The 72,089-nt window shown below is 36.7% G+C and overlaps 2 protein-coding genes and 1 long non-coding RNA gene across 9 annotated transcripts; all 3 read right to left on the reverse strand.

Moving 5' to 3' along the window:
• Window positions 1-3,055: 3,055 nt before the first annotated feature.
• On the reverse strand, window positions 3,056-6,515 carry LOC107812322 (ras-related protein Rab11B). Its single transcript, XM_016637380.2, is given in 3 exon segments — window positions 3,056-3,712; window positions 6,084-6,166; window positions 6,168-6,515. Coding segments are annotated over 3 exon segments (654 nt in total). The 5' UTR covers window positions 6,309-6,515; the 3' UTR covers window positions 3,056-3,282.
• Window positions 6,516-27,663: 21,148 nt separating this feature from the next.
• Window positions 27,664-32,165, reverse strand: LOC142162870 (uncharacterized). Of its 7 annotated transcripts, none has more exons than XR_012694351.1 (4): window positions 31,861-32,165; window positions 31,578-31,651; window positions 30,399-30,460; window positions 27,664-29,761 (listed from the first exon to the last, which is right to left on the reverse strand). It is a non-coding gene; the product is annotated as an uncharacterized LOC142162870 (long non-coding RNA). The 7 variants fall into 7 exon arrangements; XR_012694350.1 differs by having other exon boundaries at window positions 31,633-31,728; XR_012694353.1 differs by lacking the exon at window positions 31,578-31,651 and adding an exon at window positions 30,108-30,214 and having other exon boundaries at window positions 31,831-32,165.
• An 8,870-nt stretch (window positions 32,166-41,035) lies between these two features.
• On the reverse strand, window positions 41,036-51,314 carry LOC107772477 (uncharacterized). Its single transcript, XM_016591983.2, has 9 exons — window positions 50,831-51,314; window positions 50,607-50,723; window positions 49,101-49,183; window positions 46,869-47,329; window positions 45,728-45,903; window positions 45,006-45,091; window positions 43,946-44,079; window positions 41,828-42,130; window positions 41,036-41,229 (listed from the first exon to the last, which is right to left on the reverse strand). Exons 1-9 carry the CDS (start codon window positions 51,173-51,175, stop codon window positions 41,048-41,050), a joined length of 1,887 nt encoding a protein of 628 aa, XP_016447469.1. The 5' UTR covers window positions 51,176-51,314; the 3' UTR covers window positions 41,036-41,047.
• Between the last annotated feature and the right edge of the window lie 20,775 nt (window positions 51,315-72,089).

Here is a 72,089-nt window from a genome sequence, read left to right on the forward strand (position 1 = left end):
CATGAGACTTTTAAATTTTTAAATAGGATAATGGTGGCAACTCTTCTTCAAAAAAAGTTCCGTATGCTTGGCGTTTGTTCGTAGGGTGGAGTCTGTTATAGGGGACTTTGCTGAAGTGACGCACGTTTTAGGTTCTTATATTTAAGTTAATTAAAAAGACACTTTAATAAATAATAATGGGGTAATTTAGTAATTTAATTTTTAGATTATGATGTTCCTGCTTTTAATATACTAGTCTTAGGATACGCGCGTTGAGCGTGTACTTATCTAAATGAGTAAAAAGTTTTTTAAAAATCATTCAAATGTTATATTAAAAATAATTTTTTGGTGCTAATGTTTGAGTTATAAATAAAGTGTAAGTTCCTAAAAATGAAAAATATTGATCCTATATATCTAATTCAATAAAGAAAAAAACTGCCACATAGAAGTTCTCAATCATCCATTAGGAATCACAGGATTAGTTATTGTAGTGATTTTTTATTCCTATAGAATAATGGGATAACAATCCCAGGATAACTAATTTCGGGATAATCTGAGGTAACTTGTATCCAACCAAACAACCCCTTTTCAACTTAAGATTATATGGACATCACTAAGTTAGCATTAGGTTTTATGATTTTATTATTTTCTTGATGTAAAAATTTGGAATTTGACCTTTTTCTTATTTATAGAATTCGCCAATGAGCACATGATTTAGCGGTATTAAAAAGAATGCGGAAAATATTAAAAATAAATAAATGTGATCATTTATAAAAATGATATTTATTTGATAATGTTTGGGGGTGAGGGGGGAGGGGGTAATTAGTCCTTATAATTATTTATTTTGTAACATGTTTTATATTATGAAAATTTTCATTTCTAAGTTTCTCATCAATAATATTTTTGACTTTTGCAATTAAATGATAATTTTATTCAATGTGAAATCTCTATCTTTCAAGTTTAAATCACATTGAATACTAATATATTCACATTGTCTAGGTCTAAATTCAATTGAAGTCTAATTCTTGTTTGCTTCTTCCGAACGCAGAAAGAAAAACTCAAAAAAAAAATATGATGCATTTTATTCATCTCAAACAGAGATTGTGAGAAATAAAAATTCATGGAGGTATACCAACTTTCAGCCTCATAACATTGATCAATCTTTACAGACGCTAAATTAGCACTTTCAGATTTATTCTTGTGACCTTTAGATAGATTAATAGAAATTCCTACCATAGGAAGATAACAATTTTTTCCTTTGAGCCAAAAAAGGGACGCAATAATAGAAGTCCGAAGAGAAGGAAAAAGCGTTGGAAAATTTTTAAAAGAAATTTTATCCAAAAACTATTTTTCTAAATTTAATTTTTTTTTCAAACATTGTTGTATAATTTAATACATCTGCTTTGCAAATTTAATTTATTTTAGTAATAACACACTGGTCACAAAGATTGAACAAAAAGATTCAAGACCCACTTACTAACTAAAAGTATCGTTTCAATCAAAACAAAAAAAATGAAAAATAAGGAGATTTACACAATGCATCGAACAAAAGAAATCATAAATCCACATGAAACCATAAACTTTCACCTAAAATTCAAACAAGAAACATAAATTCCGATATCATTCTCATGACTTTCTTCAGAATATACATACAAACAAAAGGACCTTTTATTGAATAAGTAAATTATTCGTGAAATGAAACACTAACATTATTTTCTAACTTTTTAGTAATTTGGAGAGTCCTAAAAATTGAAAGGCTCGAAACTTTACCTAAAATATCTAGAATTAATCGGTTAAATTGTTATGTTAATATAAAATTTAATTAATTTCTAAGTCCTAAATATTAGAAAAATAAGTAAATGACTATTTTGAAATATTAGGAAATAATTAAATGACTATCCCTAAATATTAGGAGAAACAGTTAAATGACTATTTTGTCAAATATGAACTCTATTTTCAAAGGGTAAAAAAGACGAACGATATTTCGCTAAGGACCTTCGTGCTTTTAATATAGTATAGATATAGATAGATTGTAGACGTAGATAGATAATTATTAATTCCCTCTTTTTAAGTATTTAACGGAGATATGTGAAACCCACTCTTCTATAAATAAACAAGTTATAATAATTTTTCTTCTTTCTATTTATATTAAAAGATTAAACAACGTAACGATCTTCGTGATCTCCTTTTCTAATATAGAGACACCAAGAAAGTTTCAGCTAAGTCATTGTCTCACAAAAATGTTCTCCCAGGGGGGGTTTTCCAAAATGAAATAAAGAAAAAGAGAACATAACTGCTTTTAATAATTGATTTCTAATTGGTCGAGGATCCTCCTGTAAGGTGCTAAATCTTGAAGGAGATCAATAAAACAAACTGCTAACTTGATGCCTAAAACCAGGGAAATTTTTCACAAAGATTCTGCTATACTACCAAGAGCTGATTTTAAAGGACAACTCCATACACAAAGAAGCCAGACACCAAAGGTCTGCGTTAACGCCGAGTCCGGGGAAGAGCCAAACACCAAAGAGTGTAATGTAGGCAACTTATCTGACACAAAGGTCAATGGCTGATCTTTTGATAATCATTTGCCCTATATGATGAAAGGTTATCCCTTTGCGATGCTGCAAGCTAATGTCACTTTACAAGTGTAGCGTGGCTAATTACTTGATTTGTACAGCTTCGGTAAACATAGAAGTTTCTGCCAAATTTAAGCCCAACAATACTAATCTACTTAGTAGTATTTGTATATGGATGTGATATCTGTTTGTAAAGTCCAGGACTGACTTAGTTTTTCCCTATATGATTTATACATGATAATAGCCTTGATTTACTTCTCAAAAAACAATACAAATGTTGTCCTTTTCCCAGCCTCAACTAATACTGCATCAAAATTCTTTTCTCCTGTAAGATAACATGGCAACTAATTATAAATAATCCAAGAAATATTACTTCTTCAGAAAATCTCTCTGCAAAGGGTTTTAGGTGCCCTTCAACATGTCCTACATTAGCATGTAGAAATCTCTTTAGCAACAGTGCCATGAATTGTATGAAAAAGATGCAAGATGCAAGAAGCCAAAGACCAAAACAAAGTAGTGTACAAACTAAAGGTAAGTTAATGAAACAATACAAGATGTCGAATAAAGTAAGACATCATCCTGCGGATAAGGATGAACATAATGCTACATTTCCTAAGAGATTCAAAACTGAATGCAGCTAAGAAGGAGCATTTGCTGGTTGCAGTAAGCATTTGGAAGTATAGGCACAAAATCGCAGTTATTACTCACTGATTTCTTAATCTTTCGCTTAGACAGAACAGCAACCAACTTTTTTCACAGCTGAAACATCATCCTTGCCAACATTTATAGTTTGCCCCTTTGGCAAGGCAGCAGGATCATCCCCAACTTCTAGCGCTTTACGACAGACCACCTTGTATATCTCGGTCAATACTTCAGTAAAGGCATTCTCAACATTCAAGGATTCGAGTGCTGAAGTCTCCATAAAGAAGGTACTCTCTCTTTCAGCAAATGCCTTGGCATCCTCTGTCGAGACAGCACGCAAATGGCGTAAGTCAGCCTTGTTCCCAACAAGCATTATGACAATATTTTGGTCCGTATGGTCTCGAAGCTCTTTTAACCATCTCTCCACATTTTCAAATGTGACATGTCGAGTGATATCATACACTACTAATGCACCAACAGCCCCTCTGTAATATGCACTTGTAATTGCACGGTACCTGTTGCCCGAAACAGGAAAAGGAAGTTCTAATTAGCCTCCACTAATCTAATAAGATGTCAATCTAACCATACCAAAGAGAACAGAACAGAGTCCAAACCAAAGATTGAGCCGAGTTGAACAGAGTTCAATCATAAATTTTCATACTTTAAATCAAACCCTAAAATGAACGTATCAGGAATTAGGCTAGCTGGCAGAAGAAAGTTGCAGGTTAAACAATAAAAAAACAAAGAAGGAAAGCAAGCAAGATAAGGTTAACCTAAGAGAATCACAACAAAATTCTTAGGATAAATGCCTCTTCTCTTCTTTCAGGATGGCAGTTAACTATTTCAAGCACATGAACAAAGCTCATCTTCATACATGTAAAAACATCTTTAGTCTAGCATCTAGGCGTAACTTCCCAACAGTGAACCACCACTTCAAAATGGCATTATGAGGAGATTAACTGTAACAGCTAAGCTGCTGAAGTAGGTAACAGTCAACTGCCATGAGAGATAAAGTGCAAATGGTACCAATTCTTTAAAAAAGAAGGAATGTTTCTCGCAAAAGTCAATTAACAATTAAATGAGATGATGTTAGCTAGGAGAATATAGACTAGTAACCATAAATGCAAAGACCAACTGTTCCAGCTAGCCTGCTAGAAACATAACGGTGACAACCAGCTAAATTTGCTCCATTCTTTAGTTATCCATACTTGAAGTGCTTCTTTTTTTACTTAGAGATAAGATAATATCCATATTTGATACCTTAAAACCTAAAAAAAAAAATTAGCCTTTGTGATAAAGAAGCATCATGCCTGTATGGAAGTTCACCGTGCAGATGTCACTATTCCCACGCCTAATTTACCATGGTAGAAGAAAAATAAGTAAAAGAAGTCAAAAGTAAATTCAGGTCAACCAGTGATGACTTAGTACGCAACTTCATTTGCCGCTGCCTAAAAGAAACCCATAGTGACTAACTGGAGGCATTGACCCAGAGGAAAAGTCTATCCCTAATAAGTTGTATACTTGCTAGCTAACTACCAAAAGCAACTCTATAGTACCACCGGCAAGACTGTGCAATCCTATCCTTCACAACCTCCTTAGATATTATACACACAAAAACAAGGCACCACAAAGAGAGGGCAAGGAAAAAGAATCAAATCTCAAGGAAAAGAACCTTGTAAAAGCCTGATATTTAAGTGGAGAAGATAGAGGAGTGGTCCAATTATCCACCGAGTTTCGAACACGCTCTCGGGGAATTCTTGGTTATCAAAAGACAAAAAATAAGGACCCTGTAAAAGAAGGAAAAAATCTAGACGAGAACAGACTAAGTAATGTGGGTTTTTCCTTAAGAGGCACTCTAGCTTCTATATATCTCCAATTGAATTTCAAAATTTCCTCTCTTAGCTGTGGAACTACCAAGTATTCAAATCTTGCAATAACTCAAAAAAGGTACTAACTTTATTTTTTTCTTTTTGGAACTCTACAAACTAAGCCCGTTGGACATAAGAATTTTTTCACTTTTTTCGAATTTTTTTTACTTTTTTCCGAAATCAGTGTTTGGCCATAAAAATTTTAATTTTTGCTTGAAGATAAATTTTGGAATTTTTCAAAAATTTGAAAAACTCCAAAAAAAACTGTTTTTCAAAATTTTCGCTTAGATCACTCACAAAAATTCAAAAATAACCCAAACTTATATTCATGTCCAAACACAACTCTAATTTTCAAATGCCATCTTCACTTGAAAAAAAAAATTCACTTTTTTTTAAAAATTTTACAATTCTTATGTACAAACGCCCACCAAGTATTTCAAATTTATACAAAATCTGAACAAACCCACCTTAGAAAGTCAAATTAGCGACTTTATACAAAATTCAAGTGAATGAGATCAGTTAATTGGCCTTACTTATAAAATGGGATTACCACTGTTCATAGATCAAACGGGATTCAACCTAAATTTTTCCTAAGGACCAACCACAACCTTCAAAACTAAGGATAATAGGATCCTTCTCCACTAAAATATCAGGCTTAGTCCATAGGACACAGGGCTCGAAAACACGATTCAATCTAATTTCGTCTTTATAACGGTGGTGCCCGGAACAGCTTACCCGTAGCTCGACAATTCCACCAGGTACCTGCTTCCTTCCACCAGCACAGGCTCACAGCTATCAGGTAACTTCGCCCTACCCGCCGCTTGGGCAAACGGGAAGAAATTACCTGGTGTTTGGATTAATTTGACCGCTAGGGCACACCCTCGGGTGCTAGATTAAAACTAATATTTGCAGTCAATAAATCCTAGCATGCTGTTTGTTACTAAGGCCAAATCGTTATCACATGACTAGCATGCTACATCAGTGAAATTAGATGAAAATGAGAAGAAAAAGAAGGGACCTTTCTTGGCCAGCAGTGTCCCAAATCTGGGCCTTAACGATCTTATCATCGACCCGAATGCTACGGGTAGCGAATTCAACGCCGAATAGTAGACTTAGATTCAAGATTGAACTCATTTCGCGAAAATCGAGAAAGCAGATTAGATTTGCCGACACCAGAATCCCCAATTAGAACCAACTTGAACAGATAATCGTAGTCATCCTCTGCTCTGTACCCACCTGCCATTTATATGTTAATCTCTTAATTGCAGTATAAATACAATTACGGATTATGTGGGTGTACTGTGTGAGAGAGAGAGAGAGAGGAGAGAGAGAGAGTTGAGAGTTGAAGAAAGTTGAAGTTTAAAAAGCTGGAGCTGCTGCTCCTACGAACAAGGTAGCTGGTAATAAATGATTCATTTGAGAATTGTGACTTGTGTCAGACACAGGAAAGGGAGAGTTGAGTTTGAGTTTTTAAGTTTAAAGTGCTAAAATTTAGAAGCTAAATTAGATTAGTTCAATTTAATATTTTAAAATTTAAATTTAAATTTTAAAAGATTATACAAAAAGTATTATAGGTTATAATTTTTCTCACATTAATATTATAAAAAATATATTTTAAAATATTAATTAAACTTCATACAGTTTAACTCTCAATAAACAAAATATGTTATCTGAGTAAAGTGGAAAGGAGTATGGTTCAGAGTAAAGTTGAAAACTTGTTAAAGTAGTGAAAATGGAATATGTTTAGTCAGTTAAAATCAACAACTACGTCTCAGTCCCTTGAACTGAATATATCAATTTCTCTCGTATAAACTCATCTCCTGCTAATACTATATATATAAATTGCCAAATCTAACAGGCTTTAAAATTTCAAATATCCTTTTTCAACTTAATTTTAAACACTATTTTTTTTCTATTATCACCAAATTCATGTCCAAACGCCTATAAACTCTTTAACATTAAATGAGTTTAAGGTTATATAATAAAGTGTAAATGTTTTTTTATACTTCCAAATTATTCGAAAAACTAGTTACAAATATTTATAGTAGTGCGTGCATTGTTAAATGATAACATGCAAAATAAGGTAACTCAAATAGCTAGAAGCCTACAACTGATTAAACTACACCAATTAATGTAGGTAATGTAAATGTTAAAAGTTTAAGTTTTTTTAAAAAAAAAAATTTAAACAATCAAGTTATTTTGAAAACCAAGGGGTCCTTTGGTAGGATACATTAGAGAAAATAATGCACGCATTAGCTTTTAGTATTACTATTTCCTTGTTTGGTACACTTTTTCAATCGATGTATTACTAATACAAGTATTGGTTATACAATATATTTGGTATTATCCTATGTATAACTAAATCATAGCAAATTATAGTATTAGCAATACCAAGGCTATTAATGCATGCACTAGCATAGTTAAAGACAAAAATGTTACGCCCTACATATGAAGTTGAAGGAACTATAAGGGGTTTAAGCGCAGCCAATCAAATAGCGACGCGTTACCAGGCGAAAAAGGCAACTGCTTGCGACCAGATTTCACCAGCTGTCTCACTGGGCAAGACAGCCTAAACGGGGTGGCCCATTTTGCACGAGGACCCGACGGAGATTCTAATGTTTGGTATACATATAAAAAAGCAGCAAGACTCATTCCCTTTAATTTTTCAGGAGTACCACTCACCATAATTCACCAAAAATGCTCACACATCTCCTTTAAAGATTCAAAATAGCCTAAACTAAATCAGAAGATGGTTTTGTTAAGATTTAGCTTGAGGAAACTAAGAAATCGTTGTTGTAACATCTGTCATCTGGTGGTGTTAAATTCTGAAGATTCGATAAGTGCAAAGTTAACCACCATAAAAGTGTAGTTAATTCTTCAAACAAGGTATGTAGGACAACCTCCTTTCTTGGCATGAGTTAATGTATGTATCTCCTCCATTCTAAATGATTCTTGTACTGTAAGGTTTGGTAGTTCTAAACCCTCTCAATGATATTATTTTGTTCTTGCGTGTTCTTGCTGGTAGCATTTCTTTCAAAGTCTAAATTGTTTCTAGTTGGTATCTTGTAGCCGGAGAGTATATTGTATTCTGAGTTTAAACTTGTTATCTCTTGAAGATGCTATTGCATCGTGCGCGCGCACACATACACAAATATATACACATACATACATACATACATACATACATACATACATACATACATACATACATACATACATACATACATACATACATACATACATACATACGTACGTGCGTACGTGCGTACGTGCGTGCGTGCGTGCGTACATACGTGCATACATGCATACATACATACATACATACATACATACATACATACATACATATATACATATATACATACATACATACATGCATGCATGTATGCATACATACATGCATACATGCATACATGCATACATACATACATACATACATACATACATACATACATACATACATACATACATACATACATACATACATACATACATACATACATACATACATACATACATACATGCATGCATGCATACATGCATACATATCAGTTGGATATGATGAGATATAATATGAGATATTACCGAGCCCTTGTGCGACCGAGTACGACAATGTGTGAAATGAGGTTACCGAGTCCTCTTGAGGTCAGTTACACCGAGTTCTTCTGAGATTGGGTACGATCGAGTCCTGTACGAGGTCGGGTATGGAGTGATGTTTGGTGTGAGGCCACCTAGCCCTTCTCTTGCTGGGTACGACCAAGTCCTCTATGAGATCGGGTATGGAGTGATAAAATATGCCCCAAAGAGTGGCTGAAGATATGTATAAATATGTATCGTATAACCTAATGCACACATTAATTATAGGTAATGCATGACCCCAATGAGTGGCTGGATTTTTACAAAAGCTTGCATACATTCATGATTCATGGTTTGTAACTTCCCTAGTTTACGCCCCAGTAGCTTGTCTTCGGTAACCAGGTTGAAATCAAGTACTTATATATCCTATGCTATGATTTGTCCTTAATTTATATATACTTTCTTAGTCCTACATACTCAGTATATTATCTGTACTGAAGCCTTTCTCTTTTGGACATTGCGTTCATGTTCACATGTACAAATAGACTCGATGATCCCCTTTCCGAGTTAGGTGTTATTCCAGCTGATTGGCCGTTGCGTTCGAAGTGGAGGTTCAGAAGTCTTTAGGTATTGAGGCACATATTCCAGTTCTAGCTATGGTGGGCTCTGTCCCGACCAAGTGTGTAATATGTATATCCCTTTTGGTACTCTTAGAGGCTTGCAAACTAGTGTTAGTATTGGTTGCATGTAATGGTCGGGTATGACGATGTTGGTGGCAGTGATGGTCATGTATAAAATACCAATGTTTCTTTTGTTAATAAGTTGCACACATATTAATTCTGGTGTCATTAGGTATTATTATCTGAAGGCCCCAATGGCTCAGTTTTATGTGCAAAAAGAATGCAAGAACAGACGTCAGTTCTCACGAGCCTTTGGGTGGCAAGTGCCAGTCGCACCTCCCAATGTTGGGGTATGACAAACTTGGTATCAGTGTAGGTCGTGTCCTGGGAAGTCTGTAAGATATTTCTAGTAGAGTCTTTTTTATGGGTATGTTGTGCACCATAATTATAAGTAGGAGGCTACAGGATATATAGGATAAACACCCTTCTTTCTTATCTAGATCGTGCGATAGAGCTGAAGACATAAATATTCGCTTCTAATTCTACTCTTATTTATATTTATAGCGATGCCTACCATGTGACATCAGGAAATTATGCAGAGATTGAATGAAGAAGCAGGAGAAGGTACCAGTCAAGTGCCACCTGCACATTATAGGTCAACATGGACTTTAAGATGAGGCTGGAACTCAGGCTTCGGGGACAACACCACCACCCAAGAACGACATAGAGAAGATAATATACCTTCTATTCCTTCTCTAGTTTCTACTGACCAAGATTCAGACATGAGGAGTGCAGTACAATTGTTAACTCGTTTGGTAGCCTCTCAGGCCCAATGTCAGTCCCCTGCCATTTCAGATAAAATAGCCGGTACAAGAGTTCGAGATTTCATAAATTTGGACCCCCGGTATTCACAGGAACAGGTCCAAGCAAAAATCCTCAAAACCTTTTGGATCAAATGCTATAGAATTTATGAGTGATGCATTCCACTGATACTGAGTCTGTGGAACTTGCCTCTTATAGGTTGAGAGATATAGCTGTAGTGTGGTATGAGACTTGGGAACAGTCTAAGGGACCTCTTGCCCCAGCAGTATGTTGGAATGATTTTTATCGAAGCCTTTTTGTAGCAGTATTTGCCCATTGAGCTCCGCCGAGCTAAGCAAGATAGATTCTTACGGTTTGAATAGAGTAACATGAGTGTTCGGGAGTGTAACATGTAATTTAACTCCTTGGACAAGTATGCTTCTTTGATTGCCACAGAGATGAGTGACAAAGTACATCGATTTGTGGGTGGGTTGGGATCACATGTGATTAATGAATGCACCACTGCTTATCTAAGTCCAAACATGGACATTGCTCGTATACAAGCCTATGCTCAGAGCTTAAAAGGGTAGCCCGGTGTACTAAGCTCCCGCTATGCGCGGGATATGGGAAAGGGACGGACCACAAGGATCTATCATACGCAGTCTTACCCTGCATTTTTGCAACGTATGCGCAGAGCTTAGAGGATCAAAAAAGGCAAAGCGAGCTGCCTAAAAGCATGATCGGAGCCAACATAAGGGATCCTGGTCTACAGGTGATATGGGAAAGTCACGAGGTGAGTTTAGGACTCTGTTTTCCCCGCATCCTTCTCATATGGTGGCTAGTGCGACGTCATATTTCTAGGGTCGACATTGTGATTGGATCACCTATTCTGATTAGGGTCAAATTCCTAGAGGGCAGAGCTCACAATACAGTAGGGACCCAAGTAAGATGAGGCCCTCGGTTCCCCATTGTGGCTAATGAGGTAGAAATTATTTCGGGAATTGACGCCAATGTTCAGATTTATGCTACTCTTATGGGCAGCCTGATCATATTATGTGCTTCTGCCCAACGAGAAATGTGGGTGGCATAATACCCCCAACGGGATCCACAATAGTTTCTTCATCGAAAGCCCGTTCTCGTAAGCAAAGGTATGTAGCCGCCAATGGGAAGATGTAGAGGTAGAGGTGGAATGCCAATGTCTAGCCCAGGTGGGCAACAACAGAATTGTATCTATGCGTTGTTAGGCTAGAATTTGGAGTCTTCTCCAAACGTAGTTACAGGTATACTATTTGTGTTTTCTATTAATGTGTATGATTTGATAGATCTAGGTTCTACCCTGACGTATATTACTCTATTTGTTGCTGGTAATTATTGTAAAGTACCTAAATTGCTACGGTAATCCTTTGAGGTATCCACGCCTGTGGTCGAGTCTGTGACAGTTAGACGGGTGTATCGAGGTTGCGATGTGATTATTCATGATCACCATACCTTGGCTGATTTGAGTAAATTAGAAATGATAGAATTCGATGTTATTATGGGAATGGATTGGCTGGTTTATTTTAACTTTCTGAGAAAGCCCGTTGTCGAATGGAAGGGCGACGTTGCAGCACCAAAAAAGAACTTTATTTCTTACCTAAAGACTTGAAAGATGATCACGATGGGATGTTTCTATCATTTGGTGTGGGTGAAATATGTGGAGGCGAAGCCTCCCACTCATTAGTCGGTTCCATTCGTCAGTGAATTTCTCGATGTATTCTCGGATGAGCTCCCAATTATCCCACCCGAGAGGGAGATTGAGTTTGCCATCGATGCGCTACCCGATACGCAGCCGATATCTATTTCTCCATACCGGATAACTTCTGCAGAGCTGAAGGCATTAAAAGAGCAGTTGAAGGACCTCCTTGATAAAGGCTTCAATCGACCCAGTGCTTCCCCGTGGGAAGCCCCAGTGTTATTTGTTCGAAAGAAAGAAGGTTCGTTAAGGATGTGTATTGATTATCGACAACTGAATAAGGTGACCATCAAGAACAAGTATCACCTTCCAAGGATCCATGATTTGATTGATCAATTGCAAGACACTATGTATTTTTCAAAGATCGGCCTCAGATCTGGGTATCATCAGCTAAGGATCAAGGAAAAAAAGGTTCTTAAAATAGCCTTTCGGACCATATATGGCCATTATGAGTTCATAGTCATGTCATTTGGCCTAACCAACACACTAACTACTTTTATGGATCTGATAAATCGGGTATTCAAGATATTTTTGGATTTTTTGTTATCGTATTCATAGATAATATTCTAGTGTATTCTCGATCGGAATCAGATCACACAGAGAACTTACGAAGGGTCATACACGCACTCTGGGATCACAAATTATACGCCAAGTTTTCCAAGTGCGAGTTCTGGTTGGACTCAGTGCCTTTCTTGGGCACATAATGTCCAGCGAGGATATTAAGGTGTATAGTCAAAAGGTTGAAGCATTTAAGAATTAGCCAAGGCCCACAACCCCTACTAAGGTAGGCAACTTCCTAAGCTTGGTCGGTTACTACCGAAGGTTTGTGGAGAATTTCTCATCCATAACTGCTCCACTGACGAAGTTGACGGATAAGGCAGCAAAATTCTAGTGGACTGATGGTTGTGAGAAGAGCTTCCAAGAGTTAAAGGATAGGTTAATCATGACACTAGTGTTGACTCTTCCTGAAGGACCCTAGGGGTACATCATATATTGTGATGCCTCTAGAGTGGGCTTAGGTAGCGTACTGATGCAACATAGGAAAATTATTGCATATGCTTCAAGGCAGCTGAAGAAACATGAGCAAAATTATCCAACCCATGATATGGAACTAGCAGCTATCATTTTCGCTCTAAAGGTATGGTGCCACTATCTATATGGAGTTCATGTTGACATATTCACCGATCACAAGAGCTTATAGTACATATTCAAGCAAAAAGAGTTGAATTTGAGGCAACGGAGGTGGCTCGAGTTGTTAAAAGACTATGATGTAGATATTTTATCCCACCCCGAGAAGGCAAACATAGTAGCATATGCGTTAAGTCGGAAATCCATGGGCAGTCACGATATGTGGAAAATCATAAGTTAGAAATAACTAAAGACTTGCACCGGTTGGCAAACCTAAGTGTACAAACCAATGACAGAAGAGCCACAATACGGAATGCATCCGAGTCCTTGTTAGTAGCCGAAGTAAAGGCATGGAAATTTGATGACCCAACCTTGGTGAAGATAAGAGGGAGCATCCCCTTTTAAAAGAAGTAAGTGTTCAAGTTATCCAGAGATAGGGTCCTTAGATACAAGGATCGACTATGTGTATCTGATATCGAGGGACTCTGAGAGAAGATCATGACGGATATTCACCAATCATGGTATTCCATTCATCCGGGGGTCAACCAAGATGTACTACAATCTTCGACAGCTATACTGGTGGAATGGCATAAAGAGGGACAGTGCCGGATACGTTGCTCGATGTCCAAATTTCCAACAAGTTAAGGTTGAGCACCAGAAAGTGGGAGTGTTGCTGCAAAACATGGAGATTCCAATCTGGAAATGGGAAGTAATCAATATGGACTTCGTTACCGAATTGCCCCGATCATGCCAAAGATCTGATTCCATTTGGGTCATCGTGGATTGCCTTACCAAGTCAGCTCACTTTTTGCCAATTAAGACTACCCTCCCAGCTGAAGATTATGCCAAGCTATACACTAAGGAGTAGTTTGACTTCATGGGGTTCCATTTTCTATCATATCTGACAGAGGTTCTCAGTTCACGACTAACTTCTAGAGATCATAAAAAATGATTCGGCACCAAGATCAACCTTAACATATCTTTCCATCCACAAACAGAAGGTCAAGTCAAGTGCACCATTCAAATGCTCGAGGACATGTTATGAGCCTGTATTTTATATTTCAAGGGGAACTAGGAAGATCATCTACCACCCATTGAATTTGCCTACAACAACAGTTATCTTGCTAGTATTCAAATGGCACCATATGAGGCTCTTTGTGGACCGAAGTGTAGATCTCCTATCAGCTGATTCAAGGCGGGTGAAACAAAGTTACTAGGCCCTGAGTTGGTGCAACGAGCTGTGGAAAAAGTAAAAATAATTTGAGATCGATTATTGACCTCCCAAAGCAGGCAAACATCTTACTCAAATAACCAGCGACGATAGTTGAAGTTCGCGATGGGAGACTAGGTATTCCTAAAGGTGTCACTGATGAAAGGCGTGATGAGGTTTGATAAAAGAGGCAAACTCAACCCTTGATATGTTGGGCCATACCAAATTATTCAGAAGGACAGCTAGGAGGCTTATAAGCTTGAGTTGCCCCCGGAGTTGGAGGAAGTGTATTCGGTGTTCCACATGTCTATGCTCGGCAAATGTTTATGTGATCCATCCCGTATTACCCCAGTTGAAGATATTCAAGTCATAGAAGACCTATCCAATGAAGAAATTCCGGTGGCTATCTTAGACCGTCAAGTTCGTAAGTTGCAAACTAAAGATGTGGCTTCGGTTAAGGTACTTTGGAGGAACAAAAGCAAGGAAGAAATGATGTGGGAAGCTGAAGAAGATATGAAATCTAGGTACCTCTATCTATTCCACACTACGGAAGGCAACAATGAGTCCATCGTGATGGGCCATGATTCAACATTCGAGGACGAATGTTCCAAGGGGGGGATTGTTGTTACACCTCACATATGAAGTTGAAGGAACTATAAAGGCTTTAAGCATAACCAATCATATGGCGATGCGTTACTTGGGGGAAGAGGCAACTGCTTGTGACCAGATTTCGCCAACTGTCTCACCGGGCACGACAACCTAAGCGGGGCGATCCATTTTGCATGAGGACTCGACGGAGACTCCAATGCTTGGTATATATATAAAATGCAGTAAGACTCATTCCCCTTCATTTTTCAGGAGTACCACTCACCATACTTCACCAAAAACACTCTCACATCACCTTTAAAGATTCAAAATAGCTTAAATTAAATCAGAAGACGGTTTTGTTAAGATTTAGCTTGAGAAAACTGAGAAATCATTGCAGTAATATCTGTCATCTGGTGGTGTTAAATTCTGAAGATTCGATAAGGGCAAAGTTAACCACCATAGAAACATAGTTAATTCTTCAAACAAGGTATGTAGGACAACCTCCTTTCTTGGCATGAGTTAGTGTAAGTCACTTCTTCATTCTAAATGATTCCTGTACTGTAAGGTTTGGTAGTTCTAAGCCCTCTCAATGATGTTATCTTGTTCTTGCATGTTCTTGCTGGTAGAATTTCTTTTGAAGTCTAAATTATATCTATTCATTTTACTTTACCGAGCCGCGCTATAGACGGTCGGGTACGACACCTATAGTGCAACAACTGATCAATTGGGTATGATAAGATATGATATGGGACATTATCGAGCCCTTGTGTGACCGAGTATGATGATGTGTGAAGTGAAGTTACCAAGTCCTCTTGAGTCCGGTTATGCCAAGTTCTACTGAGACTGGGTACGGTCGACTCCTCTACAAGGCCGGGTATGGAGTGATGTGCGGTGTGAGGCTACCGGGCCCTTGTGTGGTATGTTGATACCCAATATTTTCCTATATATTTTAAATATGTATAAATACCTTCAAAATAGCATGTATATGCATATATAAGCGTGCACAAAATTTTTATTATTTTTCTCATAATTTGAAAGGTTTAAATTGATTTATTTTCTCCCCTTTTATTCATAAAATCCTCAATAATCATTTATAAAATTATTGTTGTGATAATTTATTTATTTAATTTCTATACTTATGCCAAAATACGGCTAATATAATTTTTATGCATTTTTATAATTACATTTAGTATTTTTAAGCTAAATTGCATATAATTGCAATGTTAGCCCATTTAGTGTATAATTATATCTTATATGGGTAAAATTGGTCCCTATCTTTTTAAAATGTTAATTATGTATTTTAAATCATTTTGGCACCTTAAATTATTTTCCAGAAATTACCTATTATTTTTTATAAATTAAAATAGGGAAAATTGGCTATTTAAATAATAGCCAAATTTTGCTTTCAATTTTAGCCTAATTCGGACCCCTCCCCAACCCAATATCCTATTAAAAACCCCGACCAGGCCCCAAACATTTCCTACCCCACCCAAACCTATCAGATCCTGGCAGTTGATCTAAAAGATCAACGGCCCTCCTTTGTTCTTTCCTTTTTTAATCCTAAAAACCCCATAACCCTAATCAATTTTCTAAACTCGCCGCCTTCAGATGCTCTCATCTCTCTCAACCTAACCCTAATCACTTTTCAACTGTCGCCTCCTTCTTCGGTCATCTCCGGCGACTACCTTTCAATCACAAGCCTCCAATGGTCACTCCATCGCCTTGCTCATCATCTCTAAGGCCTTCAAGGGTCCTGGGCCATGCCGATTTGGATCTAGAATTTCTGTTTCTATTACTCATGGCTTCTCCGGTATGATTTTGGGAAAAATCACACCTTATATGTTATGGTCAGTGAAGTTTACAACAGGTTCTTTCGTTCTATTTGGGTTTCCCTTTTGAAACCCTAACTCTCGTTTGAATCTCTTAGATCTGTGTTATTTTTAATGCTTTAAGTCTGTTTCTTCCTATGATTTGCACTATTCTCGAACTTCTTCTGAAAGATCCTCAACTTTAAACCGTTTTTACTTTCTTTAAAAAATTAGGGTTTTCTCGGAGTTCTTTCTACACTTGTTTTAACCGATTTTCTTTATGATTAAACCGCTTTCCTTGACTGACCTTACGTTCTTACTGCTTTTTAATTCGCCTATATCAAAAGCTCTAATTTCTAAGATTTTTCTTTGCTTTGGTTCTGTGTGTTAGCCTGTTTACTTGACTCTTGTTATTCTTCCGTGGTTACCATTCTTTGAATGTGTTTTACTGAATCCTTACCCTACTCATGTCACTTCTGTATGACTATGCTCATTTTTACTTGTTCATCTCTTGCTTCTTTCTGTCAATATAGCTGATCTTGCTTGTTTGCTACGTTTGTTTGATCTTCTCTATTTATATGTTGAAAATACAGAATCATGACTCCCTCTTGATTGATTCTGATTTCCTTAATTGATGGTGATTGAAAGATTTTCTTTTCTAAAGCCCTAAAAGCTTCACCCCGTCTGTTTAAGCTGACTAATTTCATTACCATATTTGCTATGATACTTTATTTCTACTGAGTTGTGTCCTTAATTAAGGTTTTATGAATTCAGTCCTAATCGACTACTCTATGCTTACTGAACCTTAACTCCTTCCTTATTTAGTCATACACTGCTTCTTGCCTTATATGATACTGAATCTTCCCGTTTGATTTGATTCCCTTAACTTAAAGGAGTACTTCCTTGATTCTCTAATTGATTGATTCTGAGTTCTTCAATTATTATACTACTATGATTCTTACCTCATTTCACTACCCACTTTCGACTATAAATACCCTAAGTCTTTCATTAACAAACACGAACACTTGGTTTTTAAAACTACCTCTCTTACTAAAAATCTCTGCTTTCCCCTCTCTCTTGTGCTATTTGCTGCTATTAGCCAGCTGTAAGCCAAGGCTAATCATTTGTGCTCTCTTGTTCTTTCATTCTGCTTACTTCTCTCTTCACTGGTATGTCCTAGTTTTAATTTAAAGCCTCAACAACAATATGCTTCTCTTATTATTTCAGTTTCTCTTATTTCTAGTCTGTTTCTACTTGTGGTTCTGTTGTGAAACTTGTAGTTAAGTTACCGTATCAGCATGTTATTATGTCCCCCCCCCCTTTCCTTTAGGTTAATGTATTCACTTATGTGTGTTTCAAAGCATGCCTTGTCGATTACCTATTGTGTACTTACCATCTTATGATTCCCAAATCCCTATCCCCCTCTATGTGTTTATGTTCTCCATGTCTGGTTTGTGATTATGCCAGTGTCAACTATTTCTAAGCATGTCCAAACCAGTCCTAAGACTCTTGTTGGGGTTATGTGTGTGTAGTCAAATGTCTGTGTATCCCCAAACCCCTTGACCCCTGTGTGACTACTGAATTCATTTGGATTCTGTGTGTGATCCTATCTTGAAGTGCTTGACTTTGTTTATCACTCCAACCTCTTTTCAAACAACCTCTGCTGCTTTACTAATTGCTTTCAAAACAGTCTCTAACAAGCCTTTTCAACTTGTGTCCTGCACTTTCACTTTACTCTTAGTCAATAAGTTTTGCCCCCTCTAGTATGTGTACTGCCTTGGGATCCTCTTGGGAGCCCTTTGAACTCTGGCATACTGAGGCTTGCCATTCCACACTGCACTGATTCAATTCTTGGTTGCTAAGTCTAGATGTAAGCATTGCCCGTGGTCCTTGAGACCCTTAGGGAACTTTGATGCACCTAGACTTTGATTTGTCTATGGAAAGAGGCTTGTGAGACCATTGGAGGCTTTGGGAAACTTGGGCCTAATTACAGGCTCCCTATAGAATAACTTCTTGATTTTCTATTTCTACTTATGTAATTTATTCATTGGAGTAAACAGATATTTGGAGTATTTAGTAAAAATGTGGGTAGATGCATACTTTAAAAGGTAATATGGGTAGAAATCCTGCACTTAGGACCTTATTTTTGAAGTCTGACTATTTGCATAAGTAGAAAGCATGCTCATAGGTTTGCTCTTCTGAATCTGATTGCTTCACCTAATAGAAATCATGCCTATAGGATTTCACTTCCAATTTCGTTTGCATCAAGTAGAAATCATGTTTATATGGTTCTGCATTTTGTCATGCTAGAAACCATGTTTATAGGTTCTAAAGAATTATGTCTCGAATCAGTAGATGTCATGCCTATAGGATTCAACTCCAGTTCAGTTTTAACGAGTATTCCTGTATGTTACTGCAAATCGATTAAAATCAGTAATATGCTTAGATACCATGCCAATAGGGATATCTACTCGCAATTCTGTCTGATAGTCTAATTAGCCTAATAAATCAATTTCATTACGCCTAGTTCATTTTTAAAACTGGTCGTAGTAAGTGTTAAATATTCCCTGAAACAAGTTCTTTCAAAATTGATTTAATCTCATTAGATATCATGCCTATAGGTATTAAAGGAGTCTATCTCAAAAACCTATTTGTTTCTGCAATATTCTGCATATAGGCAAGCTTTAGGGCGTTTTCAAAAACTACATTTTCCTGAAGCTGTTTCTATCGTTTCTGATTCTAATAAGCTTTTTAAAAAAAAAGGAATCCCTAGACAACTACTAGGTTATAACTTCTGGGTATAAAAAGTTTGGTCTGTTTCTGCATAGTCACTTAGAGATCCTGCTTTAGGACTTTGAGTAATAAAGACCTTAACTGTATTTGAGTCGTGCTGCTTGTATGCTTGTTTGAGGAGGAAATTGTGAGCCTCTTAATTGCTCTCATTATGTGGAAATCCTAAATGTTTTGACTGCCGCCTTAGAGTTTCACCTTTCTAAACCTTAGGGGTACGTCTAGAACTACCTGTAGGTAGAGGTCCTAAATCCCTCCAGGACCATTAAGAAGGGACGGGTAGCAGCACGCAATAGGTATCAGTGACCAAACACTCGTTTTGCATAGTCAATAAGGGGATGGGAAGGGTAGACGGGGGATATGATGACTACGCATTAATTTCATGTGTAGCCCCTCAGCGAGGAGTGTTTACCGGACGCACTTGTTGTGCTTTGACCTGGACAACCCAGAAGTTGAGACATTACTTCTGTGCCTACACTACATACCTCATATCTAGGATGGATCCTCTGAAGTACATATTTCAGAAGCCCATGCCTACTGGGAAGTTGGCTAAATGGCAGATACTGCTGAGTGAGTTTGACATCGTCTATGTAACTCAAAAGGTAGTCAAGGGACAAGCATTGGCAAATCACCTCGCTGAAAATTCAGCGGGAGGAGAATACGAACCCTTGAAAACATATTTTCCCGATGAAGAAGTATCATTTGTGGGAGAAGAAATTACGGAATCATACGACGGTTGGAGAATGGTCTTTGACGGAGCCGCAAATTTCAAAGGGGTAAGCACTGGAGCAGCTTTGGTATCAGAAACGGGTCAGTATTATCCGGTATCTGCTAAACTCAAATTTCCCTGCACCAACAACATGGCAGAATATGAGGCTTGCATACTAGGGCTCAACATGGCAGTTGACATGAACATTCAGGAATTGTTGGTGATTGGTGATTCAGATTTACTTGTGCACCAGGTACAAGAAGAATGGGCTACCAAGAATTCCAAGATATTGCCATATCTGCACCATGTACAGGAATTGAAAAGGAGGTTCACGAAGATAGAATTCCGACATATGCCCAGAATTCAGAATGAGTTCGCCGACGCATTAGCCACATTGCCACCAATGATACAGCATCCAGATAAGAACTATATTGATCCCATTCCGGTGAGAATCCATAATCAGCTGGCATATTGTGCTCATGTCGAGGAAGAAGCAGATGGAAAGCCTTGGTTCCATGACATCAAGGAGTACTTATCAAAAGGAGAATATCGGGGGCACGCAAATCACATTCAGAAACGCACGCTCCGGAGATTGTCAAATCACTTCTTCCACAGTGGAGGGAACTTGTATAGAAGAACTCCGGATTTGGATTTACTAAGGTGTGTCGACGCAAAGGAAGCTTCTAAGCTACTTGAGGATGTGCATGCTGGGACCTGCGGTCCGCATATGAATGGTTATGTTCTGGCCAAGAAGATACTCAGGGCAGGTTACTTCTGGATGACCATGGAGACGGATTGTATTCAGTATGTCCGCAAATGCTTTCAATGTCAAGTACATGCCGACATGATAAAAGTGCCACCAAACGAGCTCAATGCAACAATCTCACCTTGGCCATTCGCCGCTTGGGGAATGGATGTTAGCAGTCCGATTAAGCCCACTGCTTCAAACGGACACCGGTTTATTCTGGTAGTCATTGATTACTTCACAAAATGGGTAAAAGCTGCATCTTACAAGGCTGTAACCAAGAAAGTCGTCGCAGCTTTTGTCAAGGATCGTATTGTCTGCCGATTTGGAGTTCCTGAGTCCATTATCACTGACAACGCCGCCAACCTCAACAGTGATCTGATGAAAGCTATATGTGAAACCTTCAAAATCAAGCACAAGAATTCCAAAGCCTACAGACCTCAGATGAATGGAGTCGTAGAAGCTGCCAACAAGAACATTAAGAAGATACTAAGGAAAATGGTAGAGAATCATAAGCAGTGGCACGAGAAGTTATCCTTTGCTCTGTTAGGGTACCGCACCATAGTTCGCACATCAACCGGGGCAACTCCCTACATGCTGGTTTATGGTACCGAGGCCCTTAAAGCCAAAGAATATGGAGGGCATTTTTGTAAACAACTAATTTTCTTAAAAATTATATAATGCATTTTAGTTTTTAACACACCATACCGAACAGTAAATAAGAAATAATCTCTACATAAATAATGCTTGCATTACTAATCCATGCATTATTAATCCCTATATTACTAATACACCTTCTTCAACATTATTCTTATACCCCACCAAACTACCCCTAACTGCAGGTAAGTAAATGTGCTAAATGTTGGTAGGTAAACAAAAAAACATGTCAAATACCCATAGGTTAAACTACGAGAAACATCTTGAAAACTATATACCCTCTCCTTCTCGACTAAGTTTGTAGATCCCATCATTACGTGACGAACATAAAGTGATTCATCAGAGTGAAGATCAAGACCTTCTATTGACAAACTAATTAGCTCTTATAAGCCTAAACGCTAATTGGTATTTTACCATGTTGGTGTCAAGACGAAGATAGTACACACGTTGTTGACATCTATTCCGTATTATTAGACTGAAGAATTACATCATTAGCTGGTAATTAAAGGAAGACAACCATTAAAGTTGATATACGTATTCACTCTATTATACAAGTGATACAACATTTTGTTTTCCTTGTATGCTTCCTCGATTTACAAATTAAAGCATGAGACCTACTTTATTTCTTACTCGGGATTACACACTAGAACCTATTTTCTCCTCTTTCTTTTACTAGTCCTTTATTTACTTAGCACACTCATAATTAAAAAATCATTTATTAAGCTGTTTTTATTGAACTATCCCTGTTAATAGTTAAAGTTGCGGCTTTAATAAATTTGGAAAATGTGGGTATTTAATACTAATAGTAATATTAAAAGAAAATAATAAATTTCTCTTGATGTGTTAATATGAACCTCTGTTTTAAAAGGCAGTTGGAACTAACACGAGGTTAGCCCCGGGGCAAAGCACTCGTAAAACGCACTAGGGCGGAGCACTCGTAAAACGTCCTTGGGCTTATGTGTGGGGCTTAGTTTCGTGAGGCTTACGCCTCAGCCATCGAGGCTTAGCGCCTCAGACACGTCACCTGCCCAGCGTACTGGGCTCGCCTAATAGAACTTTATGCAATTGTATGCAACTGACTTTGTAAATCCTCAATCAAAATTACTTTTTAAAAAAATCGTTGACTATTTAAAATTATTTTTTTCTTAATCATAAATCATTAAGTTGAGAGTATTTTATGTCATAATTAAAATAAAAATTATTATACGTTATCCATTAAGACTGTTATAATAGTTACTTTTAAATAAATCTTTCATTTAAAAAGTATTTATTTATTAACTTTTGTTATGTCTTTACTATATAATAGTCCATAATGTTTTTTACAATTATTTTTCTAAATATTTTTTTTTCACATTTACGAGATACAATACTTATTAATTTAATAGCTCATTATTAGCTAGTAACTATTTATAAATAATTAGTTATCTGGTATTGTATGGTGAATTATGTGTCACTTTGTTAACTTGTTGAAACTTAAAAATAAATGATGCTAGAGAATCATATTTAATTTGTGAATTACGTTTTATATAAATTCTCTTTCAAGTAGAAAGCATATTAAATAAAAGGAATATTTTAAGAAAAATATCATATTATAATATCAAAATCATTTCAAGATACATTATTCCTTAAGAGATACATATAAGATTTCGTATCGAATACATATTATTTTTTATATTTGAGTTGTAACGACGTTGGAGCTAATTTGCATATTATGATATATGTCATATTTTTCGTATTATTCATAGTTGAATTATAATTTATAAATATTTTAAATAGATTATTTGTTATAATTTTGTAATTTTAATGTAATTTTTATAATTATTTTTTATTTTATACTATCTTAAAATTATTGAAATTAGTAAAAATTTAAAGATCTATAGGACTTACGCCTCATGTCTCAGGGTTTACGCATTACCTCATCAGAGGTAAAACGCCTCGCCTCACGCCACGTTTTTTAAAACATTGATATGAACAAGTAAACAAAAATTATTTTCTGTATAAGTGATTAGTAAATGGAACAGAGCGAGTAAAAGGTAATAAATGCACCAACTTGTATATTTTTTTATCAGATGTCCTTACGTTCTATAACTCTAAATAACTGGAATCCCATAAATATTTTACTATTGAGTATTAAAGATAGAATATATATATTGAGATAGTTATGGAGAAAAATGATTTTCACCTAAATGTAAAGTCAGTCCTTTTTTCTCGTAAAAATTTCCAACAACCAAACATAAGAAAATATTATTAGTATTTTTTAAAATAGTTTCAGAAATTTTGAACACCCAACTGTAAAATTTCAAAGCTTCCGATTTAAGTAATAATAATAAAAAGAGAACCTTCATCTTCAAGTGTAATTAATCCATTTTCATGACTAGTTGACTTATGGGGGTGGGTGGTGTATTAAATATGTTGCAATGTCGGTGACAGGTGATCATGTGGACGTTGAATTCCGTTTTATTTTGGAAATTCAATCAGTTCTTATTGATCTTTGGCCCCAACTTTAGTAGCCACGTGAACTTACTCCGCTATCCTAAAAAGCAATGTGAACTTTTTTTTTTTTTGAGCAAAAGCAAACACGAAATATATATATTAATAACTAAGGAACATCTAGTATATGATTAACATAAAATGCACCACAAAGGACGCATTGGTTCCCTAAGCTTGCCAACAATTGACAAGCTTAATTGCATAACAACTTTTCATGGATAGTAATTTCTAGTCTCTCACTTTCTACAAAATCTATTACATCCATTGGTGGTTTAACAAAAACTTTTTTACTGGTCTTCTGAGCATTATTTCTTCCTGCTGCTCCAAAAACTTGGCTATCCATTCGTAGGCTCCTTTTTGTTAGCTGGTGAGCAATCATATTCCCCTTCCTGAAAGTGTGTTGGAGAGTAACCCTCTGCTGGTGCATTAAGGACCTGCAATCATTAACAGTTTTATTAAATAATTTATTACCTTCCTGTAAAGTCTGGATTACCTCTAAGCAGTCTTGCTCTATTTCAAGTGGGCAGAGATTCCACTCATTTGTTGTCCTTAGACCTTCTCGTAGAGCTTTCAATTCTACTACTAGTGAGCCATTTGCATGGGTTGGTTTTGTAAAACCAACTACCCAGCTACCATTTGCGTTTATGAAAATACCACCTAAACCACAATTTTGGTTATAGCTATGAAAACTGGCATCAACATTCAGTTTGAACCAACCCCTAGGAGGTTTGAACCAATTGATTTTTATTGGTAATTTGGGAGGGTGAATAGAGATTTTTTCTGTGAGTAATTTAATTATATGGCCCTTTGCATGATTTGAGAACTATTGATCTGGTGGTAGTGCTATTGTGATTATTATTATTTCTGTTAACCCAAATGTGTCAAATGATGAAGGAAAAGTAAGTGTTCCATTTTAGGAAATCATGATTAAGAGGAAAGTTTAGGTCCTTTATTTGGGTAAGCCAGTGTTTCCCATTTTGATTAATATGGTGGTGCCATTGAAGGTCGGACCAAAATTTGTTGACAGCTTTGCATTCTAAGAAGATATGCTCAATTGATTCTTCATAAGGGCTTTTACAGATGGGACAGTTAGGCTCAATGTTTAGTCCAATCTGTGAAAGGTATTTTCTGTAAGGGATTCGATTGTGAAGGCATTGCCATACGAAGAATCTGATTTTATTGGGACAGTCCAATTTCCAAATCCAGTCGAAGTCTAAATAAGTGTTATTATGAGATTCCAGAAGCGTATAACAAGACTTGGTAGTAAAAACCCCCTAGTGGTGAGTGACCAAATAGGTAAGTCAATTGAGGGACCCTTAAGACGAACTTTTATTTTAGTGATATTAGCTAGTAAGTCCGGAGGAAGAGAGAGGGTTAAGCAGTCTAAATTCCAATTGGAACCATCAAAGATATCTCTGTATTTTGTTGAAATATCCTTGGAGGAAGGGGGCCTATTACATGATTCCTTAGATTACCAAAATTTGGGATCCAATTGGTCTCCCATGAGTTAAGATTGGATTGAAAGTGGGGGGACCATAAGATGCCATTGGAGCAAATTTCCAACCCTTTGCAAATGCTTTTCCAAGTGAAGGAGGATCTATTCATAGAGGAACTATTACAATAGTAAGAGATGATAAGCTTTGCCCAAGGAGTTAATGCATTTGTGAGAAGTCTCCAACTTAAGCTAGCTAGAGTGCATAGATTTTTATTAAGAGCCTTGTGGATGCCTAAGCCACCGTATGGTTTAGGTTGGCATATGGTAGGCCAGTTCACCATGTGAATTTTTCTTTTCTCTCTTGTGCTACCCCATATGAAGTCCCTTTGGACTTTATCAAGCTCTTTTAGGGTTTTTTCTTGGGGAGGAGGGTGTATTGCATGTAATGGTTTGGGATGGAATTAAGGCATGAAGCTGCAAGGGTTGTTCTTCCTGGCAAATTAAAGAAATTCATTTTCCATGAGGCAAGTTTAGTTCTCATCTTATCAATAAGGAATTGATATTCCCTAGGTTTTGGGCTATGGTGTAAGAAAGGAAAACCTAGGTAAGAGTCAAACTGTTACTTCTCTTAATTCCTAAAATAGTGGTAATGTCGGATAAGAGTATGGTTGCAATTTTTGGAGAAAAGTAGTTTTGACTTTGTAGTGTTGATACATTGACCGGATAGAGAACAAAACTAGTCAAGGCCATTTTTAATAGCTTGACAAAATTTAGCATTAGCTCTAGCCATTAGTGTAAGGTCGTCAGCAAATAATAAGTGGGAGATTTTAGGACATTTATAACCTAAGGATATAGCGTCCCAATTCTTGATGTCCACTTGATGTTCTATATATCTAGTGAACATGTCTAGGCAGAGGATAAAGATATAACGGGAGATAGGGTATACTTGTCTAATACCTCTACTTGGTTGAAAGTAATTCGTAACAGATCCGTTAACTAAGATTGTTATTTTACTGGTTAAAATGCAACTCAGTAATAAATTGGAAAATTTTGGAGGGAAATTAAAGTAATCCAGGGTGTGGCGAACAAAAGACCATTCTAAACGATCAAAAGCCTTTTCTAAGTCGATTTTAAGAATCATATGGCCCTGCTTGCCTTTCAGTTTGTTAAACTTAGAAATCAATTCCTGGATGATGATAGCATTATCAGACGCTCTTTTGTTTTTCATGAAGCTAGCCTGATATGGACTGATCAATTGATCTAGGAAAGGTTTAAGACGGTTGGCTAGAATCTTGGTGATTAGTTTGTAAATAGTATTGCATAAGCCAATAGGTCTGAAATTTTTAATGTTGTTGGCATTATAGATTTTGGGAATGAGGCAGAGAAGAGTTTTGTTTATTACCGGAGGGATTTCCTGATTGTTAAAAATATCATGACAAAGATTGCTAACTGATTGCCCTATGTGATACCAATATTTTTTAAAAAAGAAGGGGTGCAAACCGTCTGGACCAGGAGATTTAAAAGGTTTGAACGAGAAGACAGCTCTTTTAATTTCATTGTCTAGAAGGGGGTGTCTAGATTGTCTAGGTTTATCTTATTACATCTGGATTGGGGATTTAGGGGGTTAGCCCAGATAGAATGTGAGTGAGAAGAAATAAATGTAGAGATAAAATAATTTTGAACATGAGACATAATTTGGCTATGATCATTTATCCAATCACCAAAAGCAATGTGAACTTAATTAGTAATGGTATAATGATTTCCAATTTATTTATACTATTAATTATTTCTTTCATTCTGTTGTGATTTCTTGTGATTTCTAAAAATAGTTATTTTAAATTATTTGTCATTTTAAAAATTTAAGAAAAAATTAATTATTTTATTTCACTTTACTGTTAGTAGTAATTATTCTTGAAGATGAAGATGACACATAAATAGAGTAAATATTCAATGAAAAAAAATTATATCTTAAGACATAAATGAGGGTAAAATAATCCAAAATACCTTTTAATTAATGTTTTCTTAAGAATCGTGTAAAAGAAAAATACAGAGACGGAAGGAGTAAGTAATTCTCATGTATCAAGACAAGACTCGCACCTTTTATAGCTAAAGAATGGTAAAAATTCAACTGTCACTGAATTTAAGATCTTATTACTATGAAGGTCCGTCTAAATTTTATTTTGGTAAGCACATTTGAAAAAGTAATGAGAAGTTTTTAACGCATGAAAACTTGTTTGATACAACCCAAACAAGTAGATATTAATAAACTAGATGCTTTGTTGCCACGGGCCCAACACTACAGTAGCATATTCCGGAATCCTTTCTTTTGATAAGTAATCAAGCTGTTAAGTATGTCACACCAAATAGGTGTTGATATGAGTACATCCATAGAATTACAAAAGATACAGAAGCTGGAAAAACAACCATGGGGTCCTACAGAGTTCTTGAATGTTATGAAGGAACTAAAAAGAGTGTCTAAGCTATATACATCATATAAATTAGGTCCAAGAAGCTAACAGTTGAAGACATTTGTATTCCCGTGGCTATGTTGTAGATTCAGTATCTTTTGAACATTGGATTTTTTTTTCTTCCAAATTGTCTACAGTATAATAGTGTCCGAGATGGCCTTATGTTCCCATCTTCATTATTAGCCAGTTCTGGAGTCGACTAAAGATCACCAGCCACGATCTTCAAAAAGAAATAAGAATATTTGCATAGTTTAGTAGCTATAGAACAGTGCAAAAAAGAAATGGCTAATCTCTTTAGAGAGAATGGAGGAAAGGTGACATCAATTGCATAAAAAGTAACCTCTTCCCTGCAAGTTCGCCTGTGTCAGTAGTGTAGCTGTCCAAACAAAACCAATAACTTTGAGTGGATCATTACATTTCCATGCAAGTTTCTACTGCCAGTGGCAGAGGAAGGCTTGAGGTAAGAAGATTATATTCTGTTAAAAGAGGAGCAACATAAAATCTACAATACTTTATCATCAATGTACAAAATATATCTTCACCAGTCCGGTTACTCAATTTAGATTAGCATTAAATATGTTAGTCTAAGTTCAATAAATAATACAGATTTATAGTGAGCCATGCTACTCTTCTCAAAAGTTAAGACTACTGTCTGATATACATATATAGTTGATAACTTGATAGAGTATGTCTTCCTAGTGAAAGACTGTGACCTTAGATTGTTCACAGTTTTAGTGCTACATCTTGACGTGCTTAAATTTCTCTATCTGTTCTCTTAAATTTCTTGAACCTAAGAATAAAATATTATTCTCCCTGCCAAGAATCTACCCATCAAAATGTAATTTGACTATTCGAATTAAATTTGACAATTATATAATAAAATGCCTTATATGAATCCTTAACTTAAAGAAACTACAGAAAGACAGCAAGTACAAAACCTTGCATTATACTTGAAATAAAAGAAACTTATGAAATTAAATAGCGTGACTCTTCCACTCTACCTCAAAAGCCAAGAGCTAGCATAGGCTAAAAGACACATAGTAATTATTTTTCATATCGAGTAAGAAAGCAATCCTTCAAAGGGAAGGTATAAGTATCAACAAAAACATCACAAAAAATTATGGAACCCACAGTATAACCACAACATTTTAGCTAAGCTGGCAGTAATAATAAGTAAAGTAAGTGCTATACATGAAGGGAAGAGGAAAACATAACGGTGGTGCATTTGAGTAGTGCTAGCTCCGTATAGATTAAATGTTCAACATGTTTTAAGTGCGAATACATCAAATTGTATGAAAAGAAATTATAGCAACCAAAGATGACCAAATAAAAACTTCACAGATTTATGCTTGGATAAATTATTATTGTTGTAACTTTTTTGTTTATTTTATTCTTCTTCAATTTCTATTATATAACCGTGCACTAAGCACCAATCTGACAGATTAGTTACTAATATAGAAGTACTACTTTAAAAAAATACACAATAGTTTCTTTCGAATATAGAGATGGAGTAACATAGAGATGATCAACAGTAATTCAGACTGAGGAGGATCTTTTGCCTTATTAATAATAAAATATGGGTGATGTATCAACTGTTTTCTACTATTAGGGAAAATTTTAATTCCCTTTCTGAAAAAGATATAGATTTCTCTGAATTTAATTGTACCTCAAAACTGACTTAAAAGTGAATTCATGTTTCTAAAGCTAAGAAAAATTCTAGGAGAGTCAAATGTATGAAGATCAAGTACTTCTCCAAATTAAAAATAGTACCACTTATACTGCTATATCCACTTTTTTAGAATACGTGCTACTATGCTTTGGAGAAAATAGTATAACTTACAGCATTGACCTCCACTTCTTTCAGAATATTTACTACTACAGCATGCGATTCTTCTCTGCTGGATTTTGCTTTTGCTTTCTTTCCATTTTTTGCCTTCTCCTAATCCAAAAGGGGCAACAGTCAAAATATGTGAAATATACACAAAGTTCATGAGAGAATCTGCTTGGTGCAATGATAAAGAACCATTCTGTCAATCTCCTAACACAGATGGACAGCAGATCCTACGTCCTAAATGATCACTGGCATTACAATATATTTTTTGAATTGACACGTTACAACACTCATTTTGAGGGGGGGAATGGTAACCCATAGAATTTCTTGCAACATTACTCGTCATAACAATATTTCAAACAGTAAACCAGAAGATCTTTATTGTTATTACAATAGAGAACAATGGAAACACCTATATTGTATTGAAATTAACAATTGGAAAACATAACATTACATATCTTCCTTTTCCGATAGATTGGAGAATTTTTCAAATTCCAAGCCTTGATCTTGTCAGCAGTAGTTTGAGTTGCACAATTCCACTATGACTTAAAAATTCTCTTCCTACACTAACCAGAAAGTGAATGAAGATATTATGCAATCATATAAATTTGTTTATGCTCTCTGATAAAAATAGGGGGACCATGAGCTCATAATTAAAAAGCTAATGTGCCTTCAAGTTAACTTTAATCACAAACCCTGTGTTTCATGTATAATTTAAAGCTACATTAACAAATAATCAACTTACAACGGGATGATTGTGAAGAATAATCAATGGCTCCTTAATATCTTCGAGTGCCCCAACTAAATCTAACAGAGGGATTTATGGTGGGCGGAATGTTAACATTGATTTCAGCAATTTGTTGTTCATGATCAGGAGGAGAATTTAAGCTCAAAGGTAGCATTTTTTAGCAAAGCAAAGAAAAAGTAAATATCTTCCTGTTTAATAGTGCCTTAAACCTCTATAATGAGCATGACTTTTTTTTTTCTATAATTTTTTCACCATTATTGAGACATTGAACCTAGTGAACTAATAGAAGAGCTGAATTAGAACACTCATATAGCCAAAGACTGAATTCTGATCTTATACGATCTAAAATTTATGTAACCTCGTACGTCTGAAAGCATAAAACATAACAGAAAATTGGGAGCACACATATATCTTTTCAAGTTTTTTAATGTTGAATATCTGTTATGTGAAGTCTTTTGAGTAGATGTTGATAATCTAATTGCAGACTTGGTTCTTGAACTTTAATGAAGCCAAGATTTGAAATTTTTTTGGCCATGAAACTACTGAAGTTTGGTCATTGATGACTGGAGACGTCTTCACTTTTCTTCTCATAACATCTCTTTAGCTTTCTATTTTTAATCACTATCACACAACGTCACTAATCGGTCCTCCCATAATTCTTAAAATTTGTCGAAAATAATTGGTTCTAGGCTTTTCTGAATGTTAAGAAAGAGAATGTTGGCTATAAGCATTGAAAATTGGGAACAAAAGGGTGGTGAAGCCGATGAAGGTTGCAGGGCATATGTTGACATCCAAATCAAAACCTGCCAAAAATTCTCATCCTTAATTTAAGTCATACATCCATTTTCATTTTTCCATATTTGTTGCTCCTTTTCACTTTCTTTTTTTCAATCGCTCCTTTTCTCTTTATTTTTGATGTTCGGGTTAAGGATTTCATTATATTTATCCTTTTTAGAACTTGACATAGAGGATGAGTTCAAAACATATTCTAAGTGGACCTTTTTAAGTCATTAAACAAATGGTTTCATTCTTCATGGATACAGATGAAAATAAAGCAGTTGTTAAGGTTCATCATATTGACTTCACATGGAAATGTCACTTTGAACATACTTAAACAGGCAAAGTTTACTATCACATTTTTAATATTTCAGCAACATAATAACAGGCAAGATTTACTATCAAATTATTACCTTTTCAGCTAGATAATGATAGGCATATCAAAATTAGGCACAACGATTGACATGCATTACCTGAATTAAGCAACAAAAGAGCCTAAAGAAGGGGACTACCAACAAATGACCATCAAATTCCCATAATCAACATAAGGCTACAATAAAAAATAAAAAAAAAGAAATAGGAGCGAAGAAAAACCGCGATGAAGTAACGGATGCAGTGAAAGCAATAACCACAAATACTTGTTGTAATTTACTCGAGAATTAATAAGAAGTTCAGCCCTTACCTCTCAAATATGAGGGCCAATGATCACTATGGTAGTTTCTTGGAGTCATCGCTCGTTTCTTTAGCAAATTTTTCAATCCGTAGTTTAACATCTCAAGCTCCTTAAATTAATAAATTACTCACATAGAACACTTATTGGAGTAAATACTAATCAGAACCACGGTTTCTGATCTCTAATGAGAGAATGAAAAACGGAATAGTGTAAAAAAAAGGGTAAGGAGAATTGAGAAAAACCAGAGAAGGAGAGCAATTAAGAAAAAATACGGTAGAGTTCTCTAATGGTACTCTATCGTCTAAGTTGTAACACAAATGGGAAGTGGAGGCCAATTCTCTTAACACGTGTCATCAGAAAAAGAGCAACATCGAAGGCTGCTGAGGTCAAAGTACTGAAATGCCCATGACTAACAATCATTATTCCTAAAATACCCCTGTTCGTACACTCTAACTCCCATTTCTATATATTAGTAAAGTAATTTATATAACCCTTCGCGTGAATCACTTATACATAGTGCTGACAAAATAGTTAAAAAAATACAGTTAATTGCTCATATTATCTACTAAACATTGTGTTGGATAATGAATTTTTTAAAAACAGATCAAATATGGATAAGAACCATATTATCCATTTAGAAAATAGTTAATCAATGGATAACCAATGAGTTTAACTTTTACATTTGTAAAGCTTTAAATTAGGAGTTCCTCAAGTTTGTGACACTAGGAATTCTCCCAAAAGTGATCATATTCAAGAAGTCATGAATATATTATCCATATTAAATATGAGTTGGGTCAGATAATTTATCCGTTTTTTCATTACCTATTTTTGACCCGAACCACATCCGACCCGACCCGCCCGTTTGCCACTCCTACCTATACCAAATGCCTGGTCAGATCGTCAAAAATGTGCCTGTACTTTGGAATGGATCCAAATTATGCTGTATATAAGTGAATCCTCAAAATAATTTCTAATCCTAACACTCTCGGCAGCCTACAATTCGATAGCCTGCCAATGCCGAGGGACATGCCTTACGGAAGGGAACAAATCAATGTGTTCATCGTGTCACGATCCAAAATCCCTTCGAAGGAGTTGTGATAGTACCTAATCTCTAAGCTAGGTAAGCCTAACATTAATTGAGATGACACTTATATTTGCTAAATTTAAATTAAATAACTCTCAACAAATTACAATTCCCAAAATCGATGGTACAAGTTATAATTCTTTCTAAGAATAGATATACAAAATAAATACATCACTGTTCCGAAACAAAAGGAACGAATGAAAATAAGTACAAATGAAGGTGACTCCGAGGCCTGCGAACGCTGCAGCAGGTCTACCTTGGGTCTCCACCGCACAGCTACTACCGATCGGATACCTAGATCTGTACACAAAAAATATACAGAAGTGTAGTATGAGCACACCACAGCGGTGCTCAGTAAGTATCAAGATTAACCTCGGTGGGGTAGTGACGAGGAACAGTCAAGACACCTACTGGTCAATGAAATGAACAGGATATGATAATAAAATATCGAGATAAAGATAACGAGGTAATATCAACAACGGAGAGAAATCAAAATACAAACAGTAGGAACAATAAAGGGAGAACATGGGTAGTAACGAACGATAACCAAGTAAATCAGATAACCAAGTAAATCAAAACTGCATAACAGGAACAGAGACAAGTAAGAATGTATTCAAATAAAAAAGACAATACCAACTCAATCAATCACATCATGTCTAATACACAATCCCACCATCTCAATCCGCAGTTTCTCATATCATAATTCGAACTTCCGAACCTTCAGCACACATGGCACCTTGTGCCCCCATATTTTTCCATCTCACTTTTAACAACAAAATCCACATGCTATACAATACATAATGTCCGTACAAATACACTCAAGATGTTCAAGAAGTCTTATTTACCTAATATAAGTAAATTACAATTTCTAAACTAATTAGGAAAGCCAGCGAGAAAAGATGAAGTTGTTTCTTTTGAAATCATTTGAGTAAAGAAAGTACCTCTTTCAATTAAAATACAATATCGAATAAATTATTACTTTTAACATGGGAGTTAATAACTTAAAACTTAGTAGAAATTTCTTTTTTAAGTAAAATACAACCTCAGGCGGTTTAAGGGGATATAATTGAGAAACTAATTGAATTAACAATATAATAATCATTGAAGTTTGAAGTATTGGAATGTATATATATAAATACAGCGAGGTATTGAAAACACTATAGGTTCCAATACAAAGGATCACAACAATAAAGGGATTTAAACAGTTAAAACACTTGAATTGATAACAACAATTAAACACAGCAACAGAAAGTGCACGGCATCACCCTTCGTGCTTTTACTCTCGTTCTCACCATAAGAATCAATATTCACTTTTATTCTTTCTTGCTGCGGCGTGCAACCCGATCCCAATCATATAATGATGTTGCGGCGTGCAACCCGATCCCAATCATATAATGATGTTGCGGCGTGCAACTCGATCCCAATATACAAATGAACACCAATCACCAAAGAATCCTAGTAAGGGAACAATAGTATAACAACAATATCCCGACAAGGGAAATAATATCATAAACGATAACATCCCGGCAAGGAAAACAATATCATACTCCCTCCGTTCCAATTTATGTGAACCTGTTTGACTGAGCACAGAGTTTAAAAAAAGGAAGACTTTTGGAGTTTGTGGTCCAAAACAAGTCAAAAAGGGACCCAGAGTATTTGTGTGGTTATAAAATCTTCTCATTAAGGGTAGAATTGTAAACTTAAGCTAAATTGTTTCCAAATTTAGAAAGGGTTCATTATTTTTGGACAGACCAAAAAGGAAATAGGTTCACATAAACTGGAACGGAGGGAGTAAGCAATAACATCCCGGCAAGGGAAATAATATCATAAGCAATAACATCCCGGCAAGGGAAACAATATCATAAACGATAACATCCCGGCAAGGGAATCAACAAGTACATAATAAGGGTCACGGAAAAACCAAGAAGCACGATAGCCTCAACAAAACAACAAGATATAATAAGCACGTGATAACTACATCAATAACCACAAAAATTGGACATGTACATATTTGCACGAAATCATAGAGGAACTCACAATCAAGAAGTATCAAAACAATAAGGAAGACAATCACTTCAATTAAGACAATTAAGGGTCAATGTAGCACGTAAGAATTGGAGGAAAGCTAACGTCATATGGAGCATGTAGAGGCAATTTAAGCAATTAGGAAACTCAATTATAACGGGTGTAAGTACATGATTTTTGCCCAATATGAGAATTACTCCCAAAAATTCAAAAATAAAATGATTTTCCTTGGTGTGCAATTTTGTGATATTTTTGAATAATTATTTGTAATTGTCTGTGCATGTTTAATTGTTAAATTAATAAAAATATAAAAAATATCGCATTTTGCATGTAGGATTTAATTCTACAATTGTTAGTAATTAAGTTTGTTTTACAAAAAAATAAAAATTACAAAAATAGGCATCGTTTGCATTTTTAGCATTTAATGCCCAAATATACAATTTTATGCTTAATTATTACTTAATTGTGCGTTAATTGTTATTGGGGGTTAATTTGCGCTTTTATAACTTAATTTAGTTCTTAATAATAATTTAAGTATTTTTATAATTTAGTTTTAGAAAAATAAAAGAAGAAAAGAGAACAAAAATACAAAGAAAAATCAGATTGGGCCACTTCTTCAAATTCCAACCCCAGGCCCAAACAATTGTCCAACCTTCCCCATGATCCGGTCCACTTCAAACCGGGTCGACCCTATCCGCCCCATTAACCCAAATACCCAACACCCTTCTTGATTTTTTTTTCAAAAAAACACAAAACAAAACAAAAAAAAAAGAAACAAAAACCGTAAAAACACAAAAAGGATCCCCCCCCCCCCCCCTTTTGCTTCTTCTTCTCCAAACCTTCCAAACCCCACCTCCCATGGCTGCCCCTTGCATCTTCTCCAAGCTCATCCATGGCTGCCCTTCCCCCGCCTCTTCTCCTTCACATACACACACACATACACACTTCTTCTTCTTCAAGATCGCGAGGGTTTCTTCTTTTTCAAGTTTACGTTGAATGTCGTTGCTTCTTCTTCCTCACTTCATGCTGTGTTTTCCAGCTCCCATAGCTGCTACTTCTTCTTCGTGTTTCGTCGTCAACCCGTCGCGCTGCTGCTCCGTTCTCTTCTCCGAGCTGCTGCCCCGTCGCCGCTGCTGCTGCCCGTCGCCGCTGCTGCTGCCTGTCGACGCTGCTGCCCGCCACTGCCTGTCGCTGCTGTTGCGTTCCAGTTTTCTTCTTGATGCATACTTCTTTATCTTTCACCTCGAATGATGTTTGTTGCTTCGACGTTTTCAAGTCCGTTTATGTCCCAAGTTCCGTTGGTTTCGTTTAGAGTTCGTTCGATGTTCGTCGTTGGTCATTTACGGTTAGTTGTTCTAAGTTTTATTTCATCCATAATTTGTTTGATATTTTTAGATTTGGAATTAGTATAAGTTTGCTTTATTTTTCTTATTTATTTTTAGATAAAAATTGTTAGTTTAATTATATTGTTGTTAGATTTAAGTGGAAGATTCAATTTAATTATTTTTCAGTTTGTTCTATTAATTTTAAGAGGATTTAGTTTTAATATAGAAAGGTATTAGTTTAAATCGTTCAAATCCGTTGTTTGTTGTTAATATAGATTTAGTTCATGTTCATTTTGTTTGAAGTTCGTTTTTAATTTAGTAATTTAATGCGAAGTTATGCTTTGGTTTTAATTTTTGGATCATGTATCTTTGTTATAAGTTTTGTTGGATTTAATTTAAGAAAGATTAGTTGATTATTTGAAGATTAGTGATTTGAATATGTTTATTTGTTTTGTTTAAGTTTAATTCGAAGTTTGAATAAAGTTTGTTTGTTATTGTTATTGAATATTTTCATTCATGTTCATACTTTGTTTGGTTGACCTTGAATCCGAAATTTGTATAGTTTGATTTCTTGTTTTATTGTTTATCATTTATGATTATTTCTTGAATTTGTCTCATAATCTTGTTTAAGTTAGATATAGGAATTGTTGGTTGTAATGTTGTTAGAGTTGATTTTAAGTTCAATATTATTGAATTTAGAAATCTGAATATACTTGTTTGTTGTTGTTGTTGTTGAATCTGAAAATAGGTTTGTTTGTTGCTAAAAATATTATTCAATCAAAATTTTAGTTGTTCTTTGTTGTTCAATTTGTGTTCATGTGATTTGTTGTTGAAATGTTGAAGAAATCATGTTCATGTGATTTGTTGTTTGAATTTGTGTAGAAATTGGTCATATTGGCTATATTTTGGTTGAGTTTGATTAATTGATTAGTTATAGCTGATGAGGGTAGTTTGGTAAATTGCAGTACGTCCAGGGGTAAAATAGTAATTGCAATAAGGTCGAAGGGGTAGTTTAGGAATTGTACATTTTGTAATTTTTTATGTTAAGCATGGGGGACAAAAGGTAATGGGGTGTAGGTGATATAGTTGTTTAATATAAATGGGGGACAAGACAAAATGTAGTGGAGGGGAATATGGTAATTGTTTATGGTAGCCATGGGGGACAATATATAATGGGGTGAGGTTGATATATTTATTTAATGTAATGGGGATGAGTGGGAAGATAATGGGTTTGGTAGGAGAAAATGTTGATTTATTAATTGATTTAAGGGTTTGGGGATGTGATATATATAGAAGGCTTGATCAGATTTTAAAAAAAGACAAAGACAAAAATAGAAGAGAAGAGAATATAAGGGAATAGACAGAAAAAAAACGGACAGAGAGAATAAGAGAGAGAAAAAAAAAGAGCTGAATATTTAAGAGAGAAAGAAAAGTTCCGAAAAATATTAAAACTTTCAAATAAAAAAAAAACTAAAAAAATCTTCTGCTTTCTTTCATTGTTTGAAATCAGCATTAATTATTGTTGTTTCATCAAAGCTTCAAGCTTTTGTTTTGGGATTACTACTCCACCAGTTTGCAAACTCTGTTCCTGGGTTGTTACTGTTGCTGGACTGTTGTTGCTGTGCTATATTGTTATTACTGCTGCTGATTCTCATCTTCATTTTCTTTTGCTTCCAATAGCAGGTACACAACTGACACGCTGGTTATTGTAATCCGAAATATGAAGCATGAATACGAAAATGAAGAGTTGAAATTCTAAATTTACTTTAATTATATTCTGAATTTTATTTGTATGTATAAATTATTTAGCTTGTAAAAATCAGAATCATGTAGCTATTTAATACATATAGTGGAACATCCGACGATAGCTTAACGGATGAATTATCTACATACATTGCCTAAAAATAAATAATGGAGTAGTAACTTCGTCGAGTCAAAAATCAAACGAATAGGCCTTCTAGTAGGAACTTGGTAGGAATATTATTTAGTTAAATAATATTGGTCAATTTCAGCATGTAAATGGTTTAGGATTAAAATTAGATTGCTAAGTTTTTTTTTAATTTGACAAACTGAGAACATGCCTCGTATAATGTAACTAGGTAGTAACATGTGAATAAGACGGCCCAGGTCTAGTTTTATGTCATACACGTTAGGCCTGGGCCCGCAGTGGCAACGGACTGTCCGGTTTGCATCATTTTCAGATTTATGAATCATATTCAAAATCCATCTATAACAACTCAAGCATGTAAATAAATTAAGATATTTTCTCTTTTATTTTGTAGAGACAAATTTAATAAGAGAAAAATGTAGGCATTTTAGGACTGTCCTTTAAAAATAAAATGAGACGAGCCTCGCTCAATAAAATGCACCAATTGCGGGACCCTCAATAAATGTTTAATTGAGTATTTAGAATTCGGGATGGACTGTTTAGTGAATTCCACAGTCTTACCCAGAAATAATAATACGCTAATCGCTTTAGGCACGACTTTAATAATAATACATTCCTAAACACGGGTGCGCATTTATGCGACCCAAATTCAAATCCCAAAACATTGAATAAAAAATACATTCCGGATCGCGGGTGCATTTTATGTGACGCGATCCAAAGACATGTTTTAAACAATGTTCACATTCTTGTAAAAATAATAATAACAATTATGAAAGCGGTAAAAAGATAAAACTTGCACATGAGTGTATAATTGTATAAAATCAGATAAACAAGCCGAATATGATAGTTGAGCGACCGTGCTAGAACCACGGAACTCGGGAATGCCTAACACCTTCTCCCGGGTTAACAGAATTCCTTATCCGGATTTTTGGTTCGCGGACTGTAATACAGAGTCATTCTTTTCCTCGGTTCGGGATTAAAATAGGTGACTTGGGACACCCTAAATCTCCCAAGTGGCGGCTCTGAAATAAATAAATAAATCCCGTTTCGATTGTCCTTTAATTGGAAAAACTCCTTCACCCCCGCGGGGGCGGAAAAAGGAGGTGTGACAATGGGATACTTTCCACATAATAGACAAAAGGACCTAAGAACCCTAGAGCAAATTTCCCACAAATAAGTCCGAGCACACACTCGTCACCTCGCATGCACAAACTACAATTAGCATAGAAGACTCAAATCATAAGGGGAAGTCCCCCACACAAGGTTAGGCAAGATATTTACCTCAATCCGGCCAATTCAATATTCAATTTAGCTTTTCCTTTACCAATTCATCAACGCTCGGCTCAATATAGTCAAAAGCGACTTGAATATATCAAATAATGCAAGAGAAAACAATTCCAATGAACAAAATTATGATTCTATACAATTTACAAAAAGTCAACAAAAGTCAACTCCCCGGGAACCCGACAAAATTTACAAAAAACGAACACCCATTCCACTACGAGTTAACCCATACAAAAATTATCTAATTCCGATACTATTTGGTCATTCAAATCATTATTTTACATTTTTGAAAGATTTCACAAATTTTCCTTTAGATTCTCATGAATTTGATGTTACATCTAAGATATAATCACAAAATATAGTTGGAAATTGATTAGAGACATTTACCCAATGATTTGGAGAAGTTTGGGTCTTTGGAAAATCGCCTATTGAGGTTTAGGGTTTGAGAAAGTTGAAAAATGGGTGAAAATCCCATCAAAAATCTCACTTAACTGGCCTCAGATGTCGCATTTGCGACCTATTGCGAACTCTTGCAAATTGCGAACAAGGCAGGGCTGGCAGAAGTCGCATTTGTGACAAAAAGTTTGCATTTGGGAACTGGGCATCGCAATTGCGATGAAAAAGTTAGCATTTGCGATCACACCAGAAACCAGCAATTTTTCCCGACACGAAAATGAGCATAACTTCCCCATACGATGTCCAAATTCGATGATTCTTTTTTCTATGGATCCGTAATTTTGATATGAATCTAATGGCTCAATAAAATCTGAATTTGGATCTCATTTGCTCAATGTGGCATCATTTTTGCTTGAAGAAACGACGATGAAGCATCCAAAAACAAGCGCAACATAGCCTAAACCTATCCGAAATTCACCCAAGCCATCGGGGTACCAGGCTCCGGAACCAAAACACGAGCCCGATACCAACGAGTTCAAACATTAATTTATTTCTTTATTTCCTTTAAAAAACAGCACAACAATTTTCTTCAAAAATTGTTTTCTAAGGCTAGGGACCTTGGAATTCAATTCTGAGCATACGTCCAAGTCCCATATTTTACCGCGGACCTCTCGGGATTGTCGGAACACAGATCCGGTTCCGTTTACCAAAAATATTGACCAAAGTCAATATTAACCAAATTTTAACTCTAGAAATTACTATATTTTTTATATTTTCACACAAAAGTTTTTCGGTTTCACGCCCGGACTGCGCACGCAAGTCAATACACATAATATGAAGCTGCTCGTGACCTCAAACTACCAAATCGGACACAATTGCTCAAAACGACCAGTCGGATTATTACACACAGTCTCAAAGGACGATATCTCCTAAAGCTGCAGCAGAACCACACCTATATTAAGGTGTGTCATTTGATATCTTTTTGCTGAAAAATTACATTGTAGTCACACTTTGCTGAAAAATTACACATGGTTTCTTCGTGTTTTTAATTCTTTATATTTTGACTCCTCTTACTGAAATTATGGGTCTATCACTGTAGCAGAGGAAAACCACCCAGGGAATGAGAAGAGGTGCTTGATAACTCGCCTAAATAAAAAAACAGAGAACGGAAAAGGATAGCAGTTCAGCACAAAATTACTTGTGTACATTGAAGTAAAATCCAGTACAACTGTTGGCATGCATGTGCAAAATGGAAGACATATTCTTATTACTTGATTCCTCTTCCAAACACTCCCTAGCTTTCACTACATACATAAATTCTCGCCCGTAAAGGCAACATGCCACCGCGGCCTTGTAAGTCAGCAGTTCCCAATCACCTGCACTCAACAAGTAATCACAGTATTAAGAAACGCACTAGCAATATCTAAATAAGAGCATCTAAAAAGACGAAAACCCCTTAAAAAAGGTACTGTGCCTTACTAAAAAAGCAAAGTGTCTTACTTCAGTTAAAAACAATCAAAAACCATGATATCTTACTTTATAGTAAGATGCCGTACTTCAGCGGGCCAAACGGAATCATTGTAATTTTTTAATAATTTGAATTTAAAATTTTCTAAATTCATCTATCAACCAACTGTAAAGTCAATTCTTGGCTTTGGCATCATATACGTTTAGTATTAAGAAACTAGAAAAAACTTAAGAGCTCAATCACCAGACGCTCTCTTTTTGTTAGGGTCCATGCACTTTTCCACAACTATTTTCAGGCAAATAAAAATCAAGGTGATTCAGATTTCAGAAATACGTGATCAGAGATTGTCTTCAAACCAAGTGATCCTATGCAACAAAAACAGATACACACAACCTTATAATCACCTCAAACCAAGATCAAGCCCCCAAAGCTTTAGTATTTGGACCTTTATTATGGTAAAAATGTCAAGTAAATTGCATGCTAACAAGAAAGGCATGAAGCTGTACCTGAACCAATATCTGAAGTGAGTATGCTCTGGCTGAAGTGACGTGTCAGCCACCATCTGCAACGAAACGTCCAAGACTTGCTAGATTCATAATTCCTAAATATTTTTGGAATCTGATTTATCTGGTTCGAGAAATTTTGCTTCTCACTACCTTCACCATTGAAGCACACAGACATGCAATCTTCTTCACACTGAGAAAGTCTCAGGAAGCAACACGCTAACTCCTTCCATGTGTCACATTTTGCAAGAGTAGCATCCAAATGCAAAGCTATCATTTCCACAAGCTTTTCAGTGCTATACTCTCCTAAGGTTGATGAACCGAGCCCAAGAAAACAGATAAAACTCAATATACAATGAATAGTTCATCAATCACAAAGGTATCATTTGAGACAGTTTCGTATAATGAAACATTTGTTCAGGTTGAATCAGAAGTGAGTTCAACCTGAAATGAAATCATGCAATCAAATGAAATCATAATATGCTATTTTTTTCTGCTATTATCCTTTCATGAAGAGAAACTTGAAAAACATGCAAGGACTTCATATGCATGAGCTTAACACAAATACAAAATGAATCAGAAGATGTCAAATATCTCTCTATTTAGTGCAACATAACAAAAAAAGGGTTATATGAAGGAAGCATATTGATTGAATTCTCCTTAAGATTCTCCTTCCTTCAATAATTTTTGAGGACCGAGAAACTCATCTGGAGCCGATCCTTTGGGCCAACAGCAGTCTTTGAGATTCGGGGATGCTGGGTCCACCTCTCTATCCTTCTCCACTTAAATACCACAGTTAGTTTGCTTGGCACAAGGCTCGAACATGTGACCTATGACACAAGTCCCTCAACCTTTGCCAATTAAACCCCTGGGACCTCTCCTTCCTTCAATATTATGGTCATCTTGTTGCACACAGATGTCTTCATTGATCAGGTAGAGAGTTGAGGGGTTGTAGAATCTGTTGCACTAATCTCATCAAGTCTCTGATGTTTCTGATGATCATCTGCTATAATCAACAAATCTAGAACTAGAGTACCTTGCAAAGCATAGGTCCCCATAGTTTTCTGCGAATAAACAGAGATGGTTTCCTTCTATTTTGAGATCTGAAATTCGCTAGTACATACATATGATCTCTTTCTTTTTAATGGCACTGCAGATCGTTCAGTTTTCCTGATCATTTTGGACTGATGAAGGCTAGCCTCGTAGCAATGGAGAAGCACTCTGCGTTTCTATGGGTGACTATGGTTTGAATCGTGGAACCAGCCTCTCCAATGAGGCTGTCTAGATTTGCCTTCCCCCAGCCCGTCTGGGCACGAACCTTCTGGCACTGGTGTCCACTTTTCTATTAGGACAGATACAAACACTTGCCACAAAATTGTCCAAAATGGAAGGGGCAAAATTATTGGATTTGAACATAAAATTAAGTAATATTATTTTTACACTTTTGAAAGGCCAAGTGCACATTGGTTAGAACGTGCTGTCATCTCCTTATATAGTCTTGGCCGGTACATTTTTTTTTTTGGTGGGGTGCGCCTGGCCCGAGCAGTAGTGCAACGCAATAACGACACGCAAGACCCAGATAGCGAGCTACCTTAATGGACCCTCCTCCTTAAAAAATTGAGTTAATATCGTGTGGACCGATGGCCCATATATTAGATATATTAAACTTGATAAGAACCGATGGCCGGTGCTCATTTCATGAGTTCACTTTTGGAGTTAGAGTTACGCCCAAAGTTCAATTTTTTACATGGTATCAGAGCCAGGTTCATCCATGTTCTTGGTTTATCCAATTTTGGGTCCACAAGTTATGTTGTTCTTAGATGTCATGATTTAGATGTGTGGGGATGTTAAGTGCGCTCCACATTGGCTGAGGGAATGAGTTGTTTCCTTATATGATCATGGAAAATCATCCTTCATAGCTAACTATTGGAGTTGAGTTAGGCCCAAGGTCCATTTTCTTTATAGAACGAATAGTTTGTGTAAGGAAATTATTGAGCATTATTTCTTGCATGTGTGTTCCTTAAGTCGGTACTTCAAACCTTGTGGAAGCACTAGGATTATTGTGTCTCTTATCTCTTCAGGATGAAGTTAATAAAATAATTTTTCAGGTAAGGTATGTACCACTTCTATGCAAGCTGATGAGTCTCCCTAATGAGTGGCTACATGTAGGATCCTTTTCCAAATTTTCCTCAAACATTGTTGAAAGTTTGACATAGTTACCACTGTCAAAATGCTCCAAGATAGCAGCTTTCAACCTGCATGATTAAGAATAAAGAAACCAGAAGAAATCAGATGTAGTGAGTAAAACTGGAGAAAGTAATAATGCTCGGTTGTACATCACGCACTCGACTAACGACAAATAATGCTCAATTGTACATCAAACATTCAACTAAAGACACGACAAGAAACTCAATACGGCAAATTGTTTTAAATTTCCCTGGTAAATTTCCTTTGTTTAATAAAGCATGCCTGACGAGAAAGGATCCTGACTCATGAGCACTCGGCTACGCGGAGCAGCGCATTTGTGTTAATAACGTTGCACAAAGGTCTTAGGCAAATGAGTTTTGTTTGTCTATGGAGCACGGTAGCTGAAGAGTGAGAGCAGTCGGACAAATGATGGTACAAAATCTTTGCAAAAGACGGACCAACTGAGAAAGGGCTGGACAAGGCAAAAGAACTTTAATCATTGTGTGACGCAAGAGTTTTAACAACGGTAATTGTCTGCTGATGCAGCAGTAAAAGACAATGAATCATACCGTGCAGAACAGGGTACCTTGCACCTAAAGTACTAAACAATGGACCTTCCAAACGGCATACCTGCACTAAAGGTCCTAAGAGAAGATCACTGTACTTAAAATATCATATGCATTGAGCGGGTAATTACTAAACACCGAGTGACATTTGAACAACTATGATGTATGATCCACCTTGGTTAAGAGAAACTACAGGTTGGATCACTTTCCATAAAGATCTCTAGCAAATAGTGAAGAAAAGTTTAAGTGGCAACATCTATTAAGCAGTCAACACCACTTCAATGTTTAATCATTCACTTCACATCAAATCCAATATCAGCAATACTGATATCCTAGGCACCAACACTGTTTAGTCAGAGAAGTTCAATACTCATCATGTCATTATTTTCTAGGCTACATTCAACTTTTCACAAGGAAGAAACAGTTACCTCAACTGAAATGATGTGTCGGAGTACGGAGAAAATTTTTCCACCTCATCAAGAGCCTCCTTTACCTGATCCCCGAGCAGCAGCATCTGCCAAGATATTGATGTTCAAGAACGTGAAAAAGATATTATATAAATATATCTCTCACAACTGATACATAAATGAGATGGAAATTTTTTTGACAATATTCTTGAATTCTTTAGCATTTTTCCTTTGTATTTCTTCCATTCTTCTTCTCCCCCCCCCCCAAACCCCCCCAAAAAAAACCTTCTTCGCGAAGGCTACGTGGAGGTGTCATTCAGCCAAGCCAAGTCCTGCTTGCTCAATAAAGTGAAAAGGCCAGTAAGCAAGTTCAAACTTTAATTACAGATTAAGTTTATATTTAATATATGACAATAGACATTAAGAATTATATTAGGAAACATCAATATCTTACCATGCAAATATCCTTTCTATGCATCTTGATTTTATCAAGATATAATATAAAAGTAGTATATATTAACAAGTCTTTCATAGTAGTAGCTTTTAACGTTCTTGAACACAAACAACTTAAGATGAAACTAATTTCAGGTGGTGGGTTTAATATACAAGCTTAATTATGAGCTCGAGAAAGATGGGATAATGTGAAAATGCACGAACTTCCTAGCATGTCTACATAAAAGCAATTCCAAATACAGTTTGAAAATATACAGTATGAATTCTTACTTGGACATAAGCAATATTACCTGTATTAAAGGATGAAAAGCCTCGAGTGCTGGTGGATTCGAGTACAAAGCATGTCGTAAATACTTTATTGCATTCTTATAATGGTTATTACGCAAGGTCCGGTGCATAGCGAGGTCATCCTCTAAATTTTCATTTGAGGAAGGCAATTGTAAAGGCAATAACCACAATGGAAGACCTACATTTGAATAGAGTAAGAAATATCAGGATTTAAATCTTTTATCACCAAGACGAACATAACATATCCCAAATTCCATACATAACAGACAGTAATACATGAACTTTGGACTTTACAAAATCTGCACCTAGCCGAATACACAATGTCCACCTTCACAGGGATTGAAGGGCTTAGAAATTCCATATTGTCTTCACCTCATATCAACTGCCTTTTGATCCTTTTGACAACATTCTAAGAGGATGTCCACTCTCCTAAAATAGTATCTTCCTCGTCTTCATATCATCCTTTTAGTAAACTGAAGCATATACTTAGAGGCCCATTTCGCCACCATCCAAAGTTAACAATGATTAAAAAGCCTTAACGTTTTTTCCCCATATTCGTTGCAGATATGTTTATCCAACAATCCAAAATGAGGGAAGGCTTATGACCACTGCTGCCATTAGCCAGCTGCTGCTCCCACTCATCTGGAAAGCTCTCAAACGGCACAAAGCAGATTTAGAGAATACTTGCCTATAACTTCATACCTATGCTATTATATGTAACTTTTTTCGGCCAAGTATACACGATGCTGATACTTGTAAATTACCTAAACTCGAAGCAAAGATCAGCTTAAGTATTAGTAGCTACAAGCATATTATAACCTGTACAAACTAAATATAATTATTCGAATGATTTATGAGACAAGTGCATTCTAGAAATCATCGATAGTCAGTCATCCATTGTCCCAACCTTCCTTTTAAGACAAATAGATAAAGGGTCTAAGCCCTCACAAGAAAAAAGGGAAAAAGAAAAGAGAACTTGTTTTTTTCAGTCCATGTTACACATGTACTCAAGTCCAAGTCCAACTGCCAGAAACCAGGCTCATAGGGTTTTCTACAAGTAAAAACAAAATTTGCTACAGAATTGAATTCCAGATATGACTACATAGAAGCATAGAAAATATTTAAGCCATGAGCACAACTCACCGCGACTGTAGAATATGGAATGATAAGGCACATCACCACTATGACCCATAGAAGAACCTTCATGATCACTTCTTTCAGCAGAATTCATGTAAAAATCTTGTGCCTGAAAATTGTCATTTCGTGTTTCTCCCGGCACATTATCATCAAAGACCACAGGCACTTGTCTCAGTTGACTGAGATCAACTCCCGAGATCTCTTTGTCATTCCTAATAGAGGTGTTTGAATCACAATGTAACGGAGAATTAGCCTCTTGGCCTTCAACAGCATCATGCCTCTCTGAATTTAAAATGGACATATATATTCTGTCCTCGAAGTTCTCTGACTGCACCGGGCTATCAAATCTGTCCAACTCTGGCAAATGCAACTCCTTCGGGATAGTAGAATACCATAACTGATAAAAAGTCAGGCCCACAACTAAATTAGAGACAGGATCACTCTCAAAACCACGTTCCTGCATGACACTGACACAAATCACAGCCAAGAAGGGTACATTAAGCCTTTGGAATTTTAACAAAAATATAAACAGATGCTACACTGAATTCCAACAAAGCAGTCATCTTAAAAGAAAGGATTTTGCGGCTTTGCCACCAAAAATATGACTGACTATTGATACCTACATATTTGTGCAACAATTTTTCACACTAAACATTGATCACTGAACAGAGAGGATTATTAATATGCAACTCATGTTTACTTGGTTTAAAGTTGGACATCGAGAGAAACGGAAGAAGGTAATATTGCTCAATCTTACTTGATTAGACTTCATGGACACATTTTAGATTAACATATCCACAATGTTTAGCGAAGACAAATTATGATTCATCTAAATCCAGATGAAATATATAACAGAGAGTAGTTGGAATCCTCAGAAATATAATGGCTGCGCACACACTCCTGTCAAACCACCCATTTTTAAAAATTAAACTAAGTATATAATGTTAAAATTCTTTTTAGTTATTGGAATAATAGAAATCATCAATGGCCTACATCTAGTTTATACAATAATTGGTGTCATACTAAAATGTGGAACAAGCTTGACACAGCCTGAATGTGTAATCAGTCGTTTTGTTTCATGTGGCATACTTCTCCTGCCTATCCTTGTGTCAACCTTGTTCTCCAAGCATACTACTCCCTCCAATTTCAATTTATGTGACACACTTTCCTTATTAGTCTGTTCCAAAAAGAATGACATATTTCTATATTTGAAAGCTATTTAACTTTAAATTTTTCCTTTTACCCATTTTACCTTTAATGAGAAGCTTTTATAGCCACACAAATTGATGGTCACATTTAAGCTTTTACCCTTTAAACTTTCAAGGGACAAGTTCCAAAAGTCTTCCTTTTATTCTCAAACTTCGTGCACAATCAAACTACGTAAATTGAAATTGGGGGAATATTGTTTATGAGAATGTGAGTTCTTTAATATTCAATGAACAATCAACTGGGGGGTGGAGGACTGGCAGGGCTCTTCCCTTACTCTTTTGACGGAAATCTTTTTTGAAATGGAAATTTTTTTATTGATAAAGGTACTAAGATGGTAAAAGAAAAGTACATGACTCTTGAAGGAGCAGAGGATACGGTACTACATCAAGTATGCAACTACTTCCTTCAAACAGTTCTAAGAACTCCATGCACTGATCCATATTTCCAATTTGCATGCTCTTACACCAGAAGAAAAGATTATGCAACACTTATTCTTAATAGATGTTCTGACGATTCCTGATCCTCCTCACACAAATAACATCTGTTAAAAAGACAAAACCTCTTTTTTTGGAGATTATCCTGGGTTAAGCAAGCTTCCCAGATCACAATCCGACCAAAGGCACGCTACTTTTGACGGAGTTACGCACCACAAAATATCAAAGAACCTGCTCTTTTGACAGTGTTAACCACACTACTGTAAAGATTCAAACCAACAAGCAAACAGATTCTTAAACGAAGTTGCAAATAGAATTATTGTTCTAACTGTTAATGAGGAGTCTTTCGCTCCAGAGAGTGTCACTTTCCTCTGCATGTGATAGCACAATACTATTAGATAAAAATATTGACACGATTAGGAAAAAGTCAGATATAGCTCAATAAAAAAGACTACCATCCTAGACCCCTTTTTAGAACTTTAGTTCTTTTCTCAAAAAAATAAATGAAACTTTCTTCTATTAATAGGCAATTGATTTTTCGCCAACCTACATGAGAAAGATAAAAATCATCATTCATTACAAGACAAGAACTTACGATAAGGCAGCCTGATGAGCGTCCTCTGTGTTCCCGCATTTGAGACAGAAAAGGATGAATTCCAACTGAACAGCAAAACGATCCTGCCACAAATTCAAACTTCACAATGAGCTACCATAAAGGTGAAATTCAGTTCTATGGCTACCAATTACAAACAAAGAAGTGGCATAACATCACCTGTACGATATGATCCATATTATGATAAGCATTTACTAAAGTAACTACAGCAACCAAAAAATGCACCATCTGATCCAGTGAATAGACTTCCCTTTCTTAGTCCTAGACACCTCTTTATATATGTCTATTCCTTTTTTGAAATGGGAAAAAAAAGGAAAACACATACATAAAGAGGTATCCAAGACTAAGAAAGGGGAACTCTTTTCCTTTATTATATTGGATTTCCCCTATAACAGAAAATAACAACTTGCTTACTCTCTTTTTTTCCATAAGGGTTGGCCATTTGAGCACTATCACATTAGGTGGCAATATTTTATAGAGCAAGGAAGAGATGTAGCTAGCTCGATACTCTATATGAAATTGCTTAAAATTTTAAATAAAGACCTAGAAAGAGATGCAGGTAGCTTGATACCTCAAATAACAATGCATATAAAGGAATTCAATCTCAAACTTCACTATCACTAGCATCCTGTGACTTACATTACATAATATGAAGACATAAATCCAATTATAAACATGATAATCAATGGCACTTTTCCCTAAGAGGTCCTGAACAGCCCCGTGGCTATCTCAACTGTAACATGTCAAGCATTTTTATCAAACTTAGTTACAGAGGCCATATAATTAAATCACTAGTACTTTAACCACCTTCAAAACTATATATTTTATATTAGTGCTTCCTAAAATAATAATAATAATAATAACAACAACAAAAATAATACCTGCTCTGTCCCAATTTGTTTGATACAGTTCAGATTTCCAAAGTCAAACAGGTTTTTCCTTGACCACGGTTTTTTCATATGCCTTTTAAATATATTGAATTATTAATTACTGTGACTTATAGTACTTGTTATATAGTTTTCAAATATGTAAACTTATTTCAAAAACCTTAAGTATTCTATATCCGATTTCGCGATCAGAATCGAGAAGTTTGACTTTCGAAATTCGAACTGCATCAAACAAATTGAGACAGAGGCAGTAATAGTCACTAGACTTAGTTTTTCCACGAAAACAAATCTTGTTCTTTATAACTTTTTGGGGTTAATGAAAGTAAATTTACTAAGACATTGCACATAACGGGTACGTAAGGGCGGATGTAGAGTGTAATATATGGGTTCGGTCGAACCTAGTAGTTTTGACCTAGACCTTGTATATGTGTTAAGAAATCCACAAAATATGAACAAATATTAAATCCTAGCCTGACAGTACTTAACAAGGAAATAGTAAATGTTACAGAAACACTTGAAAATGATCAACTTAGAGAAGCACGAAGCTAATGAACAAACATATAAGAAATAATATATTCTTTTTTTTCCTTCTAATATTTACCTTCATGGGCCAGTTTTTCATAGGTCCAAGCTTCTTCATCCAAAGCTCATAAATATTCTGTATCCTTCTAGTACTCATAGTGTCACCTTTTATATGCTCAATAAGCTCCAAAGTAGCCTAAAACCGTATTAAACCACATTAATAGACCATAACTATTCTACTGAATAAAAAGTTTTTTTAAAACAAAAACAAAAGAAAGCAATTGTGATTAAATTGTCCAGTACCGTAAACTTGTTCCGAGTTTTCAATATGGCTTTTTCTTGTACAGTCCCTTTAAGAAGTACGCTTAATACACCACTAGCCTCAGCCCATTTATGTTGCCGCATCAATTTTTGCAGTAAACGCCGAAGTCTTCGCCTATGTTCAGACCGTAAACTCTGAAAATCTTGGTGTAAACTTCCTACACCTCGCTTTAGGCAATAACTTGGTTTTGAATTTGCTAATATGATTGCGTTTAATCTTCTTTTTTCGGTGGATTGGTTAATTCCACGATCATAATCATCTTCAGGCCTTCCACGTTTTCTAGGAGTGGATTTTTGGGCCGTTGGTATATCTTCTTCCACATCCATTGATGGTTTTGTTTGGAGGTGAAATCTCTACTTTGAAATTGCAGGGTTTAAGAAGAAGAAGAAGGGACTTGGGGTTTAGAGATTTGCCCTACAAAGATTGGTTGCTTTTGATTTTTTTATTAGTTGTAATTTGTTTTTCATTTATTAACCTTTCTTTTCCAGATAATAATAACCTAAAGCGAAAACTAAAAATAAATTAAAAATACAAGAAATAGAAAAATCAAGTTGAGTTTAAATTTGACTTGTAATAAAGGGCTAAATACAATTTAGCCACTTAGGGTCGTTTGATTGCCGATTAGAATTATGCAGGTAATAGTTATACATGTATTAGTTATGCAGATATTAGTTATGTATGTATTAGTTATGCACGAATAAGTAATGCGAGGATTAGTTATGCATGTGCTAGTTATGCAGGGATAAATTATGCAAGGATGAGTTATGTTGGAATTAGTTATGCGGTAGTTATATAATGATTAGTAATATAAATGTAATATGAGTGTTATTTATTCCGCACCTACGATTGCGCAGATGCGGGGAAAGGGTCGCAGAAGAGGAGGCACACTAGGTAAGTGAATTATGCATGCGGAGGTTTAATCGCAGAAGCGGGTCCGCAGGTGCGGATAATTGGCCGCATGTGCGAAAAGCCTGGGTAGAATATAAATGTTGGGTTCCGAGGGTTTTATCATTTCTTGACTTTGCAAACTCGGAATTGGGCGATTTTTTTAAAGGGATTTCGAAGGGATTCTTGAGGTAAGTCACTTGTGGTTAAATTTCTTCAATAATTATGTTTTCCTATTGATTTTCCCACCTAGTTGGTGTGTTTTTGAGGTGTAATTTGGGGGTTTGAGACTAGGGATTTGGAGAGTTAATTTTGGGCATTTGGGTGGCGATTTGTGTCGGATTTTGATAAATTTGGTATGGTTAGACTCGTGTTTGAATGGGTTTTTCGGGTTTTGTAACTTTTGTTGATTTCGAGACGTGGGCCCAAATGCAGGCTCGGAGCCGATTTTGGATTTTTGACTTATAATCTCGTATTTTCCTGTGGAATTGATTCCTTTAGCCCATGTTGATTTTATCGTATTGTTTGTGGTTAGATTCGAAGCATTTGGAGGTCGATTCGCGAGGAAAAGGTGTGTTGAAGTAGAGATTGGCACGGATTGAGGTAAGTAACAGTTCTAAATCTGGTTCTGAGGGTATGGAACCCCGAATTGTGTGTTATGTGATTGGTTTGGAGGTGACGCACATGCTAGGTGACGGGCATGTGGGCGTGCACCGTAGGACTTGTGACTTGGTGCATTCCATGGAACTGCAAAGTTGAATAACTTGTTGTTAGCTATATGCTCTCCCTGTGTTATAGAAATTTGACTGCAAATCATGTTAGAAATCATGTTTAGGCTATGTGTTGATACTGTTGGGACCCGCAGAGGTCGCGTACTTGTTAAATTATTTGCTAATTGTTGTCTTGTACTCATTCACAGTTTTACTTGCATATCATAACTCAGCCTCTTCTTGTTTCTTGTTGATACATTACATCATTTCTGTTTGGGCTGATTTTATAATTTCTGAGAGCCCGAGAGACTGGAGAGGTTGGTGACTGAGTTAGGGCTTGAGTTCCGAGCTGTGAGCGATATGTATATATATATGAATCGGGTTGCACGCCGTAACGAGCTTTATGGTTGTATATATATGGATCGGGTTTCACGCCGCAACGAGTTTTAGGGTTGTATATATGTGGATCGGGTTGCACGTCGCAACAAGCCTTCTGGCCCTATATATATATATATATATATATATATATATATATATATTATGGGATCGGGATGCACGTCGCAGCGATAAAGCATTTAGGCTGAACGAGCCCCTCCGGAGTCTGTACACCCCCCAGTGAGCGTAAGTATCTATTGAGTACGAGTGTTGAGTGTTGAGTGCTGAATGCCGAATGCCGAGTGCTGAGCTATTGAGAAAGATTGAGTGATTGTTGCTCTGTGAGAATGCCCTTGACTTCATTATTGCTGCACTTAGCTGACATATATCACTGTCTGGAAGTTTTTCTAAAGATGTTATATTCTGTTTTACTTGAATTGATATAGGATAACTGATTTGGCCTAAATTGTCGAACTTGAAAGCATGCCTATTTTCCTATTTTGAAATTTCTGAAGTTGAACTATAATTGCAGAGCTCGTCACTACTTTCAGTTCTTTATTTAGTATTGTTACTTACTGAGTTGGTTGTACTCACGCTACACCCTACACTTTGTGTGCAGATCCAGGTGTTTCTGGACACGGTGGGTGTTGATACTTTGCACAGCTGATCTTTGGAGACTTCGAGGTAGCTGCCCGGCGTTCGCAGTCCTTGTTTCTCTATCCCTATCTTTCCTTTTATTATATCCTGTTTCAGACTATCTTAGATAGTGTACTTCAGACTTGTGACGTTAAATGCTCATGTAATATGTGACACTCCGATTTGGGAGTTGTTTTTCCGCGTTGTGTTTGGGATCTTTTTACCATGTTAAGAGAAGTGTTATTTAGACTGCTTTAAATTTATTTTTATTAAAAGTGTTGGAATTATTCGTAAATGTCGGCTTGCCTAGTACCACAATAGGCGCCTCAAGACATGTTAGGATTTGGGTCGTGACATTTGAAGATGCTACACCCCATATTTTCATACATGAAAATATGCCATAAATAAATTAATGAGAGCCCGGAAGTGAGATGTCACGTCCCACAGTACTACATTATGACGATGTTACACCATGTAGTATTGTACATTGAATTTGTCGTAAGGTAATTGACATCAGTCCAAGGAAAAGATTATTCAGAGATTATAAGGATTATGCTATTTCAAACAAGTAATAAGTAAATTCATGAAGGTGAGAGGGGAAGCAAGTCAAAGGAAACGAATTTTCGTCCAAGTTTGGCATTTGGGATAAAATACGGGTCGAGCGATAATACCCGATAATTATGAACTAGTACCATGTAAGATACCATATGACCACGGTAGTATAATGTATAAAAATTATATTAAAAATAAGTATAATTTTAAGTAATTTGGGGCAATTTTTAAATTATGCGGGTAATTGATTAATTACCGGGTAACAGAACATTATCCAGTTAACTAATAAGTGGGTAAAGATTAATAATCTCCAACCCACTCGCTATGTGGCAGTAGGCCACCATTCAAACATATGACTAATTAGTCATATGTGCTTAGTGGCTAAAACGTGTAAGTCACTAAAAATTACAAGAAAAGCTTTGTCATTTTAAAAGCTTGGTCTTTCAAAAAGCTTAGTTCATTTTAGTGAGAATGAAATTTAACTCTTTCATCCTAAATTCAACTTTCCAAGCAGATGCCAAGTTTTAAAATCTCCAACAAAATTATTGCAAACAATTATAACAAGAATTGACTAGAACCGTAGCAACGTAAAAATTTTGTGGTCCTAAAGGAGTACGGTGCAATCTTCTCCAAGAATATTATACAGAGTTTTTCCTACTTCGGGTATGTTACGGCCATCCCTTCTTTTTTTGGCATGGTCCAAATTATACTGAAGAAACGAGCAAACACACAGTTTTCATAAATTACTCTACTGTTCATGGGTCTCAGAATAATACGCAGTTAAAAAAAGTTTATCCAGAAGGAATATTGAGATTTTTTATGTATTTTTCATACATTTCACCCATTTATACATGTGATTGACCTATGACCAGATAGCGTTATATACGTGTATATATGTATATGGGATATCGGAAATGGTTACGGCATTATATACGCACCACCACCTGATCAGCTGGTATACATTGATGACTTTGCCCACAATGGCCAAGATGATATGATGGGATGCCCTCATAGGCTGATGATGTTATGAAACATGTACATATGCACGACATGACATTCATACACATATACATAATACTATAATTATTTCATGGTTTACAAAGTTATTCAGACTTACAGGTGGAGTCATTTACTATATATTTCCTCTATGTCTGTTATGTACTTATTTATATGCCTTTCATACTAAGTACATTATTCGTACTGACGTCCCTTTTTGCCCGGGGATGCTGCGTTTCATGCCCGCAGGTCCCGATAGACAGGTCAAAAGCCCTCCAAGTAGGCTATCAGCTCGGCGGAATATGTTGGTGTGCTCCATTTGCTTCGGAGTTACTTGTTTGGTTAGTATGAGTTAGATATGTATTGTTTGGTATGGCGGGACTCTGTCCCAGCCTTTATGAAAATTATGTATTCTTAGAGGCTTGTAGACAAATGTCATGTACGTAAAAGATTGTATGGCCTTGTCGGCCTATGTTTAGTGTTCAAGTGGTCATTTTGGTCTTAGAGGCCCATATGTCTTATGTATAAGTTGACATTACCTGTTGTATTCTACCTATTTCTCGGCAGCCTCTCCGGCTCAGTTATTTATGATAGTATGACATGAAAAGATACGTTATATTGGTACTCAGTTGAGTAAGGTACCGGGTGCCTGTCGCGGCCCATCGATTTGGGTCGTGACAAAAGTGGTATCAGAGCAGTTCTGTCCTAGGGAGTCTACAAGCCGTGTCTAGTAGAGTCTTGTTTATGGGTGTGTCATGCACCACACTTATAAGCAGGAGGCTACAAGGCCTTTAGGATTGTCATTCTTTCTTCTTACTCTAGATCGTGTGGTAGAGCTCACTTATAAGAATTCAAATTCCAAAATTCTATCTTATTCGTAATAAGACAATACCTGTAAGCACGTGAATTTTGCCCTATATGAGAATTACTCCAGAAAATTCCAAAAATAAAATAATTTTTTGTTTGTTTGCAATTGTTGTGAATTTTGTGCTATTTTTCTTGTATTGTTTGCATTTGTCTGTGCATGTTTATTTGATAAATTAATAAAAAATATGTCACATTTGCATTTAGGATTTAAGTTTGCAATTATGAGTAATTAAGTTTGTTTTACAAGAATGGAAATTATAAAAATAGGCATCTTTTGCATTTTTAGCCTTTAATGTCCAAATTGTGTGATTGTATTTTAATTGTCATTTCATTTTATATGATAATTGTTGCTAGGAATTAATTAGTATTTTTAATAAGTTAATTTAGTTTGTAACTTAATTTAGAATTTTAATTTTAGAAAGTAAAAGAAAATAAGCAATAAAAGAGGAGGAATATCGGATTGGGCCACCTTCTAATTTAAATCAACCATGGCCCAAACCAAATAAACTCCTACCGGGTCGATCCGACCCGGTCCGCCCCATAACCCCAAGCAAACACCCCCACCCTTTCTTCCATTTGGATTTTGTTTTGAAAAAAACCCTAATAAACCTAAAAGCTACCCGCCCCCCCATCTCTCCTCTTCTTCTCCTTCCAAACCCTCCAACCATGGCTGCCCTTCCCCCCGCCTCTTCTCCTTCAACACACACACACACGCACGAGCAGCCCCACGACCATCCTTCATCTTCTTTGTCTTCGACAACTCTAGTTGAGCTCGAGCCAGTCAATGGCGACCCTTTCACCTTCTTTTGCTTCACGTCGCCATGGACGCAGCAGTTGCCCCGTCGTCCATCTTCCTCAGCTGAACGACCAGCCATGAACGACCTCCCTCCTGCTTCGTCTTCCAGCCGTTGAACAACACACACAGTGACACCAATACACCACCCAAATCCGCCATCGTTTCTGCTACGTGAAGCAGCCCAACGACCACGACAAGCAGCGCTGCTGCTGCTGTTGCTTCTTCTTCGTCGATTGAACTCCATCACCACCGGAAATGGCCGGAAAATGGCGACGGAAGTTTGTTTCATCAATGGAATTCATTTAAAGCTCGTAGAGAGTTCGTGTGAGTTTGTCGACTGACTTTCAATTTTGTCGACTGACTTTCAAGTTTGTCGTTCCATTTGGTGTAACGTTCCTGTTGAGTCGAAATCCATTAGGTCGTTGACAGTCTTGGTTCGAGTTTTTTCCATTGCCGTTCGAGTTCTTCGTTGTCCATTTCCGGTTAGTTGGTTTAAGTTTCATTTCTGTCTGTATTTTGTTTGATATTCTCGGATTTGAAATCATTATATGTTTAATTCTTTTCTTGTTCGTCGTTTATCGTTTTTTGATTATTTCTTCAGATTGTTTTATGTTTTTGTTTAGTTTAATATAGAAGTTGTTGGTGGTAATGTTGTTAGATTTAATTTGAAGTTCAATTGATTATTGAGTTTAGTGATTTGAATCTACTTGTTTGTTATTGTTGTTGAATCTGAAAGTAGGTTTGTTGTTAAAAAAAAGAAATAATAATAAAAATATATTGTTCAGTCAAAATAATTCCAGTTGTTTCTTTGTTGTTCATCATTTAGTTTGAATTTGTTGATTGAATTTGATTAGGAATTGGTTATAGCTGTTGTATATTGGTTAGAACTGATTAGGTGAATTGGTTATAGCTGATGAGGGTAGAATGGTAAATTGCAGTATTTTCAGGGGTAGAATGGTAATTTCAGTAATTTCAGAGGGGTGTTTTTGGAATTGAAAATTTGAACAATTATTTAATCTGAGTGTTCCGTCCACTAGGTACTAATAATATTAAATTAATACATTTTTTTATACGTAGTGGGGAACAAGACATAATGGTGGGGAATAATGCATTTGTTTAATCAATAATGGGGGACAAGACATAATGGTGAGGAATAATACATTTGTTTAATCAATCATGGGGAACAAGACATAGTAGGATTACGGGGCTCAAGAAAAGTTGATTAAATAAATAATAATTGTATTTTTTTATGTAGTAGTGGGTTTGGTAAGAGAAAGTGGATGGTTTTATTATTTGATTAATTGATTAAGGGGTCTGTTATGAGACATAAATAGAGCATACTTGGACAGAATTAAGGGAGGAGAATGAGTTGAAAATAGAGAGAAAAAATTCGAAAATATTAAAAGATTTTTGGGGATTTGAATTTGAAGAGAGTTTAAAAGAAAGAATTTTCTGAACATTAAGAGAGAATTAAGGGTTAAACATTAACTGGTCTTTCAATTTAAAAAAAAAAGAAGGTCACTTTGTTTCTGCCCGTTGATTATTGTTGGTGTTTCTGGATTTTCATGTGGTTTGTTCCTTGAGTTTGATTGGTTATTTGCTACTACTTCACTGGTTATTGCTGGTTTTATTTGGTTTTCAAATCTGTCACTGGGTGTTCCGTTTGTTGGTTATTGTTGGTTATTGTTGTTGTTGCTGTGTTACATACTACTTTGCTGACTTTCTTCTTCTTGTATTGACAATACCAGGTACACAACTGTAACTTTGGCATATTGTAAAGTGAAATGTGAAAGTATGAATACATATGAAGAATGGAACTTTAAAGTTTTAATTTAGCTTTTTCTTTGTTTCTTTTACTAATTGTATTTAGGCTATTTTATGTATTATTATTCTGTAAATTTTTGTCGCTTCGCATAACCAGACATCTTGTAGTGACGTATTAAATAATACTTTGATTTAACTTGAATATTAGGTAGTATATATTTATACATGCTCATTACTGTCAAACTATTTAATAATTGGAATAAGAGGAAAATAACATGAGTTGGTCTTTAGTGAATCGGCTTGGCAAAACTGATTAAGTTCACTAGCTATGAAGGTTTTAATATTGTCAACATTAAGTTAATCGTAAACATGTAGCTAAATTTAGTTAAAGCATGAATTTAAATTAATTTCGCGAATTAGGCATTATGGCATGATTTGAGTTCAAACAAGATGAGTTAATGTTAAATTTAATAAATTTTTGAAATACGCATTAGTAATTAAGATTGATTCTAATTTCCAATAGTTGTAAATAATTAATTTCAACGGTTCAAGTCATCTAACAATGCGAGTTTAATCTGGTTATGGGATAATTAGTTTCTTTTGAATATATTATTTAGCGATTCCGTATTGTATTTATAATTTCAATTTTTAGTAATATTCCTTTCCGTTAACATTTGTCTTAACCTAGCATTTAATATGTTACGTTTTTTAAAGCATGTAATTAATTAGGATTTTTTCTCTTTTATTTTAGAGACGAATTTAATAGAAATATAGTCATTTTAAGATATCCATAAAATAAAGGAGGCGTGCTTCGCCAAAAATAAATACAAAAATTGCGGGGCCCTCAATAATTATTTATTTAAAAGTACTTAGATTTCGGGACGGGCCGTTTAGCAAATTTCACGGCCCTACAAAAAAAATAATAACAACACGTTAGTCTTTAGGCGCGTATTTAATAATGTTATTTTGCTATACTCGGCTGCACATTTATGTGACCCAAATCCAAATCTCAACAGAGTCGAAGTGTGTCGACGACCACGGGTACATTGATGGTGACGTGGTTCAAGATATATTTTCACAAAGTTGCAATTCTCGAAAAAAATAAAAAAATAAAATAAAATAATAATAATAATAATAATAATAATAATGATAAAAGCGGTTAAAAGTTAAAATTCGCACATATATTCAACATGTATTATATCATATAATCAAGCCGAATATGACAGTTGAGCGACCGTTCTAGAACCATGGAACTCGGGAATGCCTAACACCTTCTCCCGGGTTAACAGAATTCCTTATCCGGATTTCTGGTACGCAAACTGTTAAACAGAGTCATTCTTTTCCTCGATTCGGGATTCAACCGGTGACTTGGGACACCATAAATCTCCCAAGTGGCGACTCTAAAATAAAGAAATAAATCCCGTTTCGATTGTCCTTTAATTGGAATAAACTCCCTTCCGCGTCTCTGTTGTGGGTGGCGCGGGCGAAAAAGGAGGTGTGACAGCTCTGGCAACTCTGTTGGGGACCCGAACCCAGAATCTCTGGTTCAGGGTTCAGAATTCGAGCTTTGATAAATTGTTATATTTGGCTTTATCTGATTTTGTTACATGTTTGGGCCTAATGTGCTAAATGCTGCTTTTACCGCTTTGATATTATCTGAACTGTATATAAACTATGCCGAAACCCTTCTCTTCTTACCTCCGGGGATGTGCTTGTTGGTCGAGACTCCCTATTCTGTTAGTGTCAATACCTGAAATAAGAAAGAGGCCGGACAAGTTACTAAGCCGGATGGCCTTTTGGTTCCCGGTACGTAGCCTCCTCCTCGGCTCGAGTTTTCATTTCATGTACACAGTCTAGAACAAATACCCAGTTATGAACTTAGAATAACTCAGTTTCATGCCGGATCCCTAGTAGGAACGTTTGTTTGCATCACGTGCATTTGACTTTGGAGGCTCAACACAGGGGTTGGGTCTGTCTAGGACAGGTGTACCAAAAATGAAAATGACCATCTTGATGCATCTTACTTGCTTCTACTTGTGCATTTATTTGCTTCGGACTGGCTTGTGAATATTTTGAGGAAAGAGAAATATAGGCACGAGGGTTAATCACTTGTTTTGAAAATGATGTCGAAACTCTACCGAATTTTTGAGAAAATGAAAAAAAAAATATAGTTTTATTTGCCAATAAAATGGAGTTTTCTTTTTTCAAAATAAGTTTGTTTTATCGGCCCGAACTACGCCGGTTTGATTCTCACAGGGTGTGATATACGTAAGCAACCCTCATCGGGTTCAACCTCCCCTTTTGCAAAAAAAATAGTCAAAAAAAAATGTCAATTTTTGATTGTCAACATAAATAAGTCAGGTGATGCCGTTTTTTGCAAAAATAGTCGAATGTTCCCGAAAGGGACGCCGGAAGGCTAACTTTGTGTAAACGGTTACTTTTGATCATCCTTTAGAGTTTTGGTCGGTTGACCCCCACAGCCTTAAAATCTTCATTCCCGAAGTGCTGGAAGGCCGTGTTCGGAACCGGATCTTCCTTTAAATCTCGAAGGAAAAAATAGAAATAATAATAAATATACATATAGCCAACGTGTTGAGTCAGATAATTTTTTTTTACTTAATCACACTAATAAATGTGCAGAATGAGCACAAGTTAGACTTCGCACGTAACAATTGTGAACAAGATTCCTTTGGAGTTGCACATGTGGTGGGATGACTTGGGCGAGGCAGGACACGACACAATCAATATATACTTGGGAGGCCTCCCTGGGTTGCTGAAGATTAATCCTAGAGGGGATATCATAAAGGCCTTGGTCGCATTCTGGGATCCGGCTCCCAACGTATTTCGCTTCTCGGATTTTGAACTTACCCCAACATTGGAAGAAATAGTCGGGTACATCGGGAGCCCCAAAATTTCTTTAAGACACCAGTACCTGATCGCTCCAAGGGCCGTAGCCGTACACAGGTTCCTAGACTCTCTGAAAATAAGCAGGGGGGTCCACAATCCAGATTTGGCAGCTGGTTTTTGTACTTTGCGGTTTATATACAACAGGTATGGACACATAGGGGGGTTCAACAAGCCGGAAAACAAAATCTGTAGCAAAGGAAACCGCCTAAAGTGGGAAGAACATAGGTGTGTTGCATTCATGATAGCCTTTCTGGGACTCCTGGTATTTCCTAGAAAAGATGGGAACATTGACATACGAGTGTCCGGGGTTGTCAGCACTTTACTCACTCAGGTCAACAGCACCCTCGTACCCATGATAGTAGCTGAAATCTTCCACGCTCTCACAGCTTGCAAAGCCGGGGGAAATTTCTTTGAGGGGTGCAATGTGTTGCTACAGATGTGGATGATCAAACACCTATGTCGTCGTCCTCTATTTATGAGTTATGGATCGACAGAGAAAAAATGCATAGAGGAATTTTCCACAAGGGTTGACGGGATCAGCTTACTAGAGGGGGTCACGGAATGGATAGCCCGATTCCGTTCTATTACTGCGAGCCAAATAGGATGGACATTTGGATGGTTGCCTACGAATGAAATCATATATATGCCCGCCACGGGACCCCATTTCCTTTTGATGGGATTCCGTAGTATTCAACCCTACGCCCCATATCGAGTCTTGAGACAGCTGGGGAGATGCCAAATAGTTCCGAAAGATGAAGATCTTAGTGGCCAAGTAGTCGAGATCGGGCCCAACGGATAGTTTCCTGAAGCAGCCGTCCGACAAATTTGGAGCGAATGTCAATACCTAACAACCAATACATGTGTACGTGATCGGTCCAAGGGTGAAGTTTCGCCGGGATACCGTGCTTGGTTTAGGAAAGAAATCGAGTTCGGGAGACCGACCAAAAAACCCCATCTCCAAGAGTTCGTCCAGGCATCACGAGAACAGTGGGATTGGTTGGGTAAAGAAGAGAGCTACAGGGCAGAAATAGGCAAGCTGAAACAACAGATTAAGGATCTGAAATTTGAGAACAAAGTGCAGGTTGCTGCCGACGAAGGAGAAAAGAACAAACTAGCCAGAGAAAGCGAGATCCTCAAAGCTCATATCCGGAAGATGAAAATGGATGCCGACAACCAATAGAGAAGCAAGTCCGATAAAAAGTTGATAGCAGGGTTAAGGAATCAGGTCATTGAAAGCCGAAAAGACTTGGAAAGATTCGAGGCTAGCATAGCAAGAATACGGGCCAGATGGGCAGAAGGTGCAGCAGCACGGAAAAAGCACCTATGGAAAGTGAGAAGGGATTATGAAGGGAGCATTGCAATATTGAGAGAAACAAATTCCACTCTCAGAGATCGGGTCCTTAAACAAGCCCGAGATGCTAGAATAGACAGGGAGCGCTGTTATGATTCAATAGCCCGAATGGAAGAACAAATGGAGAGGTTCCAGGATCAGCTCTTTGACAACACTCAAGTTTTGGGATTAAAGAATCAACAAATAGAACAGCTGTGTATGGAAAGGGATAGAATCAGGGGTAGGATCGATGAGATTGGGCGCTACATCACCACGAAGTGCCTAACATGTGAAGAAATGCCCCGTGATACCCTTTTTGCCTCAGTCATGGGTTATGTCCACCGGATCATGGAGGAATTAAAAAGCTTGAAAAGAGGCCTGACACCAAAACCCGCGGAAAGGCCGAACGATGCCTCGCGGGCACCAAAGTTCAAGGCTTTAATGTATCCCTAGTTCAAGTCTGCACTTGTTTGGTTTTTAAAAGTCTGTTGTCTACCCCTCTGTTCTCTTTTCATATCAAACAATGTTAATAGTGTGGAGTCTGTATTTCATTTGTTTGTTTTTCTTCAAATGCGTAGCTTGTAATAACATATTTTGGTAATAAAATGCAAAATTGCGTCTTTATTTTTACTAATGCCAGAACTACGCTCGGTCTGATTCATACGGGGACATGATACGTAGGCAATCAACATAAGATTCGACCTCCACTAAAAGATAAAAAGCAGAGGCAAAGTGAATAAATAAAGGACATAAGCCGGAATGACGCATGCAGTCAAAGCAAAACATGTTAGAAATGGTTAACTGCCTAGGAACATTGCATTCCCTAATGTGAAATTGCAATATGTGTTAAACTCTAACGCTAACAAGTTTGTTGTTCTATTACCAGAGAAAGAGATTTCAAAACAGTTAGCTCGTTAGAACGTTCTGGCAGATTACCATTACCACACAAGATCAAAAGGGCCCATTCCGGAAAGTATGTCTGGTTCGGACAAAAGTGTTGAGGAGGAAAAGACAGAGATGCAAATGATGAAGGAGGAAGTAGACAGGTTGAGACAAGACATCACCAAAACTTCCCCCTACTCCTGCCCTTTCACCAGCTCGGACTCCGGAACACCCTTCCACTAGTCCATCAACGAGCTTCCCCATTGCCCAATACTATCAAGGGGAAACTTCCTATAATCCCCAAGCTTCACCACCCAAACAAAACCCTCCTCCATCAGTTGTTCCTGTTTTCGTGGCACCTCCACCCGCCACATTGCAAAAATCACCTGATCAACCAGTGTTTCAGGTTCAAGACAATCAATACTATCCTCCTGAACTCACCTTCAAAGCACCCGAGCCATACACTTACACCCCTCACCTTCAATTCCTAACAGAAACTGAGAGGCCAGCTAAGAATCCGGAGCAGGATGAAGTGCTCCGTAAAGTGAAAAGCCTGGAGCAATCCTTCAGGAATATGCATGGATTGGGTAGCCAAGTTAGTGTGGCCTACAAAGATTTGTGTCCCTTCCCTGATGTTCAATTGCCGGCAGGTTTTAAGATGCCAAAGTTTGACCTATATGAGGGACATGGTGATCCCATGGCACATCTACGAGGTTTCTGCAGTAAGATGAGAGGGGCAGGTGGAAAGGATGAGTTGTTGATTGCTTATTTCAGTCAAAGTTTAAGCGGGTCCGCATTAGAATGGTACACGAGGCAGGATCCTAGCAGGTGGTATACCTGGGACGATCTAGCACAAGCATTTGCAGGTCATTTCTAGTATAACCTTGAGATCGTCCCCGACCGTCTCACACTGTTAAAACTTGAGAAAAAGCCCGGAGAGAGCTTCAGGGAATTCGGATTCCGTTGGAGAGAACAAGCAGCAAGAGTCGATCCACTAATGAGGGAAGGTGAAATGGTGGACTACTTCTTACAAACTTTGGAGCCAACTTACTTTGGTCACCTAGTGACGTTAGTTGGTAAATCCTTCAATAAAGTAGTAAAAATGGGCGACATGGTTGAAGAGGGACTCAGGTCCAACAAGGTAATGAGTTATTCGGCGATCAAGGCCACAACTCAGGCTATCCAAAGCGGCACGGGAGGTGCGCTCGGGAAAAAGAAGAGAAAGGAGGTCGCAACAGTCGAAACATGTACTTGGTCCAGATCAAGAGGTCCAGCCCCTCGCTACCAAACCAGACCCCATTACCCAAATTATCCACACAATCCATACAACCCTCCACAACCCTATTATCCACCACAAGAGCCCCATTTCTCCGTCCATCATGCCCAAACTTACACCCAGCCTCTGGCTCATCCGCAATGGCGTGCACCGGCTCCCCAACATACATATCCACCTCCACAAAATGCATATCCCCCTCCATAAAATACATATCCACCACCAAGGGCCTACAGTAATCCTTCAGGGCCAAGCTTCCGCGGAAATCAGTCTTTCAGAAACGAAAGGATGCAAAAGCCGAGAACATTCACTCCATTGGGAGAAACCTATACTACTCTGTTTCACAAGTTGAGGCAGATAGGCTTATTAAGTCCTGTTGAACCCAAATTGCCAAATCCCCTTCCCAGGAATCTGGACCATTCAATAAGCTGTGAATATTGTTCAGGGGCTCCCGGGCATGACACTGAGAAGTGTTGGAAGTTGAAGACTGCCATACAAGTTCTTATTGACACAAATAGGATCGAGGTTCAGGCACCAGAGGCACCCAACATCAATGAAAACCCGTTGTCAATGCACCATGAGGCCCACATAATTGAACTAGTGCACGAAGGAGGGAAACCTAAAACACACTCACAAACGGTAATGATGATTCGTGCCAGTCCAATCGAAAAGTCGACCAGTGGAAAGGCAGTGGTACAGTTGGGAAAGGTAGATGACAAGCCATTTGTGGTAGTGGGGAAAGGTTCGTCTGTTGCTGCGAAAAATCCAGAGACAGCCAAGGCAGTGCTGTAGGGAGTATCAAGCACACCAGTGTTGGTGGTGAAAGGGGTCCACGTGGAACCAGTTGTTATCAGGCCAGTCATGCAGTTGCCGATAACAAGTGAGAAAGCTTCGCCGTGGAGCTACAGTCAAGTGATAGTGATGCATAAGGGGAAGGAGGTTGTGGAAGAAATATGCGAGGCTCAAGGGTTAACTCGTTCGGGAAGGTGTTTTGTTCCCGCAGAATTGAGAAGGGCCAATCCTGTAACAATCAAGAAGCCAGTGACGGAGGAAGAAGCAGAGGAGTTCTTGAAAAAGATGAAGGCATAGGACTACTCAATTATAGAGCAGTTGAGAAAGACCCCAGCCCAGATTTTGTTGCTATCCTTGTTGATCCATTCAAACGATCATTGTCAGGCCTTAATGAAGATTCTGAACGAAGCCCATGTCCCGGACAAGCTCTCAGTGAACCATTTGGAGAAAATAGTGCACAAAATTTTCGAAGTAAACCGAGTGACATTCTCTGACGATGAGTTATCGGTAGAGGGTACAGAACACAACATGGCACTCTACTTGACGGTAAAATGCGAAGACTCGGTGGTCACTCGAGTGCTAATTGATAATGGATCAAGTGAAAATATCTGTCCTTTGGCCACTCTGAACAAACTAAAGGTTGCCGATGATAGGATCCACAAGAACAGCGTCTGCGTCCGAGGTTTTAATGGGGGCGGTAGTGACACAGTGGGTGATATCGTACTGGAATTAACCATTGGTCCAGTCGAGTTCACCATGGAATTTCAAGTGATAGATGTGGCGGTGTCGTACAATCTTTTGTTGGGACGACCCTGGATCCATGCAGCTAAAGAAATGCCTTCTACACTGCGTTAAATGGTCAAATTTGAATGGGATAGACAAGAGATTGTGGTACACGGGGATGATGGCACACATGCCGTCAGTGATGCTATTGTGCCCTTCATAGAAACCGACGATGACAAGGGCCCATGGGTTTATCAGGTTTTCGACGCAGTCTTAGTAGACAAAATTCCTAAGGGTTGGGGCCTTCCACTTCCCAGAATCACAGCTGCAACCTTCATGATAGCCTCAGAGATGTTGAACAACGGGTTTGTACCAGGGAAAGGTCTGGGGATTGATCTGCAGGGAATGATCCAGCCAGTTTCCTTGCCTAAGAACTTGGATACTTTTGGGTTGGGATTCAAACCTACCGCAGCGGATGTAAAGTGGGCCCGCAAGTTGAAGAAAAGAGTCTGAGTCCTTCCTAAGCCAATCCCACGCCTGTCCAGATCATTTGTCAAAGCAGGGTCCAGAAAGTTGCCAGTCCTGGAAGTTCTTGGACCCTTGATCGGGCCAAATGGAGATTTGAATGAGGGCTTTGAAAGAATATTCGCTGATGTCAACACAGTAGAAGCTGGAGAGAGTTCCAGTAAGGCAGACATACAATTTGTGGGGCCTAGGGCCAATGTCAACAATTGGACAGCTACTCCTCTTCCTACTTAGAGGGAGTCCTGGTAGTTGGCTCTGATTTTCCTTTTTGTTTTCTGGATTATTCCAGGGTTGTAATCCAGATTCCTTTTTTTTTCTATTATTGCTCAACAAAGTGTGAAACCTTGTTATCCTATAATTCAATAAAATGAAAAGTTTCTTCTTCATTCCTTATTTTATTTTTATTTTTATTTTAATTCTTGTTTCTTTTTTTCTTTTTTCCTGAACAGTTCTTTTCATACTGGTCTTAACGACATGTCATGCACAACGGATCTTCAACCTAGTCTAAAAGACCAATCTAATTCCGAACTAACTATACAAGAGATCGATTATGATAATGAATTGAAATACGATGAGGATGAAGCATTCGAGGAGATAAACAGGGAGTTAAGCCAGTTTGAAGAAAAATCCAAGCCCAACTTAAATAACACAGAAGCCATCAATTTAGGGGATGTCGGCGATATCAGAGAAACTAAAATAAGCATCCACATTGCACCAAATATCAGGGAGGAATTGATCAAAACACTTATTGAGTTCAAAGATGTTTTTGCATGGTCATATGATGACATGCCGGGGTTAAGCATGGATTTGGTAGTTCATAAATTGCCTACCGACCCGGCATGCCCTCCCGTCAAACAGAAGTTGAGGAAATTCAAGACGGATATGAGTGTGAAGATTAAAGAGGAAGTAACCAAGCAGCTGCAAGCAAAGGTTATTCGTGTCATTTGATATCCTGATTGGTTGGCTAATATGGTGCCGGTGCCGAAGAAAGATGGGAAGATCAGGGTGTGTGTCGATTACCGCAATCTGAACAGGGCAAGCCCAAAGGACAACTTTTGAAAAGTGCCCATATACTAAAAAAAATTGTCATTTCTTTTGAGAATTGGCATAGAGTAGAATCAGTTAGAGGAGTGAGGCTTTAGATTCAAAGTGATAATCTTTTATGTTGTTACTTGTAATTTTAATTTATTCTCTAATATATGTGGTTGTTGCTTTGAAATGTTGGTGGAGAAAGTAAGCAGTATTTAGGGTTGACATTTTATTTTGAAGTTTATAAGGATTTGGAGTTTTCCTGGTTAAATTGGTTCATTCCCAGTTCAGCATTTATATTCTCCATTATTTCATTTACAGATTATTTTTAAAATTGAAAATAATTATATGTCTATATTAAATATAAATATGTCATAAATATTATTTATGAAAGACCCATCACATATATGAGAATAATAACAATAGATACTGTCACACATTCTTTTTACCCACCCGAAAGTAGTACAATGGAGTTTTTCCAATTTAAGTGACAATCGAAACAGGATTATTTATATTAAATTCAGAGTCGCCACTTGGGATAATTTATGGTGTTGCAAGTCACCGGTTTAAAATCCCGAATCGAGGAAGTTGACTCTTATTTACGGTCTGCGAACACAGAAATTTGGGTAAGGAATTCTGTTAATCCGGGAGAAGGTGTTAGGAACTCCCGAATTCCGTGGTTTTAGCACGGTCGCTTTGATCATACTTGGCTTATCAAAATTATATAATTACTGATTTTAGAACCTATGTGCCTTTACCGTTTACCGCTTTTAAACTAAGAAAAATTATCTTGAAATAGGTCACGCGCACGTGTACCCGTTTGTTTGGCGTGTCAAAAATCATGTCACGTGAACGTGTACACAATTAGTAACGCTTTATTATTATTAAGAAAATTTGGCCGAAGTTGCGCGAACGCATACTCCGTTTTTTTTTAGAAATCGTAGTCACGTCACGCGAACGTGTCCACAACCACGATAGTATATTTAAACGGGCCTAAAGCAACTAAGAGCATTTGACATTTTTATAACCAGGTTATGAAATTAATACGAGGGTCATGGATGATTAAATTGTGGATGGCACACCTCAGACTATATGAACTAAATTAATTAGTAGTCTATGAAAACCCATTCTTATTATTAAGAAAAATTTGATCGAAGTTGCGCGAATGCAAACTCTGGTCTTAATTTTTAGAATTGCAATCATGTCACGCGGACGTGTACACAATCACGATATATTTGTGATGAGAATGTGCATAGAGGCATACTAACGATTTTGGAACATGTTCAGTAATTAATTACTATGGACTAAAGTTGGTTTAGCCAATTCCATTTTTCAAACTTAGAAACTCAAGAGATACATTTTTTCTTTTAGGCTTGGTTCGTATCTTTTGGACCAGAACAAAGAAAGTAATCCCATGCAAATCATAACACATAGTGGCGCTCCAATATTTATTTTCCAATCTTAAAAAAAAGAAGATAAAATCAGAAATTTTCCATTTTTATTCACTTGTACTACTATATGATTAGACCCGAGCCTAATACACAAAACAGTTTCAATTCCTTATCCAAAGGTCATTTTAGTCACCAATCAGCTAATCTCAAAATCGAACTCCTACACGTGGAAAAGAAGCACAGAGAAATCACGGATAGAGTTTGTGTTAACATTAAAAGGATATTAATATGGACAATGGGATGTGATACTTCATATATCAATTTTACTTGTTTAATACTAAGATCCTAGATTACAATATTATGGGCTACATTTATGACACCTATAACCAAATTCTGCTTTTTGCACATGTACAAACTTTATCACTAAAAAATAAATTAATTAAAAAAAAACTTTAAACAGTACCTTTTAACAAGAATTGCAACAAAAATTTACAAATTCATCTAAGCCAATAAACTCATCCAAATATATATTGAACTTAAACAACAAGTGTATTCCTCTACCTTATTTTACACAGGAAAATCAGTGACTGACCCTTTTAAATGGTTTGGGCCAGGCCTCAATAGTAGGCCCAATTCAAGCATATTACAACTAAAGACAAGGACACAGGATCGAACCCTTGGAGGAATCAATTTAACTGAGCAAGCATTTTTATCTACGAATCCTTTTGAACACAAAATTAAAGCTCAATTTGACACTATCGACTTACAAAGTAGCATGCTGTAATAACCATATACATTGCTTAACAAGAAGATACATACACAATTTATACCATTTGGCATGATCTAGCTACGTATGCAACCAAATAAGCTATCCAACCAACTTTCCCGGAAAAACCTTCAATTACACAACATTTAACCTCAAAATACTTGCTAGAGGGCTGATCCCTCATCAGATAAAACCAAAATATAGCTTTCAACATGACTTTTGACATTATTCAGCAGGATATAATACACAAGGCAGACTCAGTAAACTAAAATAAAATTAAGCTACTGAACAGAGCAAATTTGGCAAGATCACTAGAAGAAACCCAACTTGAAACAAATGGATTAAACCAAAGATCTATATTGACATGCATTTAGACATAAACTGAAGGCCAAACAATTCTAACTAGTTGAATCAAACCAGAACCCTTATCTATTACTGATGCCACCAAGTCTAAACCACTCTAGAATCATTCATATCCAAACAAAACCCAATTTCAGCATTTGAAAAGGGCTGACAACAACTTCAATTAAGAGTCCAAACAGAAGAGATACAAGTTATATCCAAACTTGGTTAAACTTAATGTTAAATAAACCTCCATAAGAGTTCAGAATCATGAAAAGATTTAGTTATACAATGCCAAACTTTAACTATGAAACATTAAACAGGACATTGAACTTCTTTTCTAATTCTTAAACCAAATTCAACTTTCAATAGATGCTATCACCAAGAGGGAGAATATGCACCAACCAATCATAGACTCATAAAAGTAAAGCTACACTATAATAGAAGAAACAAGCTGACATTACACTCTAAACTTCCCAGTTTTCCATATCATATATGAAGAAGACTTTACATTAGGGGGAATTTGAGGAATATACCTGGAAAAGCAAAACACAACAGAAAAATGAAAGATCAGCTACGACAGCAGTAGCTAGCCCAGATTTAATCAGTTAAACAATAGATTCAGCTTATGAAATTCGATGGAACAGTGCACTTTTAGCAAAACTTTGAACCAACAGACTCTCAATTACCAAAAAATCAATCCATTTCCATTCAAATGAGTTAATGTAATTTCAGGAATTAGAAAGAAATTGAGTATGACTCAAAATTCAATGAAACAGTAGCAGTTCAACCGTTGGTATTTTCTGAAATTTTTCACTTAAATCTCTCTATATATGTATATTTCAGTATTTTTAGAGTACCAGACTGTCTGGTTTTTGTGTATGAACTCAGTATCTATATATAGCCGCTCAACTTAGTGCATTCACCACTTTCAATTCTACTTTTCATTTCTTAATTATCCACTAATTCAGTGCTTTTAGTTAATTCGGTAATGCAATTTATACCCTACCACTATTAGAAACTTCTCAATTAGGTGACCACTTGCATTAAACTTATAACAATCAATTCTTATTAATACAATGTTACATTTACTGAAAAATCTATAAATTTATGATTAACCTAAACTGATAAAATCTACATTAAATTAATTAATCAGACTAACTATCCTAATTAGGAAAAGATATACAAAAACTCTGAGAAAAAAAAAAGATAAAAATAAAAAGAATCAGGGGAATGAGTAGAATAGATGAAGATAAAATAAAAAAAACAAAATTAAGAACGGAAAGAGAATACCTTGAATTAACCTCGTACAGTAAAAAATTGAAGAAGTCTTCGATTCTTCTAAATTTCTGGCCAAGTATGATATTAATCGTGTGTTCTTATTAAGAACACACGAATAAAACCAAACTTGGCCTGGAATTTTAATAAACCTCTGATTCGGGGCGATTTTGGGAATTTAGGGTTAAATTTCGATCTAAGATTCGAAGAGCTAGGGGAATATTCGAGGGAGACTAGCTACAGATTTGAAAAGAGGGGGGTGAGGAGGTTTTGTGGTGTGAATTTGGTGGTGAATGGAGCCGATGCCGCCGGCTTAAAGCGGTGGAATTTTAGGGCGGCTTCGTTTAGGGTTTGGGGGTTGAAGGAGATTGGAGTGAAATGGGGGGGGGGGGGGGCTTGAGGGGTATTGGATATATTAAAA

Source organism: Nicotiana tabacum, chromosome 8 (assembly GCF_000715075.1).
Source record: "Nicotiana tabacum cultivar K326 chromosome 8, ASM71507v2, whole genome shotgun sequence".
NCBI classification, from domain to species: Eukaryota; Viridiplantae; Streptophyta; class Magnoliopsida; order Solanales; family Solanaceae; genus Nicotiana; species Nicotiana tabacum.

What these genes read in the sequence shown, in the direction of transcription:
- LOC107772477 (XM_016591983.2), bottom strand. Translation starts at nt 51,175, where the DNA reads ATGGATGTGGAAGAAGATATACCAACGGCCCAAAAATCCACTCCTAGA. An exon ending in GCTCATCAGGCTGCCTTATC is followed by an intron (nt 47,330 to 49,100) that starts GTAAGTTCTTGT and finishes GATTTGTGTCAG; the next exon opens with TGTCATGCAGGAACGTGGTT. An exon ending in CATCAGCTTGCATAGAAGTG is followed by an intron (nt 42,131 to 43,945) that starts GTACATACCTTA and finishes CATCAACCTTAG; the next exon opens with GAGAGTATAGCACTGAAAAG.